Below are 72,089 nucleotides of genomic sequence, written 5' to 3'. Positions count from 1 at the left end.
AATATTTAAATAGAACAAAGTAATGTAATTATCTCCTTCTAAGTTATTTTTATCTGAATCGCCACTTACCTATGTGAATCCTATTTATATCTTTGTGAATCACATGTTTATCTATAGGAATCATATCCACACGTGTGTGGGTTCTCTCCTTGAGTCAGATGTGACTTAAGGGTATCTCGACACTTTGGGGACACTCAGAGTTGTTCTTAACAAGAGTTATATAACCTTAGGATACTCTCTTCCGATTTAAGAGGCTTTCTTGTGTTTCTAGGACTTGATGCTGATGTCATTCCTCACGGGCTTAGGCTTCCTCTGATCTCTCTTCTGTTCAGTCTACACGGCAGAAGCAAAAAAGAGAGTGAGTGAGAGAAAAAGAGAGAAAGAGAGAGAGTGAAAGGAGGATGAGAGAGAGAGAGACAGAGACGGAGAGACAGAAAGAAGGAAGGGAGCCGCTGAGACATAAATATTTTGTGACTATTTTTTTGAAAACAATTAGTATGAGAACTAGCCTAATAAAAATTTTTAAGTGCACGATACTTTACTGTTAACTATGGTCACTGTGTTGTACAGCAGACCTCTAGAATTCATTCATCTTGTGTAACTGAAACTTTATACCCATTAAACAGCAACTCCCCAATTCCGCCTCCCCCAAGCTCCAGGCAACCACTGTTCTACTCACTGTTTCTATGAGTTTGACTGTTTTAGCTATCTTATATAAGTGGAGTCATGCGGTATTTGTCTTGTGACTGGCTTATTTCACTTAGCATAATGTCCTTCCTGTAGTCTCATATGGCAGGATTTAGTTCTTTTTCAAGGTTGAATAATATTCCATTGTATATATATACACCATGTTATCTTTATCCATTCATCTGTTGATGGACATTTGGACTGTTTCCATATCTAGAGTATTGCTTAGAAGCAGAGAATAGAATGGTGATTGCCAGGAGCTGAGGGGAGGGAGAAATGACAAATTGTTTCTCAATGGGTATAAAGTTTCTTTTATGTAAGATAACTTCTAGAGATATGTGTACAATGCAGTACCTATATTTAGCAATATGGTATTGTTGACTTTAAAATCTATTCAAGATAGATTTCATGCTAAGTATTCCTAAGAAAACAAAACCCACAAAAGAACACAAGCAAATTTTTGGAAGTGATGGTAAATTTAGTGGTGATATTATCATGGGTGTATGCATATGTTCAAACTCATCAAGATGCACATATTAAATGCATGCAATGTTTATGTATCAGTTATACCTCAATAAAACCAAAAAGCAAAAGTAAGATCATGTAAGAGCAGGAGAATAAAGCAGTCTCAGATTTGTCAAGTATTGACTGTGACGAGCCATCACTCTTGGTGCTTTACATTTTTCATTTTATTTAATTTTCATAAAATCTTTCTAAAGTTTATGCTATCAGTCCTATTATTTAAATGTGTAAAATAAAATTTAAAGGCAATGAATGACTTGCTAAACAGCTGGTACAGGCAAATCCAGCATTCAGACTTGCTGTCTGACTTCATAGCTTGTGTTCTTTGCAAATTGCATTCCTCATTTCTTCTAAATGATCATTGCCAGATGAAGGTGTAAGTTCCTTGACATCAGGGAACAGTCCAGTTCATCTCTCCATCTCTTGCATCTAGCCTGAATGAAGAAGATGGTCAGTAAATATTGGAATGAATATGTGCAGTCAGTCGCATGCCAGTCTGGACAATATCAGTTCTCCATTGAAATGCTATGGAGCATTCACTTTGCCATTTGCCCTAATCTACTAATGTCTTCCAAGATATGTATTTTTGGCTGCTTCTGAGGACTTATTTCTCTAGTAGAAACAAACCTCTAATTTAGAAAATGCCTGAGAAATGAAGGAAACTCCCCTAGAATTTGCTGTTGGCTTTTCCTCCTTCTGATAGCATGGACAAACTTCATTGGAGTATGATGATCGTCTGTCTGAGTGGATCCTGTGTTAAGGTATTTCTTTCATATCAACTTTCTGATTTATCTTGGGCTGACTTAGTTCCATTGTTGGGAAAGAAGTTGCTTCTTCTCCCTTATCTGCCATTTGAGCTGCACTCTGTAATTCATTCCATCTTTTTTTTTTTTTTTTTTGAGAGAGAAATACCGTTTACTCAAAGAATTATACTGTGTGGGTGCTCATGTATTGAGTGTTAAACATGATTGTACGAAAAGTGTGTACTGGACAATTTTTGATGGTAAGGATCACAAATGATTGCTTCTCTTTTATATGCTAGGCAGGGTAATTACAACTCAGAGATGAAGCTAACCTAGGGAACTCTGAGATTGAAGCAATCTCCAATATAGGACTTTACTTTTGTGCGGATGGGGAATGTAGGTTCATAAAGTTGAGTTAATCATACTCTTAGTTCATGGCACTCTATTTTAATTGGTATTTGAAAATTCCTCTATTCTATTATTTAACTACTTTCCTCCTTAATTTCAACCAACCCCACCCCTATTTTCTTTGCTGTAAAGGCACTAGCTCTAATATATTTAGACATATGACTTTCCTTGAAAATGATACAGTGTTGATTTACATGTATGATTTAAATTTCCCTAAACAACAGTAGCATTAGGTAACACCTCTATCATGTCACATAATTATCTTTTCTTGTGGTAAGAACAATTAAGATCTAGTCTCTTAGCAACTTTGAAGTTTAATAATACAGTCTTGTTGACTATAATCACTATGCTGTGCATTAGATCTCCAGGATTTATTCATCTACTGTGGCAAGTTTGTACCCTTAAACAACATCTCCTCAATTTCCCCTTGCCCCAGCTCCTGCTAACCACCATTTCACTCTCTGTTTTTACAAGTTCACCTTTTTAAAGTTACACATATAAGTGATATCATAAACTATTTGTCTTTCCCTGTATGACTTATCTCATTTAGTGTAATGCCCTCAACTTCTAGCCTTCTTGTGCAAATGGCAGGATTTCTTTCTTAATCATGGCTGAATAATAGTCCATTGTGTATATACACCACATCTTCTTTACTCACTCATCAGTTGACAGACAATTAGGTTGGCTATTGCAATAATGGTGCAATAAACATGAGAGCACATATCTCTTTCATATTCTGTTTTCATTTCTTTTGAATATATACCCAGGAGTGGAATTACTGGATCATAGTTTTATTTAGTTCTATTTTAATTCTATTTATTTCATAGTTCTATTTTTTAACTTTTTATTTTATTGAGGTTGTAACACTTTATAACATTGTAAAATTTCAAGGGTACAGTATTATTTATCAGTCACCATACACATGTGCCCCTTTATCCCTTTTGCTCACCCCCCAACCCCCTTCCCCTCTGGTAACCAATAATCTGTTCTCTTTGTCCATGTATTTGTTAATCTTCCACATAGGAGTGAAAGCATGTGGTTTGTGTCTTTCTCTGTCTGGCTTATTTAACACTGCATAATACCCTCAAGGTCCATCCATGTTGTTGTAAATGAGACCATTTTGTCTTTTTCTATGGCAGAATAGCATTTCATTGTATACATATACCACATCTTCTCTATCCAATCATCAGTCAATGTGTACTTGGGTTGCTTCCACATCTTGGCTGTTGTGAATAATGCTGCAATGAACATAGGGATGCATAAGTCTCTTTGAATTGTTGATTTCAAGTTCTTTGGATAAATACCCAGTAGCGGGATAGCTGGGTCGTATGACACTTATATTTTTAATTTTTTGATAAGTCTCCATACTGTTTCTGAATCCATTTCATCATGCTCACCCCTAGTGGCCTAATTTTTTATCCATCACCATACATATGTGGCCCTTTATTCCTTTTGCCCACCCCCTAACCCCTTCCCCTCTGGTAACCACTAATCTGTTCTCTTTATCCATGTATTTTTTATCTTTCACATATGAGTGAAACATACAGTATTTGTCTTTGTCTGGCTTATTTCATTTAACATCATACACTCAAGGTCCATCCACGTTGTTGCAAATGGGACAATTTTGTTTTTTTTTTCATGGCTGAGTAGTATTTAATTGTATATATATATACCACATCTTCTTTATCCACTCATCTGTAGAAGGGCACTTGGGCTGCTTCCACATCTTGGTTATTGTGAATAATGCTGCAATGAACATAGGGGTGCATAAATCTCTTTGGATCATTGGTTTCAAGTTATTTGGATAAATACCCAGTAGTGGGATAGCTGGTCATATGACATTTCTATTTTTAATTTTTTGAGAAATCTCCATAGTGTTTTCCATAGTGGCTGCACGAGTTTGCATTCCCACCAGCAGTGTATGAAGATTCCCTTTTCTCTACATCCTCTCCAACATTTGTTATTTTTTGTCTTGGTAGCCATTATGACAAGTATAAGGCACTATCTCATTGTAGTTTTGATTTGCATTTCCCTACTGATTAATGATGTTGAATATCCTCTCATGTGTCTGTTGGCCATCTGTATATCTTCTTTGGAAAAATGTCTGTTCACATCCTCAGCTCATTTCGTGATCTGGTTGTTTGTTTTTTTGTTGTTGAATTGTATGAGTTCTTATACATTTTGGAGATTAATTTCTTGTCAAATAAATGATTTGTAAATATTTTCTCCTAGTTGGTGGGCTGTCTTTTCATTTGTTCACGGTTTCCTTTGCCTTGAAGAAGCTCTTTAGTCTGATGTAGTTACATTTGTTTCTTTTTTCCTTTGTTTCCCTTCCCTGAGTAGACATGGTATTCAAATAGATGCTGCTAAGACCCATGTCAAAGAGCGTACTGCCTGCATGTACTTCCAGGAGTTACATGGTTTTACCTCTTACCTTCAAGTCTTTAATCCATTTGGAGTTAATTTTTGTATATGGCATAAGATAATGGTCTACTTTCTTTTTTTTTTGCATATGGCTGTCCAGTTTTCCCAACATAATTTATTGAAGAGGCTTTCATTTCTCCATTGTATGTTTTTGGCTCCTTTGTCAAAGATTAGCTGTCTGTAGATGCATGGCTTTATTTCTGGGCTTTTAATTCTGTTCCATTGATCTGTGTGTCTCTTTTTGTACCAGTACCATGCTGTTTTGATTACTATAGCTTTGTAGTATATTTTGAAGTAAGGGATTGTGATGCCTCCAGCTTTGTTCTTTTTTCTCAGCATTGCTTTAGCTATTCAGGGTCTTTTGTTGTTCCATATGAATTCAGGATTCTTTGCTCTATTTCCATGATGAATGTCATTGGGATTCTGATCGGGATTGCACTGAATCTGTAGGTTGCTTTAGGTAATAAGAACATTTAAACTATGTTTATTCTTCCAATCCAAGTGCACGGAATATCTTTCCATCTCTTTATTTCATTATCAATTTCTTTCAATAACGTCTTATAGTTTTCATTGTATAGTCTTTCACTTCTTTGGTTAAATTTATTCCTAGATATTTTACTTTTTTTGTTTGTGATTATAAATGCGATTGTATCCTTGAGTTCTCTTTCTGTTAGTTCATTATTAGAGTATAGGAATGCAACTGATTTTTGTAAGCTGATTTTGTACTCTGCAAGTTTTCTGTAGCTGTTGATTGTTTGTAACAATTTTCTTGTGGATTATTTAGTTTTCTATATATAGAATCACGGTGTCTGCAAACAGTGAGAGTTTCACTTCTTCCTTACCAATGTGGATACTTTTTATTTCTTTTTCTTGCCTAATTGCTCTGGCCAAAACCTCCTGTACTATGTTGAATAAGAGTGGCAAGGGTGGGCACCCTTGTCTTGTTCCTGTTCTCATATGGACTACTTTCAGTTTTTCACTGTTGAGTATGATGTTGGCTGTGAGTTTGTCATATGTGTCCTTCATTATGTTGAGGTACTTTCCTTCTATACCCACTTTATTGAGAGTTGTTATCATAAATGGATGCTGTAGTTTGTCAAATGCTTTCTCTGCATCTATTGAGATGATTATGTGACTCTTATTCCTCATTTTTTTAATATGGTGTATCACATTGATTGTTTTGCAGGTATTGAACCATCACTGAATGCCTAGTCTAAATCCCATTTGATCATGGTGTATTATCCTTCTAATGTATTGTTGTATCTGGTTTGCCCATATTTTGTTGAGGATTTTTGTGTCTATGTTCATAAACTATATTGGCCTGTAATTTTCCTTCTTAATGTTTTCTTTGTCTGGCTTTGGGATCAGGGTGATGTTGTACTCGTAGAATGAGTTAGGAAGTGTTACGTCTTCTTGAAATTTTTGTAATAGTTTGAGAATGATAGGTATTAAATCTTCTTTAAATGTTTGTTGGAATTTTCCAGAGAAGCCATCTGGTACAGGACTTTTACTTTTGGGGAGGTTTTTTATTTCTGTTTCAATCTCTTTACTTATAATTGGTCTATTCAGATTCCCTACTTCTTCTTTATTCAGTTTTGGGAGGTTGTATGAGTCTAAGAATTTATCCATTTCTTCTAGATTGTCTAATTTGTGGTGTATGGTTTTTCATAGTATTCTCTTATAATCCTTTGCATTTCTGTGATATCCACAGTAATTTATCATCTTTCATTCTAATTTTATTTATTTGAGCCTTGTCTCTTTTTTTCTTAGTGAGTCTGGCTAAGGGTTTGTCAATTTTATCTTCTCAAAGAAGAAGCCCTTCTTTCACTGATCCTCTCTACTGCTTTTTTGGCTTCTATTTCATTTACTTCTTCTTTAATTTTCATTATTTCCATCCCTCTGCTGACTTTGTGCTTTGTTCGCTCTTCTTTTTCCAGTTTTGTTAGGTGTAGTTTAAGATTGCTTATTTGAGGTTTTTCTCTTTTGTTAAGGTGGGCCTGTATTGGTATGAATTTCCCTCTTAGGATGGCTTTTGCTGTATCCCATATGAGTTGGCATGGTGTATTTTCATTTTCATTTGTCTCCACATGTTTTTGTTTTCTCCTTTAATTTCTTCATTGGTCCATTTGTTTTTCAGTAGCATGTTGTTTAATCTCCGCATATTTGCCACTTTCCAGCTTTTTTCTTAAAGTTGATTTCTAGTTTCATAGCATTACAATTGGAAAAGATGCTTTATATTATTTTGATCTTCTTAAATGTATTGAGGCTTGCCTTGTTTTCCAACATATGGTCTATCTTTGAAAATGTTCCTTGTGCAGTTGTGAAGAAGTCATTTTCTGCTGTTTTTGGATGGAGTTACTATATACATATATATATATATATATATATTTAGTCCATCTGGTCTAGTTTTTCATTTAATTAAACTATTTCTTTGTTGACTTTCTGTCTGGATGATCTATCCATTGATGTAAGTAGTGTTTTGAGGTCACCTACTGTTATTGCATTGCTGTTACTTTCTTCCTTTAAGTCTGTTAATAGTTGCTTTATTTACTTTGGTGCTTCTGTGTTAGGTGTGTATATATTCATGAGTGTTATGTCCTCTTTGTGGAATGCCCCTTTTATCATTGTATTCTGCTCCTCTTTTTCTGTCATTGACTTTTTCTCTTGAAGTCTACTTTGTCTGATATAAGTATGGAAATACTTGTTTTCTTCTGTTTGCCATTTGCTTGGAGTATCATCTTCCATCCCTTCACTCTGAGCCTGTGTTTGTCTTTAGAGCTGAGATGTGTTTCCTCGAGGCAGCATATTGTTGGGTCTTGTTTTTCAATCCAGCCAGCCACTCTGTGTCTTTTGATTGGAGAATTCAACCCATGTACATTTAGAGTGGTTATTGATATATGAGGGCTTAATACTGCCATTTTATCTCTTGTTTTCTGGTTGTTCTGTATGTCCCTTGTTTCTCATCTCCTGTATTTGTGACTGCCATTTCAGTTTGCTGATTTTCTATGATGGTTTTCTACGTATTTTTCATTTGTGTCTCTGTTCTGATTTTTTTGTTTAGTGGTTACCATGAGGTTTGTATAAATTATCTCATAGATGAGATAGTCCATTTTCTGATAGTCTCTTATCTCCTTAGCCTAAGCAGGTTCCATCTCTTTCCACTTCCCTGTCAAAGTTATTGTTGTTGCAACTTATTCCGTTTTGTGTTGTGAGTTTGTGATTAAAATGAAGTGATAATAGTTATTTTTGATGCTTTCCTTCCCTTTATTTTTTATGTCATAATTAAGTGTTTGCTAACCTGTTCTGAGGGAGAGTTGCAATTTTCTGATTTTGTCTGCCTATTTATCTCCTTGCTCAAGGCTTTTTAAATCTTTTGTTTTTTTTTCAGGTTGAAGGCCTTCTTAATCATTTCCTGTAGAAGGCGTCTTGTGGTGATTAACTCCCTCAGCTTTTATTTATCTGGGAAAGCTTTTATTTCTCCATCATATCTTAAGTGTAGTTTCACTGGATAGAATGTTCTTTGCTGAAAGTCTTTGTCTTTCAGTACTCTAAGTATATCATTCCACTCTTTCCTAACCTGTAAGATTTTTGCTGAGAAATCTGCTGAAAGCCTGATAAGTGTTTCTTTGTAGGTTATTTTCTTCTGCCTTGCTGCCTTTAATGCTTTTTCTTTGTCATTGACTTTTGCTGGTTTTACTAATAAACGCCTCTGAGAAGGTCTTTTCACATTGATGTAATTAGGAGTTTTATTGTCTTCATTTCGTTAGGAGTTTTATTGTCTTCCTTTTGTAATTCCAGCTCCTTCCCCAGGTTTTGGAAGCTCTCACCAATTATTTCTTTAAACAAGCTCTCTTCTCCTTTCTCCTTCTCTTCTTCCTCTTCAATACCTATAATCCATATATTGCTTTTCCTAATTGAGTCATATATTTCTCAGAGAATTTCTTCATTTCTTTTTAGTCTTAGTTCTAACTCCTCCTCCACCTGAAGCAGTTCTATGGCTCCATCCTCTAAACTACTAATCCTGTCCTCTGTAATGTTAGCTCTGTTTTTTAAGGATTCTAGATTGTTTTCTATCTCATTCATTGTGTTCTTCATATCTTGAGTTCCTGCTTAGTTTTTTTAGAGTTTCAATATCTTTTGTGAAAAATTCCCTCCATTCATTAATGTCTTTCCTGAGTTCGTTGAACTGGCTTTCTGAGTTTTCTTGTAATTCATTGAGCTTCTTTATGAAAACTTTCTTGAATTCCTTATTTAGATGGTAAATTTCTATGACTTCAGGGTTGGTTTCTGGACACTTGTCATTTCCTTCTGATCTGGAGTGTTAATGTGTTTCTTCATGCTATTTGATGGGGTGGACCTTTGCCAGTGCATAGTGGTAGTGTCTGGTTGTGTATTTCGCTTGCCATCACTTGAGGCGAAGGAGCTGTGTTTTCTGAGCCTGCCACATCTGCTGGCACTTGTTCCCTCTCTGTTGGAATCTGTGCTGACCAGGCCTGCCTGCATTTGCCTGCTGGCTGCTGCTGTCTCACACATGCAGGTACTGGCACTCTGATGCAGATCCCTTGCCCTGGCTGACAGGCCAAGGTGGTGCACCAGGTGAAAGGGGGAAGGGGACACTCTCTTTCCCATGCTTGCTGCCTCTCTGCACTCACTGGCAGACCACCTGGGCTGCTCAACTGGGTGTGAGCAGCCCATGGTGACTGAGCTGGGAAGCAGGGGCTGGGAAGCAACTCTGAGAATGAAAACTTTACTGGGGAGGTCTGCCTTTTATGCTATATCCTCTCAGAGTTGCACGCTGGCTGTTGTGTGAGTTCCCGTGCCCTGTATCACTGCCACTGAGGAGGGGGAGGAGAGCTGCTTGCCTCTTTCTACTGCTTCTTGGAGGATCCAGTACCCTCACCTTTAAACATATTGCTGCGTGGATCTCTTCAACGTCTATTGTGTGATGTGGATGTCCAATGTTGGTTCATGGGTGTCTTTTTCATTGTACCTTATGGGGTGGTACTGAATGGGATAGTTTTCTTTATTTCTTTTTTCAGATATTTCATTGGTAGTATACAGAAAAGCAACTGATTTCTTTATATGCTGCAACTTTACTGAATTTTTTGATTGGTTTAATAGGTTTTGATTGAGTAATTAGGATTTTCTAAATATGAGATTGTATGTTTCATCCCTTTACTCATAGGTAGTCTGATACTGCAGTGGGTTGAAAGAGTGTAAATTTCTTCTCTTTACCACTGGACTTTCAAAACTTTTATTTATTTATTTTAAAGATTGGCACCTGAGCTAACATCTGTTGCCAATCTTCTTTTATTTTCCTTCTTCTCCCCAAAGCCCCCCCAGCACATAATTGTATATTCTAGTTGTAGGTCCTTCTAGTTGACCTATGTGGGATGCCACCTCAGCATGGCTTGATGAGTGGTGTTAACGGTCCATGCCCAGGATCTGAAGCGGTGAAACCCTGGGCCACCAAAGTGGAGTGTGCAAACTTAACTGCTCAGCCATGGGGCCAGCCCAGAACTTTGATTTTTAAAAATCCTTTCCAAAAACGTTATTTCAGATGTCACTAATGTTTTAAAATGAGAAAATTTGTGCCCCACAAGGTTACAAGTTTTGAAATTATTCAATTAGTGAGCAGTGAACATAAATCTTGAAATTAGGTTATCTGATTCCACTTCCAATACTTTTTCCGCTAACTCAGTAATACTACTATACAATTTGTAAGTTATTGTTGAGTTTTTCTTAACAGAAACCAAGATACTAGTGATTTAACTAAGAAGGCTATTTCTTTTTCACATAAAAGTCTGATCTATTCCAATTAATATGGTGTTATATAAAAAATAATTTTTCTGGTCTTTGTCCTGCATTCCTGTCATGGAGCTTCTAAAACCCTTGGAATTTTCTGATAGGAGTATCTTTGTTATTCGTGAATACCTTGGATCACACTTGAGGTTATACTAATGAAATGACTAAGGAAGAAAGGTCAACTTGGGGCTCTGAGCCAGCCTGAATTCCATGGCATGGAAGAGAGCTGGAGCTTGAGTTCAATCACATGGCCAATATTCAACCAATCACGTCTACATAACGTAACCTCAATAAAAACTCTGGGCATTGAAGCTCCATGGAGCTTCCTGTTTGGTGAACACCTGCCAGAAGAGTGATGTGTCTTGATTGAACAAGGAGAGAGCCCAGAAGCTCAGCATTCAAACTTTAACTTAGGTGCAAAATTTATTTCTCTCAGTCTCTTATTTTGGCTGGTCCTGATTTAAATCCTTTATGATAAAACTGTAATCATAAGTATAGTGCTTTCCTGAGTTCTGTGAGTTGTTCTAAGGAATTATCAAACTTGATGGGCTTGTGGAAACCAACAAACTTGTAGCCAGTCCGTCAGAAGTTCAGGTACCCTTCTCTGGATAACACTGCCTCTCTAGTGGGCTCCACACCACCAATAGCAGGAGTAAAAAGGGAGCATGGGACTCTGCATGCTCCTATCAAAGACCTGCACCCTCCCTTTCCCACACCAATCTCATGCCTGGTTGTCACTGTCAACCTGGAGAACTTGGGACAAATCTCATTATTATACTTATATCTCTGTCATTCACCATGAAGCTGAGAATCTCAGATCAACCCTTGACCTCTAGTAAGTCATGTCCATATCTCTTTATATCCTTTTTTCTGACTACAGCTTCCACTCCTGCCCAAATCCTGAGATCGTTCCACTACACTATCTGGATTTTATAGTCCGTCATCAATATAACCCAATATACGCTTAACCTCTCCTCTGAAAGTTCCCTTTACCTACTTAGTCTAACTGAAATCTGTGTCTTGGGGTAGTGCTCCCCTTACAGTCAGCTCAAGTGGTGGCAATTTTCATTCTCACTTTCCTTTTAGCACTGTATTGCCTCATATTCTTGATTTTGTAACATTATAATACTTTGATTTTTTGTTTTCTCTAAACTCCTATGGTGGTGTTAATTTAGTCTTGTGGATTTAATATATCTGTAGTTTGAGCCATTAGAAACTGCGAATATAGTTCAAATTAATGTAATCTTTTTTTTTACTGTTCTATATCTTTCTTTTTAAATTATTTTTAAAATTTTAATTTTTTTTCCGATGTACATCATATTTCAAATTCTGGATACATTGCATCATGTTCACCACCCGAACACCAATTATGGTGCATCCCCTCACATGTGACCCTAATCACCCCTTTTGCCCTCCCCCCTCCCCCCTTCCCCAATGGTAACCAACAGTCCAATCTCCAATGCTATGTGTTTTATTTTTGTCGTTTTTATCTTCTACTTATGAGTGAGATCATATGGTATTTGACTTTCTCCCTCTGACTTATTTCACTCAGCATAATACCCTCAAGGTCCATCCACGTTGTCACAAATGGCTGGATTTTGTCATTTCTTATGGCTGAGTAGTAGTCCATCGTGTATAAATACCACATCTTCTGTATCCATTCGTCCCTTGATGGGCACCTAGGTTGCTTCCAAGTCTTGGCTATTGTGTATAATGCTGCAATGAACATAGGGGTGCAAGTATCTTTATACTTTTGTGTTTTCAAGTTCTTAGGATAAATACCCAGCAGTGGAATAGCTGGATCCTATGGTAGATCTATCCTTAATTTTCTGAGGATACTCCAAACTGCTTTCCATAGTGGCTGCACCAGTTTGCACTGCCACCAGCAGTAAACAAGTGTTCCCTTCTCTCCACACCTTCTCCAACACTTGTTGTTTCCTGTCTTGTTAATTATAGCCATTCTGACCAGAGTGAGGTGATACCTCATTGTAGTTTTGAAAATCAATATAATCTGATGAAGCCAGTCCAATTGTTTATGTAACTCTTTACTTGGATAGCCAAAAGGATTTGCAAACTCAGCGTGCCTAATATTCAGTGGTCTCTTGTTATTTCCCAAACACCCGCTTCTTCTATACCATTCCTTGTATCATTATACAAAAAAAAATGGAGTCATCATTTTTCCCTCTTTCTCTGATGCCCTATTTTCTTTTTTCTTTTTTTTTAAAGTGTGCTTTTTTTTTGGTGAGGATGATTGGCCCTGAGCTAACATCTATTGCTAATCTTCCTCTTTTTTTCCTCCCCAAAGCCCAGGTACATAGTTTTATATCCTAGTTGTAGGTCATTCTAGTTCTTCTATGTGGGACACCACCACAGCATGGCTTGACAAGCAGGGTGTAGGTGCGTGCCCAGGATCTGAACCGGGGAACTTTGGGTACCAAAGTGGAGGGTGTGAACTTAACCCCTTGGCCACAGGACTGGCCCCTGATACCCCATTTTCAATCTATCAGGAAACTGAGTCAACTCTACTTTTGAAGTATAATATATCTGGAATTAGATAATTTCTCATCACCTCTCTCACCAACACCCTGATCCAAGCTAGCATCATCTCTTGCACCAATTCATGAGATTAATGCAAATGATAATGAAATAGGTGCAATCACGGGATCCCAGATTTCATTCTCACATAGAGGCCCTCCTTAACCTCACTTATGATTTGGATCCCTAGATAGAGCCTGTCACTATCTTCAAACAATAAGAATAAGTACGTTTATTGGATGTTTGTTTAGGCAGGCGATATTGTTGGCTCTATTTTACAGATGGGGAAGTTGAGGCTCAGACACCTTAGTTAATGTGCAAGATGACTCAGAAAATAAATGAATTCTTACTTGGCATAGCTAGACTGGACACTAAATAGGTAGGAGAGGAATATTGTGTGAAAAATAGATGAAGTTATTAAAGGAATATGAGAGTAGAAAGAATTGTGCACAGAAGAAAATGGAATGAACGAGGATACAGGATATTAAATTTCACACGTATCTGGAATCCTTCTATTACAACATCCCATTAATCCATACATAGACCAATAACTCTGTCCTAGTGATAATGTGTAAAAACTTACAATGCTAGTTTGCATTATTAATCCATTTTGATAATCAGTTCAAAAGAAAACTGATGGCTGACTGATATTGAGCAATACCCGAAATCAGCCATTCAGTTTATGGTGGGGCTAGAAATTGAATCCAGCTGTCCCGAGTCTGGACTCACACTTTTAACTTTTATTCTCTAGCCGTCTTTATTCCTTGTACATGAATTTCTATAAAATCTCATTGTGTAGTAAGTACACATTCTATGTATCCTATTATCCTGTGAGATATTGGAGGCTAGAACATGTTATATTAAATGATCTTTCGCTAGCATATAATAATGAGCTTGATACAATGGTTATGATGGCAAAGTGGTGATTGAAATGAAATGAATTGATTTACACTAACATATTTTATCGCATGACTATTCTGCATCAGTGTTTGAAAATCTGATTTGGGAGGCTAAAATATCCTAGTCATTACTGATCCTCTGATTTTGCATGTCACTTTCCTTCCCTGCACTTTAGTTCAATCACTTGTGCAGATAGAAGATTGGGTTATATTATCTTTAAAATCCTTTTAGCTAGAACACTTTTATGTTTCTATCAATAATTAAAAATTGCATTTTGTTGTTATGCCCGTGTTAAATTCAGAGAATACTGATATAAGTTATACATTGGACATGATGGCACTAAGCACAGTTACTATCCAGATCCTCTTTTCTCATTGCTATAGGGCATTCACATAATCTACAATGACCCCAATGGAGACCAGTTCAGAGGTGGCTGAATTCATTCTTATGGGGATAACTGATGACCCAGAACTGCAGATCCCTCTCTTTATAATGTTCACTCTCATCTACCTCATCACTCTAGTTAGGAACTTGGAGATGATCCTGTTGATCCTACTGGGCTCTCGTCTCCACATTCCCATGTACTTCTTCCTCAGTAGTCCCTCTCTGGTGGACTTTGGTTACTCCACAACTGTTACTCTTAAAATGAAAGCTGGATTCCTTGCAGGCAACAAGGTCATTTCCAACAATGCATGTGCTTCTTGGATGTTCTTTTTAGCAATCTTTCTCATTGTAGAAAATTTTCTCTTGGCCTCAGTGGCCTATGACCACCATGCAGTAGTGTGTAAACCACTACATTGTACCACTATCATGACAACAAAGGTGTGTCCATGTCTAGTCATCAGCTTCTATGTCCGTGGTTTCCTAGAGGCCTCTGTTCACACTGGAGACATGTTTAGTCTCTTTTTCTATAGATTTAATATGGTTTATCACTTGTTCTGTGATGCTCCTCCTCTCCTGACTCTCTCTTGCTCAGACAACTACATCAGTGAGATGATTATATTTGTTTTGGTAGGAATCAATATCCTCTTTTCTAACTTGGTCATTTTGATCTCCTCCCTGTTTATATTTGTCACCATCTTGAGGATGTCTTCATTTGAAGGATGCCAGAGGCCTTTTCCACCTCTGCTTCCCATCTCATTGCCATCTCTGTCTTCTGTGGAACAGGCATCTTAATGTACTTACAGCCCAGCTCCAGCCATTCCATGGACACAGAAAAAATTGCATCTGTATTCTATGCCATAGTCACTCCCATGCTTAATCTGCTGATCTATAGCTTGAGGAACAAACAGGTCAAGAATGTCTTTAAAAAAGCTGTGGGGAAGGTAGTGTCTTCTATAGGATACATATATAGAATCAACAATAAGACATTCATACAGCTCAGATCCATCTAGGGGAAATGTTAACTTGCTAGACCAACAATTTTGTAAATTCCTGAAGTACTTTTCCCCAGTTCTTTATTAAGTCTATAAAGTGTATGTCTTGACAAATATGAGATCTCAGGAATAATAGCTTAGGAAGAATAAACCACGAATCTAGAATTCTTATTTCAAAATTTCTTCTTAATTACTTTTCAATATTTCATTTGTTTACATAACATCCACACTCCCATATGCATACTTACAGTCACATACAGATTCAAGTACATTTCCACACACACCTCATTCATGCAAACCTTGTGTAACTCACACACCCATGAAGAGACAGAAAAATGAGTTCAACAGATAAATGAGATTAGTCTATTTTTATAGTCTAATTTAAAGAAATTATTTTGGTCCATGATAATACATTCTTAAATATGAACATACACTTTTTAAAATTAGAAATAGTCCTTATGTATGCGATTTTTAAATTTTATTTTTAAAAACTCTTTGTATGAAAATATTTTATTTTGTCACTTAAAATTGGTGCCAAACACATTGGGCAGAGGTTTGTTACTGATGGTTTTGTTTGTTTTGTTCCTTTTCAATGATAAAAAATGTCATTATGTGGGCATCTTTATATAACTCAATCAAATCGTTATCAAGAATCAACATCTTTATGTGACAATTTTAATAACAGAAGCAGACAAGAGTATAAGAAAAGGGAAACAATAAATGGAAAGCATATTTTAATTCACTGACATAAAAATAACAACATTTCATTTTAAAGTAAAGCTTGACTCTTTGTCTTCAGATACTCAGCCCAGGACACATTTTGTGCTCTTTCCTTCACATATACAGTCAGGCCATAAACTTATAGGTCACTATTCAGACTCAAATTAAGTGTTCACCTGACTGTATTTGCTGGTCTCTAAGAATAATCGAGCCTAGCTTTTTAATTTTGGTATGTTAGAGTGCTAAGAATCATTCAGAGGTATGATAACAATTATAAAAAAAGTCTTTAAAAAAGGAAAACATTATTTTATTGAGTCTAAAGAAGATGTCTTTAAATTATCAATACTCTGTATATTGTATTTTCTTTGAATATTTCCTTTCTGGCTAAACAAATTGGAACAAATTTAAAGAACATATAAAAATATATATATTTCTAAATCTTGGACTCATGTGGGATGAGTGAACTATACTTTTTTCCATGGGGCGTCTAGAATCTAGCATTTAGGACTCCTGTGGTTTGATGTGAAGTGCCAACATGTCTTGTAATGGCATGGTAGAGATATTTAAATATATGGGACATATCCTTCAAAACCAAGTGAAAGATCATAGCAGCAAATTGTCTCTCTTGATAGAGAAGGGTTTTTCTTTTGTAGAAATGGAAATGGGATAACCTCTTTCTCCAAGTTATCCTCATAAAAAGCTAAAACACACCCAGAGTAATTTAAATGTAAAGAATGAGGGCTGGCTACATAATTTACAGAGCCTAGCATAAAAATAAAAATGTAGAGGCCCTTGTTAAACATTTATAATAATTTCAAGTTGGCAAAAGTGGAGCATTAAACCTGGTGCAGGGCCTTCTATGCACATGGGCCGTGTGGCTGCACAGGCTGTGTGCTCATGAAGTCAGCTCTGAAGAGCCCTCCTCTTCTTAGATGTGCTCCTTTAAAAATTACAACAAAAACAGTATATTTAGCTTCTACAGTGGTACTCCCTGGCAGGATTAAGCTCTTCCCATCTACATGGTTATAAACCCTGGCAGTCTTTTAAACTAAATTACGTGCCAAATTTCTTAGTCATAAACTAACCCATAAGTGAGTTAAGATCACTCTATATACATCTCCCAATTCAATCTACTTCTCTTTTTAATAACAATTATCACAAAATAACTCTATTTATAGTGTAACTTCTCTTATTAACTACTCTATGTTAGATTATAGACAGCTTCATGAGGGCAGTTAGTTGCTATGTTTGTCCAGTGATCTTTTGAAATGAATCGACTTGAAAATTCCCTTATATCTGAAAGAGGAAGGAAAGATGGGACACTTTTTAAAAATTAACTTACTGGATGACTAAGTATTTCAGATTATCACCTTTATTTAGCAAATATAAATTTGCTGAAGTAAACCCAATTTTCTCATACTGCTAGATATTATATCCATATATTGTCTGTCAAATATCTATTTATCTATCTATCCATCTATCCATCTATCTATCTTCTCCCAACTATATCTCATCTCATTCAATCCTCTCAACTATGCTATATATTATCAAACTGTGATGTAGGTAACATTTTTATTCCAACTTTACCACGGGTGATTTCCAAGGGTCCCACAAGTAGAAAATTGAGAAGTCTGATATTTAAAACCAGATGTGTTTCTCTGCACAGTCTATGCTCACCACTACTACGCTATACAGATGCCAGTAACAACATAGATCTAGAAAAAGAAAACGGTTCCAATTCACTTACCGTAGTAAGAACAGCAGGTATTCCTTCCAGGACAAGAAAAAAACATGTTAGCCGTGTGGGATGGTGATGACTGAGACAAGAACAGGCTGAATACATCGGTGTGGGAGTATACCCCTCAGTCATGTCTCAGTAGAGTAGAGAGCAATTATTCACAACCTCTAGGTAAATCATAGGAACTACTCACAGTAACATGGGTCTTTAAACCCCCAGACTATAAGTAATTATTTTTGGGTATGATGGATACTCCTTAAGAAATGGTAATGAGTTTTCGCACAATGCCACATGTTCCCAAATTAATGGGAAGAAACAGTTTCCAATATGAAGCTAATTTTGAATCCCAGTGGTCATTGCTTCTGGCAGGAAAGTATTTGAGCTATCCTTATAACCTGTCTGTGCTGGTCATGTGATCCAGACCAATAACGCTGATGATAGTTTTGGTGTTGGAGATTAGTGCTTATGTTTTGTTTTGTTTTGTTCAGGTTTTTTTCATGGAGGATGCTGAAATGGAAACTGCCAAGGAAGTGGTCTCGCTACCTATGCTATAGCCACACTGGCTTCTTTTAGATTCTGCTGACTTCCTTGAAATATGGAGTCTTTACTACTACACTCTTTATTTTGCTTGGAATGATCTTTCTCACACTGGCTCTTTGTCTTTTTGGGCCTGACTGAAATGTTAACTTTCCTGAGAGAATATTCTGAGCAGCCAATGTAAAGTAGACTTCTTCTTTTCCCTCTCGTTTTCTATGTATATGTACATGATTATTCTATAAATAAATACATGCACACACGTATACATGGCATTTTGTTCCACATGTAGTTTTATGGTTCCTACAGTGTTCACTTGTTCAGTGTCTATCTTCTCCATTAGACTTAAGCACCAGGAATGCAAGAATGATGTTTATTTTGCGTGTGTCTGTATTCTTAGGGCTCATCATTATGGCTGAAACACATTTGAGATCAACAAACAGTTGAATGAATTGATATTTCTTCTCAATGGTACAAACATTTAAGAAGAATTAAGCAAAGCACTAATTCCTGGGGTCCAATTGTCTTGTTTAATGACAGAACCTTCCTCTCCATCCTCCAATATTTATGTCAAATTGCAGTCTTGGAGGTTATGCTGTGGCTCAAATTGCACATTATCAAAGAGAATAACCGCAAATAGTGTAAATGCACCCAGGATCTCCCTCAACAAGCAGAGTTGGATCCCCATAGACTCTTTAATAACTTGTTCCCTAGTTATGTGAGATAAAAAGTTTTGTAGCCCTCATAGGATATTTGTCTCCTGAGAGTTCCATGACCATATAACTCCCTCCTGGATCCCGTTATTTAACCTTTCAAACCCCCACAAGACTTCCTTTGGTCTCATGTTAGAAGGAGCAGCCCAAACAAACCTTTCAAACCCCCACAAGACTTCCTTTGGTCTCATGTTAGAAGGAGCAGCCCAAACACCACAGTTATTTTGGCAATTCACTTATTTATCCCACTTGTTAATGGCTGTCTAGTAGCAGCAAGGCCTTCCCCCAAACTGTGTCAATACTAAGAGCAAGCATCAATTTCCAGGGAAAACAACTCCAAATAACAGTGATCTTGATGGTGATTGTGATGATCACTCCTTACCAAGTATAAGGCATTTTAAGGATTTGCTCATTTCCTAATCATAGAAGCAGTCTTCATGGAGGACGTCCTTGGGGTTGCTTTTTTATTATTTCCATTTTATAGATGAATATATCAAGACTCAAAGAGTCTAAGTGATTTATCTAAGAAGACTGAGCAGCAGATCCAGAGCTAGAATTATTGTTAGCTGATTCTAAGACCAATAGCGTTGATTTTCTTCAGTTTCTTCCTGCCTCTGGAGAACTTCAAACATTTTGGCCAAACACTAAAGAAGAACATTCCAGTAGGGTGTTTACTTTCTTTCACAGGCTGAATTTCTGATTTGAGATGCACTCACATAAGAAGGTACTGGACTTACATGTTGTATTGTTCAGGGAGTAAGGTAAGTCTACAAATCTACTAGGTCACATCTACTGTCTGCATAAATTTTCATGATTGGAGGTAATCAGGAATATGCTTCAAGGAAGTGATTTCTCCTTTGATTTATTCAGAGCTTGTGCTTGAATGTTTTGAATATTTTTTGTATATGTTTCATATAAGCTGAGGTTATGTCTAAACACTCTGGAGATCCTATTAGAATATGTATATTTATCATGTGACATAGAGGAAAAGCACAGGGAGAAATTGAGTCTCTGCTAAGTATAAGCTTGTTCAATTTTGAACAAATTGTCTCTTTCAATCTTAGTTTTCTCTTTCAGGGAATGTAATAAAGTAGTTGTTTTGACTAATTTCAGAGTTGCTGAGAAATGGGGTATTAATATAAAATTTTATTGTAATTGGGGAGCTAATAAAATATTTAAAAAGAGAGGGGAAAATGGAGAATAATGATGGGGGAAAATTAAGCCTAGAAATCAGTTAAAAATGCACTGAAATGAGATATGTAAAATTATGCAAGACACAACCAATTGTGGAAATGAATACGTCTAATCTCAAGTTCTAATTCTGCCACCAAAGACTTACCTGGTGTTGGACATCCAATTTACTAACTATTACATCAACTGACTAGTGGACTATAGTGCAAATGAGATCAAGTACCATCACACAGTTCTGAGCAAGTGAGAAAGCAATGTTCTTTCTTGGGAACGGAGAATAAGAAAAGTACATAATATTCATCAGTTTATATATCTGTCTCAGCGCACTAAGTATCCTGAGGTCCAGGAACACATCTTGTTCATCACTTAGGCCTGCAAATTAGCACACAACCTAGTACACCATAGGTACTGACTTAGTGCTTATAGAGAGAATAAGGAATGGACAGCATTCAGCACTTTATGCAGCTTATTGGTTGGTGTTGCTAAAAGGTCATGTTCTTTCTTCACTATTTGAGGATTTTTTGAAGAGGTTGAAGTGGGTTGTAAATATTTGTGGATCCAGTTCTTGTTATTCAACTAAGATCCAAAAAGGTAGTTTATTTGCACTGTCACATAACTGGTAAGTATATTTGATTCCCAAGTTTGTGCTTTTTAATTATCCACATTGAATTCCAATGATAGATTTAATCACTCAGCCTGTCAATCAACCAGTCAATTAAATGAGTTACTTTGTTGTGCCCAGTTTAGGTTAAATATAAAAAGCTTAAAAGAATACATCTTCATGATAAAGACCTAAGACTTAAATTCAAAGTAACTCGGCTTCAAATCTCTGCTCTGCTACTTTCTGCAGCCCTAAGAAAGTCACTAAATGTCCAAAATCTTCAATTCTTATACCTATGAATTTGGGATAATATCTCATGAGTGTGACAATTAACTGAGGTAAAGTATCACAGTCTCTGGCTTGGTGATGGAAATATAGCAAACGATCAAAAAGTAATATCTATTACAGCTTAAGTCATTATTAATCACGTCTTCCACTTACACAAAATGGTAAATTATGATAAAATTTAAAAATTTAGATTAACAGACTGATAAATTCTATTGATTATAATGGCATAATTGCATCTGAAGAGGAAGGAGCTGCAGAAGACTTCAGGGAAGCTTTGGAATTTTTGTTATTCTTGGAAGAATATGTGAGGTTTGTATGGGGGGCAGAGAGCATTTTGTCACGAAGATTGCATTTTTTCTTTTGAAGATTAACCCTGAGCTAACATCTGCTGCCAATCCTCCTCTTTTTTCTGAGGAAGACTGGCCCTGAGCTAACATCCGTGCCCATCTTCCTCTACTTTATATATGGGACGCCTGCCACAGCATGGCTTGCCAAGGGGTGCCTAGCTCATACCTGGGATCAGAACCAGCGAACCCCAGGCCGCTGAAGCAGAACGTATGAACTTAAGTGCTGAGCCACCAGGCCGGTCACAAGATTGCATTTTTTAGTTTTCACTGAGTACCAACTCTGTGGTGGTCCATTCCATAAGAAGTTTCCATCTATGGAGCAGAGAATGATAAGAGATCAATACATGCCTAAAAGAACCACTGTAGTTCCTAATTTCTTTTCAATAGAGTAAAACAGGTTTTAATTTTCTTTTTCCTCCAGAAAGATGTTAGATTAAAACCTGAGATTTTGCATGTGGAGAAGAAAGTTGGTAAAGTGTTTTGAAAAGATACCTAGTAAATTTTTTCCCCCAAATTTGAGAAGTCTATATCTGTGCTATTGATTCAAGCGAGTAGTTTTTTATGGAATCAAGAGGGTATCCTAGTCACCCTGCTCTAAGTAGCCCTCATTCCACTAATAGCAGAAGTGAGCTCTGTGCAGAATTTCCATGCTTCTGTCATGATCCTCACCTGTATAATCACTTTCCAACCCCCAACCTCACCTGGAGACCCAGAGGATTAATCTCATTATTATATGTATCTCTATGTCACTCATAGTGAAGCTGAGGATTGTCATATCAGCCTTCAACGCCTACAAATAATGTCCATACATCTCTGTATATCCTCTATAGTGACCCCAACTTTCACCCCTGCCAACCTCCTGAAATCATTCCACTCTGGAATTTATAGTCAGTCATGAACATAATTTAATATGTACTTAACCTTTCCTTTGAAAGTCCCCTTTACCACCTTGGTCTAACTGAAATCTGTTTGTGTTCTGGGATGGTGTTTCCCTTGTATCTATCTCAAGTGGTAGCAATTTCTCCTCCACATCCTCCTTACCACTGAATCTCTTCAATTTTTTTGACCTAAAACATTAGAGAACTCTGATTTTTGTCTAAACTCTTACTTAAGTGGTGTTATTTAGTCTTGTGGATTTAATATGATCTATGTATGTTGAACCATTAGAAACTGCCAATGTAGTTCAAATTAACATAATCTGAGGCAGTCAGTCCTCTCCTCTAAACTCCAGATTGTATTTCCTACTATTTATGTAACACTTCTACCTCATGGCCAAAGGGATATCAAACTCTTGAAGAGAAAATGATCTCTTTTCTCCCTTTTTCCAAACATCTGCTTCTTTTACACTATTCTGTGTATTGCTATACAAAAATTGGAGTCTGCATTAACCCCTCTTTTTCTTTCATGCCTCTTTTTCAGTAATCAGGAAATCTAGTCACCTCCACCATCCCAAAGTGGGTAATTTCTCATTGTCTCTCTCACTACCATCTTGGTCCCAGCAATCATCGTTTCTTACCTAGAATATTATAATAGCCTCCTAATTTTTTAGCACCTTCGTCCTTATCCTTCTAAATTCAATTATCGACAGTTTTTCTAGAGTGATCCTTTTAAAAAAGAATTCAGGTTGTGTTACATTTTTGTCTAAATCCTTTAATGCTTTTCAACCTTACTCAGAATAAAAGCCTAGCAAATTAAAGTAGTGAGTGAGGTCATAACAGCTTCACCTTGCTGTACCTCTCTGACCTAAACTTTCTTTCCCCCTGCAGCCTTTTTGGTTTTCTTGCTGTCTCTAGAACAATCTTGGTGTGCTCAAACCCCAGCACCATGCATTTTCTGTTCCCTCTGCCTGGAATGCCCTTTCCCCAAATATACTTGAGATCTGCTCATCTGCTTCCCTCAGGTATTGCTCAAAAGTCTCATTTTAGGGATAAGGGTCTACCAGATCACCATGTGTTAAGATGATTTCTAACCTTCCCAGACCCCATTCAGCTTTTTAAAAGGTTTACATTTATACTAAACATTTTCCCTATTCATTTTATTTTATATCTGCTTCCCTTTCCAAAATAGAAATTGCTGTTTTCCTTTTTATTTCCAGTATATATGCGGTGTCATGCTAATAGTAGCTACTCAACAAAAATTATTGAAAAAAATGCATCACAGAATCGAATATCTAATTGTTGCAGTGGGAATTCATCTCTTAAGGATCCTTAATCTTTAAACTACTCAGCTAAAATTTTAGAGTGGATAAAATTTTCAGACTTCATTTTGGGAAGATTCTTGATTTAGACAAACAAGTGGTAATTCCATAGTAAGATTTCATGTAGGCTTCAAAAAGTGCTCTTATACTGTTCCTAACATCCGTGATAATGTATCAAAATTTGTATTGTTCTTATGTGTGATGGCTACATCCAAGTTTTTTCAGGTTCTGAGAAATTAAGGATAATGGGACAAAGAAAATCTCACCTACACTTTGAATTTCCCAGAATAGAGACATTTATTGAATACTTATTAAGTGCTAGACAATATTATTATCCCCACTTTATAGATGAGGAAACTAAGGCCTGGACACTAGTTAATATTCAAGGTGAGTCAGAAAATAAATGGATTTTTCTGGCACAGTTGGAATTGCCACTTGTGTAGATAGAAATCTTTTGTGGAAAATTGGTGGAGAGTATATGAAGAATAGGAGAGCAGAGGAGTTTTAGGGGAAAGTAAATGGCATGAGTGATGTTATCAACTCTTTGATTTCATCCTTATCTGAAAGCTCCGTCTTATATTATCCACCTGTCCAATATCAGATAGACCAAGCCCTCTGTCCAAATCATATTCTCAAACAACTGAAATTATTCCAATTTGCATTATCAGCCCAGTTTCAAAACTGATTGCTGAGTGAAGTTGCACACTCTCCCAAGTTCATCTATTCTGTACATAGTGGAGGTGGGATTTGCATCCTTTCAGCCTGGCTTTAACATGGCTCCAGATCAGGGACATCTGAAGGCAAAAGTTAAAAGCCATGTTAATGAAATAAAAGTGAGAACTGTTATTTTCTGGATGCTTTGAATCCTTGTATGTGAACTTCTACTGTTTTTCCACTATATGGTAGGTTACACATTCTGTGTACTGAACTGTACTGAGACCATTTTAGGCTAAGGACAGGTTTTATTTAACTATCTTTTACTATTATATGACACTGCTCTTGACACAATAGAAAAGACAAAAAAAATGTCAGTTGAAGTAAAATTAAATCAAGTTCACATTAATTTCACTAAACTATTTTAACATAAAGAATAGTTTGTGATGGTTATGTAAAATTTGAATTGGGAGTCTGAGCTGTTCCAGTTGGCAACTAATCTGATGATCTTTCACAAATCTTTTCTTTACTTCAACTCGGTCTTCTAGGAAGTTAAGAGATTGGGGTGCATTATCTCCAGTTCTTTTATCTGGGATGTTCTATGATCTATCAATAATTTAAAATTTCATTTAGTTGCCGTAGCCATGCTTTAGGTCTAGAGACTCCTGGAAACAAGTTATTGCAATGCTGAAATAAAGCACAGAGTGATCATGCTGATTGATTTCAGCAGTCTTCCCTCTATTTGTCATTCTGATTCATATTTCTCATTGTTACAGGGCAGCCACACGATTCCCAATTGATCCCCATGGAGAACAGAACGGAGGTGACTGAGTTCATTCTTTTGGGGTTAACTGATGACCCAGAACTGCAGATCCCACTCTTCATAATCTTCTCTCTCATCTACCTCATCACTCTGGTTGGGAACCTGGGGATGATCAAGTTGATTCTGTTGGATTCTCATCTCCACACTCCCATGTACTTTTTCCTCAGTAACCTCTCTCTGGTGGACCTTGGTTATTCCTCAGCTGTCACTCCCAAGGTCATGGCAAGATTCCTCACAGGAGACAATATCATCCCCTATAATTCTTGTGTCACACAATTCTTCTTCTTTGTAGCCTTTATCACTGTAGAGAGTTTCCTCTTGGCCTCAATGGCCTATGACCGCTATGCAGCAGTGTGTAAACCCCTGCATTACACCACCACCATGACAACAAGTGTGTGTACTTGTCTGGTCATAGGCCCCTACATCTGTGGTTTCTTGAATGCTTCCATCCACACTGGGAATATTTTCAGGCTCTCCTTCTGTAGGTCCAATGTGGTTGATCACTTTTTCTGTGATGCTCCTCCTCTTCTGACTCTCTCATGCTCAGACAACTACATCAGTGAAATGGTTATTCTTTTTGTGGTGGGCTTCAATGATCTCTTTTCTGTCCTGGTCATCTTGATCTCCTACCTGTTTATATTTATCACCATCCTGAGGATGCGCTCATCTGAAGGATGCCAGAAGGCCTTTTCCACCTGTGCTTCCCACCTCACTGCGGTCTCCATCTTCTATGGGACAGGCATCTTCATTTACTTACAGCCCAGCTCCAGTCATTCCATGGGCACAGACAAATTGGCATCTGTGTTTTATACTATGGTCGTCCCCATGCTGAATCCACTGGTCTACAGCCTGAGGAACAAAGAAGTCAAGAGCGCCTTTAAAAAGACTGTGGGGAAGGCAAAGTCTTCTATAGGATTAATGTTTTAATTACGTAAAATCTACAATAAGGCAGTTTCATCCACCACAGATCTATCTAGGGAAAACATTTACCTGTCTGGCCCACAAATTTCTAATTTCTTTTAGTTCTTTCTTCAGCTATTGATTAAGCCTACAGAGTGAAAGTCTTAAAAAAATATGAGACCTAGGAACAAAAATTTAGGAAGAACCACTCCCGAACAAGGACTTCTTATTTTCAAATTCTTGTTAATAAACATGCTTTCCTGCACTCCCACATGAACATATCCGCTCACAGTTGCATATATAAGCATATGCACACACATACATCATTCATGAGAAACTCATGAAAACCACACACCTATAGAAGGAGAAATTAGTTGAGACATACATGAGGTAGGTCTATTGTTATATTAGAATTTAAAACAATTATTTTGGTGCCTGAGAACATGTTTTAATATTAATATTTGATTTGCTATAAATATATATACATATATGTATATATCTAACATATGTTTTTGGTTTTCAAAAATTATATTTCACTTTATCTTTTTATATATGAAAAAGCAATAGGTTTTATATATTTTTAAACTAACCTTGATAAAAATACTTCCAAAGTTTCTTGATTGTAGATGTTTTATTCTTTGTTCTTTCTTGTTTTTAATGTAAATACATGCCTTTACATGGGCATTTATTTTCCTATCCAAATTTCCATATTCGTGAGTTATATCTAAAATTAATATGTTTATATGACAATTTTAATAGAGAAAACATATCACAATATAGAAAAAAGAAAAGGATGATAAATGTATATTTTAATTTATTTAAATAAAAACATAATATTTAATTTTTAAACTTAAAACACCAAGAATTACAATAGTATTAATAACTTATTTGTATATAAATGGTATGAGTTTGTTAATGTACATATCTGCTAATGTTTTGAAGTTCACTTTGTTAAAATTTCAATCTATTTGCATTCCATTCTTTTTCTCAGATTTAAGAAGTTTTTGGCCATTATATCTTCAAATATTCCTTCTGTCCCTCTCTCTGTCTCCTTTTGGGACTCCCATTATGTGTATGTTGGTACTTCTGATAGTATCTCACTTGTTTCTGACACTCAGTTTACTTTCCTTCATTCTTTTTTATTTCTGTGCTTCATGCTAGATATTCTCAACTGACCTATCTTAAAGTTCATTGATATTTTTCTTCTTTCAGCTTAAATCTGCTACTGATCCACTTTAGTAAATTTTATATTTTATTGATTATTCTTTTCAACTCAAGAATTTCTATTTGTTTTTTAAAAAATAATTTCTGTATGTTTCTTCATATTTTCAATTTGGTGAGACATTGTTCTCAGGCTTACCTTAATTCTTCAGACTTGTTTTCCTTTAGTTCCTTGGCCATATTTATATGTGTTTTAAATCTTTTTCTATTAAGCCCAACATCTGGGTTTCCTCAGGGATGGTTTCTATTGATTATTTTTTAAAATCTATGTATTGGTCATACTTTCCTTTTTCTTCGTCTGATATATATATATTTGCAATTGAAATATGGACAATCGAATTAATAAAATGTAGCTTATCCTGAGATCTCTGCTCCCACTTAGTATTTGTTGTGGATGAGGATACTGTTTGTTTGTTTAGTGATTTTCCTCGATTACTTATGTTAATTCTGTATCTGTTGTATGTCACCACTGAAGTTTCTACTCACTTAGGTTAGTGATCACCTAATGATTGGGCAGATTTTCATAAATACTTTATAGTATTAATTCTCCCTTGCCTTGCATAAGGATTCTGTATGTTTGTGTTGGTGCATGCCTTCCAACAAGAAAACAAGATTTGGATTTACAAATCAAGGTTAAAATAACACTACCTTCCAGACTAATAACTTTTTTTTCTTTAAATGTATGTCCCTTAAATCCTGTAGAAAACAAAAATTAGTTACAAACCATTGTTTCAATAAAACTAGTTTTAATCATTGTCCACATAATTACCTTTATTAAGATGTTTTTCTCTCCATCTTGTTTTAATTTACAGTCTAATGTCTTCTCATTTCACCTTTGAGGACTCCCTTGAGCATTTCTGGCAGGGCAAGACGTGCAGGGCAGGTCTAGTATTAGCAAACTCTCTGAGTTTTTATGTATCTGAGAATGTCTTAATTTGTCCCTCATTTTTGAAGGACAGTTATCCTAGATGTAGAATTCTTGGTTGACAAATTTTTTTCCTTTAATAACTTGAATATATTTGCCTACTGCCTTCTGGCCTCCAAAATTTCTGATGAGAAATCTGTTGATAATCTTTTTGAAGATCATTTGTATGTGATAATCTGCTTCCATCTTTCTGTTTTCAAGATTCTCTCTTTGTCTTTAGCTTTTAAAAGTTTGGATATAATATGTCTCAGTGAGCATCTCTTAATTCATCTTACTTGGAGTTCTTTGAGCTTCCTGGCTGTTTATATTCATATCTTTCATCAAGTTTGGGTAGTTTTTAGCCATCGTTTTTCAACGTTCTCTCTATTTTTTACTCTCTTCTCCTTCTGAGACTCCCATAATGTGAATGTTGGTCTGCTTGATGATGTTCCTCAGGTCCATAGGCACCATTCACTTTTTTTCTGTCTTTTCTTTCTGTTCCTCAGAATCACTAATCTTCATTGTCCTATCTTCAAGTGGCTGATTCTTTCTTCTGCCTGTTCAACTCTTCCTTTAAATCCTTCTAGTGAATTTTTTATTTCAGTTATTGTACTCTTTAGCTCCAGAATTTCTTTTGGTTTACTTTTAGGTTTTCTATCTCTTTATTGATATTTCTATTTTGTTCATACATTGTTTCTTGACTTTCTTTACATCTTCCTTTAGTTCTTTGAGCATTTTTAAGAAATTGTTTCAAAGCCTTTGTCTAGTAATCTGCTGTCATGTCTTTTTCAGGGAGAGTTTCTGTTGATTTATTATTTTCCTTTGAATTGGGCATATTTTTCTGTGTCTTTGCATACCTTATGATCTTTTTGTTTAAAACTGGACATTTGAATCTAATACTGTGTTAATTCTGGACATCAGATTCTCTCCTTTCCCCAGAGTTTGCCCTTTTCTCTTATTGTTTTTGTTTTTTGATTGTCCTGTCCGTTTTGAAGACCACTCTGACATATAAACTTACAGTCTTCTCAGGTCTTTTCTGAGCTTTTTCCTGGGCATGTGTGGTCACCTTCTAATTGTCCCCATATATGCAGTTGTTTTTAATGTCCTAGACTTTAACATCTGGCTCCCACAAGAGGAAAAAGAGAATTAAGGGATATAAAGAGGTCACTAGCCCTTTAAATCCCCTGGAAGTCATTTCAGCTAAATGGAGAGAGGCTTAAAACCATAGTGCAGATGCAACAGCAGTTGCTGCCTACCTCTTTGTTTGCACCTCATGGTTGGAAGCAGAAATCAGAGTACAAATTCCCAATTTGGAAGACAGAGTCTTTTTTGCCACCTTGGCTCTTGCAAGCTGTGTGCAAGCTGCTGTAGGCAAATGTGCACAGCTGCTTACCATGTGGCTGAGGGTGGGAAAAGTGGTTGGCTGCCGATGGGAAATGGGTAACTGCTACTGTACTAAGAGATGAAATTCAAAATTAACCACAATTTATCATCCAAATTGTCCCCTGGAAATTGCAAGCCTTCAACAGGCTCCAGAGTTCCCAAAGAATTATGTCAGACAGATTCTGCCAGTGTAGTTGTCTAGTTGAGGAGACAGAGTCTGGTGCCTCCTCTTCAAGTATCTTCCCAAAATCCTATCCTCTCTAACTCCTTCTTATGAGAATATATGGGATTTTATTTGGGGTACAGATAGAAAATTCAGAATAACCTCTCAATCTTAAAATTCTTAATTTAATCACATCTTAATAGTCCCCTTTTGCCATATAAATTAGTGCTCACAGGTTCCAGGCATTAGGCCATGGATCTTTTGGCAGCTATTCTAGCCTGCCACAAGATTATATAGAACTGTTCTGTGTTATTTTTGAAAATCTTCTGTAACCTGAAATAGTTGTAAAATTAAAGGATCATTTAAACTAAAAATCAGAAATGGTTCCAAGAGGAGAAACGTTACCATAAAGAATGAAATGAATATTTGTGTCAAACTATATTGATCCACAAGTACCACCATAAGAATCCTAGCACATTCAGGCACAATCCCACAATTATTGAGATGCTGAAGTCTCTTATTTTATAGAGACAACCAATTAGACATTAGTGCACATTACCATAAGTAGGTTTTGTACAGTATTGAGCTCCCTGAGGATCAAAATTAAAAGCATGAAGACTGTGTGTTATACCAGCATAATGAATGCATACTGTCTTTATTACTGACAGATACTGTCATGTTTATATTTATATGGGCATTTGGAATAATTTCAGTTAAATCTAATTTGTATGTATGCAGTAATTTTCCAATTGGAAAATGTTTTTATTTTCCCTCCATTTTTCTTGTACTCTGGCTCTTGAAAATTGTAATGTGAACATGTTGGTTGTATAAAATGACTCAGTCAAGACATAAAAATTAATTTATTTAAGGTGCTATATTTATGTATCTCTAGATAAAATGTGTCAATGGAAAGGCAAATACTTTCACTTAAAAGTGTATCACTTTATTTTCAAATTAGGACCCTTAGAACGTTTATTCAATAAAATAAATAATATTTCACGTAAACTGATGTTCAAATACTCCATTTAATTATTTAAATTATTAAAATAAAAAACTAGCCACATTTCATTACATATGACATATTTCCCACTCCCGTGTACAAGTACCCATGTGAGGCACAGGCACGCACTTCTTCCTGCTCATGAGATTGCTTTTGCCCCTCCTTTACATGTATGTTTGTAGTGGCATGTGGTAAAGGAAATCCATGTAGAATGAGTGAATGAGTCAAATATCCTCAATAAGGTATTCAACATGCAGGACACAAGATGTCTTATGATTCATCTTAGCCATTCTCATTTAGGAATTATATTTTTTCACGTTTCCTTTTTTCTAGACAACAAACCTTTGAAGAGGGAAGGGTTTACTTCAGGAACTTAACTTGAGTGTGGACCTTAAAATATGACTCAGTAAGTGGAGAAGATCTGAGAGAAATTAAACTTGGTCACAGTGAATGCTACAGCATTCCTAAACCTAGAGACAATTTTGCCTGCAACAGAACCTTCTTGAATGCACTCTTGACCTCCTTGTTCCTCAGGCTGTAGACCAGAGGATTAAGCATGGGGATGATCATACTATAGAACACAGACACCATTTTGTCTGTGTCCATGGAATGGCTGGAGCTGGGCTGTAAGTACATGATGACAACTGTCCCATAGAAGATGGAGACTGCAGTGAGGTGGGAGGCACAGGTGGATAAAGCCTTCTGGTATCCTGAAGATGACTGCATCTTTAGAATGGTGATAAATATGAGGAGATAAGATATGAAGATAACCAGGAGAGCAAAAAAGATGTTGAAGCTGGATATATAAATAAGAACCAGCTCACTCACGTGCCTATCAGAACAAGACAGAGCTATGACTGCTGGAATATCACAGAAAAAGTGATGGACCACATTGGACATACAGAAAGAGAGATGGAATGTGTCGCCAATGTGGATGGAGGCATTCAGGAAACCACAGACATAACAGCCTATGATCAGACGTGCACACACACTCATCGTCATGGTGGTGGTGTAATGCAGAGGTTTACACACTGCTGCATAGCGGTCATAAGCCATAGATGCCAAAAGATAATTTTCCACAGTGGCAAAGACTGCGAAAAAGAACATCTGAGCAGCACATGCATTGTAGGAGATGACCCTGTCTACTGTAACAAACCCAGCCATGACTGTGGGAGTGACAGCTGAAGAGTAACACAAGTCTACAAGAGACAGGTTACTGAGAAAATAATACATAGGACTGTGTAGATGAGAGTCCATGAGAATTAGTAGGACCATCCCCAGGTTTCCAACCACACTGATAAGGTAAACGAGAGTGAACAGTATGAAGAGGGGCATCTGCAATTCTGGGATATTGGTTAGTCCTAGGAGGATGAACTGTGTCACTTCTGTCCTGTTATCCATTGGTGTTATTTGGGAATCATGAGGTGTCCTGTAGCAAGGTGAAACAAAGGACAAGAGTGTTAAGTGGAATAGAGATTAGAGTGAAATTGAAATGTTTGTTTACCATGCGCATTATTTCATTATAGCAATAACATGTATTTCACGATTCTCCATATCTAAAGCATGAGGTTAACCACAAAATATAGTATATAATTATCTATAGAGTTAAAAATGTTGACTTGGAAGAATTTTTATGGATCCTCTCCTCAGTTTTTAAATTTTTTATATTTGTAAACTGAGATTTGAAAAATTTAATGACTTGTCCAAGACGACATGTCCAGGATTCTTTTTTCGTGCCAATTCAGTTTTTCCTATACTAGTAAAAGCTTATATATGTTGCTTAGATGCCAGGACTGCTCCAGACACTTTACTTGTAAATCCATTGATTCCGTTCAACAATGTTATGAGGTCAATTAGTTGTTATTTTCATTTAAATTGTGAGGCAAAGATGTTGAGCAATTTATTCATGTTTCTACAAGTATTAATGGCTTTGAGTCCACGTAGAGTGGTTCCTAAGTAAAACGGAATTACTTGAATTTAAATCAAATCAAATTTAACTCAGTTTACAATTACTCATTGTTTCCATTGGTCCAAGCTCAGTGTGTGGGGTTTCACAGCGAAGCAGCTGAGACTTATATGCATAGCGTGTGTGGTGGTATAAGTGGAACAGTGGGGGCAAGTACAACCAGAAGAGACAATTCTGAGGGGAAAACATAGCAGCAGGTGTAGAGCTTGGGCTCTGGGATGAGGTGCAGATCAGCTCTACCATTCACTACCTAGGAGTCATTAATCCTAACCTAACTCCCCTGAACCTAATTTTTTCCATCTACAAAAAGAAGATAGTAATGAGATATAACTCAAGGTATTATTGTAAGAATTAAATGAGACAATGTATTAAAGAAACAATGAGTAGGGGCTGGCCTCACAGTGTAGTGGTTAAGCTTGCATGCTCTGCTTCAGTAGCCCAGGGTCCTTGGGTTCAGATCCTGGGCACAGACCTACCCACCTCTCATCAGACCATACTATGGCAGCATCCCACATACAAAATAGAGGAAGATTGGCACAAATGTTAGCTCAGGCACAATCTTCCTCAAGCAAGAAGAGGAAGGTTGGCAATAGATGTTATCTCAGGACCAATCTTCCTCACCAAAAAAAAAAAAAAAAAAGAACAATGAGTAAATTGTTGGGTGTTTAGCATAATCTGATTAATGTTAGCTATAATACTATTCTTAGGATGGAATCATGATCTCTATGTTGTTTTGGAAAAGGTGGGTAGCAGCATGCAGTGTGTTTTGAAGTCTTGCAGCCTCCTTCTTCAGTTTCCCTTTTCTCACACCATAGGACCATGAGATTTTCTGTGCTCTCCAGTAACTTTCACTCTGTCCTTCTCCACTCATACAATCAGCGGCTTTAGTTCTTCTGTGTAGTAATTTTTTCTCTTAACTTTTCCTAGAAATTTATCTTTTAATTTGCATTGAAAGAGTCTCCTTCTGTTAAACTCACTCTTTTTTACATTACTGTCATCCCGTATTTGAATCACAGAGATGGAGGGTGAAAGTTCATAGTTTGTGGCTTGCTTTTGACTGCAGATCTGTTTTTGTGGCAAACTCTGTGATGTTAAATATTTTATGTGAATCGCTTCTTGTGTAGGAACAGAATTTTATTTTTTTAAAGATTGGCACCTGAGCTAACATCTATTATGAATCTTCTTTTTTTTTTTTTAACTTCTTCTCCTCAAAGCCCCCCAGTACATAGTTGTATATTCTAGTCATAGGTCCTTCTGGTTGTGGCATGTGGGATGCTGCCTCAGCATGGCTTGATGAGCGGTGCCATGTCCGCGCCCAGGATCCGAACTAGTGAAACCCCAAGCTGCCAAAGCAGAGCCCATGAACTTAACCACTCTGCCCCAGGAACAGTATTTTAATTCTTTTTATTTGAATATGAGTCTTTTGGAAGGCCAGCCATCCAATGCTGACTATTATTTCTTGCCATCTTCCTCCTATACCTTTAGCAACTTCACTTTAGAAGCCTAGCCCATGAAGGTTGTGTTTGCCTATGTTGACATGCACAACCACTTCTGGCACATACTATGTACTACAACCAATGCTAAGAGGTTTATATATAAAAATGTGTGTGTGTGTGTGTGTGTGTGTGTGTGTGTGTGTGTAAGTTAGGTACTCTTATTCTTATTTTACCATTAAAAAATTGAGAATTTGTAAATTTATGTAATGATCTACAATTACACAGCTAGTATGAGGATTTAAATCCATTTTTGACTTGATCAGAAGCCTTTTGCTGTCAATGTGTGTAGGTATGCTGGAAATAATAAGGATGAAATTGTGTGGAAAATGTTATAATGAAATTTGAATCTTGTTATTTTACTTTGGTCCCTTTGTAGTTTAAAGAAGTGTCATTTCACTCTCCTGGTTTTTTTCTTTGCCTCCAATAAGAGGCTAACAAATAGCGAATAGAGAAAATTACCACCTAACTGTAGCATGACCTATACTATTTTTTTGTTAATCTTTTCATAGGAGCAGCGTGATCTTGTTTCATGAGTATCATCTAACTTTCTACTGATGAAACTGTTGACATTTACTTCCCAGCTTCAATTTTTAAGGAAAATATTCAAAACATGTATTTCTGTGCTCAATAAATCATAGTAAATGTAGCTACCCCACTGCTTTTGCATGAATTACAGTTTTCACTAAAGGCTTATATTGATTATAGAAGCTTACTTTGTTGCTTGAAAACAAGCGACAGTCAATACTGGATAGTGTGTTTGAAATTAAAAAATCAGCCATGGAATAATGCATACTGTCAGAGAAACTCTCAAATAGAGGCCAAAGCTTCCAAGGTCTCTAATGCAGAGAACAATGGAAGAAAGAACATTAACATGAGTTCAAGTCCTGAATCTACCATGCATTCTTTCTGTGCCCTTGGAAGGGTCACTTCCTTCCTCATTCGCAAAATGAATGTAATAAAATTACCTCTCCTACATAATCCACATAAATGTATCTGTAAATAGCAAATAAAGAAATGCCTATAAAGTAACTTGGTAAGCTGAGGAATTATCATTTTAAAGTCATTCAATATAATTTTTACCTTGGAGTGTTTCCTTGGCCATCACTGCAGACTCAGAGGAAATATCAAGACGGAGAGAAGGCCTGCATGCTCAAACAACTATCAACATTCAGATTAATACATGATGATCAAAGAGTCTAGGACCAAAGTCTGGTCCCTCTAAAATAAAGTCACCTGGAGTCATGGATTTCAGAGGCTAATGCATGGAAACCCAGAGGGACTTATAGAGACATGGAGCTCTCAGGAGCTGTCCCCCAGGAGAACATCTACAGCTTCTCTTTCTACTTTCCTAGGGAAGAAGTTATTAAACTCCCTGGGGGGACCAAGTTGGATATTTTGAGTGTGCATATATGTTTTCATATTGTTATTTTATTTTTTAATAATGTGTGAGTTCAAAACAGTAATATGCACACCTTTTAGTATATTGTTCTAATAATTTGATAATTAATTTTTATGTATAGTCATGTATCCACTACCACAGTTACACATAATAAATTCCATGAGCTTCTTTGTAGTCAACCCTCTCTCTGAACCACTCCCCCTCATAATGACTAAACTGGTTTCTTCTATACAATTTTGCCTTTGTAAGAATGTCCTTAACTAGAATCATAGAATATGTAATCTTTTGATTCTGGCATCTTTCACTTAGCCTAATTCAACTGACATCTGTCCATATTGTCACCTGTATCTATGGTGGAAATTTTTAATTGCAGAGTAGTATTCCATAATATAAACTTTATACGTTGTTTTTTTTCTTTCCTCAGTTGAGGGCCTCTTCTATTGTTTCCAGTGTTTAGTGATTATAAATAAACCTGATCTAAACATTGGCTAAAATTTTTGTATGAACATATGTTTTTATTTCCTTTGAGTAAATATTTAGGTGTTGGATTGCTTGGTCATTTGGTAAATATAATTAATTGAATAGAAACTGCCAAACTGTTTATGGTGGTGGCTCTACCATTTTGCATTCCCAATTGCCAACACATTTTAATTTCTCCACATTTTTGCAGCACTTGGTACTTTAAATTTTTTAAATTAAATTAAATTTTAATTTCATTTTCATTTCTGCTCATTTTTAAAGATGTCTCAATAAGTATCTTTAACAAAATCTTTTTTTTAATTCCACCTGCTTTACCACCACAGTTACAGCCTGGAAGTTTTTTTTTTTTCCTAACAAAGGAGATAGATTCATTCTTTCCTCTATACAGTCTCCTTGGAGGCAACACTCCTAGCAGAATTATTAAACCTTTCCCATTACATGTGCAGTGGTTACAAGTTTGTTCTGCATACTAAAGTGGCTTGTCCTCAAAATGGGTGAGTAATTTATCCTCATCAAACTTCAGCTTCTCATCTGCAAGGAGGGAGATCATGATATCATGCCACCCTCATAGGATTGTCAAGAAGGTTATCAGGTCGTATACATACAAAGCAGAAAATAATTTCTAGTACATATCAGGTGTTCTCTAAGGTTAAATATCAATATTCTATTTATAAATACTGATACAGCATGAGTCACCAAAACAATGATATTCAAACATTCCATCTACTTCCCCACAGGTGCCTGCCCATTATAGGTAGGCTGAGACATTTATTAGTTTTAGACAATGGACTGTAGAAAGAACTGATATATATCATTTCTCGATGAATTGAAGCATACAGATTACTCTCTTGTTATCTTTCTCCTTCCACAATAATTGACGAGGCTTCATGTTCGAGCAGATGCAGCTACGCATGGTGAAGCCTTCACCAGCCTTGAGTGACCACATAAAGGAGGCTTTCCACTTTGCCAGACACTTGTGTGATGGATATGTATTTGCATAAGTGAGAAATAATGCTGTAGGGGCCTGAATAGTGGTCCCCAAACATATCAAGTCCTAATTTCTGGTATCTGTAAATATTACCAGTGGCTTTACAATTGTAATTAAGTTAAGGGTATTAAGATGGAAGATTCACCTGGATTATTTGGTGGGTCCTAAATGTAATAATCAGTGTTCTTACGAGAGAGAGAGGAAAAACGGCAGATTAGTGTATTTCAAGAGCCCATTCCTCTAAAGAATACTGAAAAATCGAGCAAAATTTCTCAGAAACAACTCTGTAGAACCTGGGAAATAGTCAAAGGTTTACAAGTGAGTGCTGAATCAAGAAAGGCCTGTATCACTTCCCTGAACATGTAACATTTAACCAGCAATTTGAAATGATTGTTGGAGTATTCCAGGAAGAGGAAACAGCAAATATAAGTTCCTGAGACAGGGGCATGTGTGGAGTTGTCCAGGAATAGCATCAAATCAGTGAAAATGAAGTGGAGTGAATGGGTAGGAGGGTGATAAGACATGATATAGCTCAACTAACATATCAATAGTGGAAGTAGCATTTCAAAACATTTCTGCTAAAAAAAGAAAATAGCACTATTAATATCAGTGCACTATTTTTAACATAATGTGAAGAGCTGGTAGTCATAAGGTTAAGGTAAAAAATGACAATATTTTCCCCACTTTAGTATAATATGGCACCTGTGTTTTAGAAATTGTCATGTGAACATGCTTTATCTTACCAAAAATCTCAGTAATGACTGAAACATTAATTTATTAAGATGCTGCAACTACTTATATCTGGATAAAATGTGCCCCTAAACCACACAAACTTTGTTAAACAGATTTTATTAAAAATAGTTAAAATATTTTTCTGCATTTTTGAGGCTTGGACTTGTTCTAAAACTAAAGAAATAAATAATATCAGGTAAAATTTTATGTTCTACTATTCCACATGGCCATGGACATTGAGTTATGACATGAAGTAGATCTAATGGGATGAAAGAACTTCTGTGGATTCTACATCATTAAAAGACTAAACCTAGAGAATATTTTGCCTTCTCAACAACCTTCTTGACTGCATTTTTGACCTCTCTGTTTCTCAGGCTATAGACTACAGGATTGAGCATGAGGATGAGCATAGTATAGAACACCGATGCCATTTTGTCTGCATCTGGGCTGTAAGCACATGAAGATAATAGTTCCATAGAAGATAGAGACTTCAGTGAGTTGATAGGCACAGGTGGATAAAGCCTTCTGGTATCCTGCAGATGAGCGGATCTTTAGGATGGTGATAAATATGAATAGATAAGATAAGATAACCAGGAGAGCAAAACAGATGTTGAAGCTGGACACAAAAACAAGAACCAGCTCACTCACATGCCTATCAGAACAAGATAGAGCCATGACTGCTGGAATATTGCAGAAAAAGTGATGGACCACACTGGGCATACAGAAAGAGAGACAGAACTTGTCTCCAATGTCAATACCAGCACTCAGAAAATCAAAGATGTAAGAGCCTATGGCCAGACACGTACACACACTTGTCGTCATTGTGGTGGTACACTGCTGCATGGCGATCATAGGGCATTGAGGCCAAGAGGTAACTTTCTACAGTGGCAAAGACTACAAAAAAGAACATGAGCAGCACATGCATTGTAGGAGATGACCTTTTCTATAGTAAGGAACCCAGCCATCACCTTTGGAGTGACTGTTGAAGAGTAACAAAAGTCCACTAGAGACACGTTACTAAGGAAAAAGTACATAGGAGTGTGGGGATGAAAGTCCAGCAGGATCAACATGATCAGCCCCAGGTTCCCAATCAGAGTGATGAGATAGGTGAGGCTGAATGTTATAAAGAGTGGAACCTGGAGTTCTGGGGCATTGGTTAGTCCTAGCAGGACAAATTCTTTCACCTCTGTATTATTTTCCATGGATGTTGTTTGAGAATCATAAAATGCTCTGTAGCAAAGAGAAGTAAAGGAACACATTGATGAACAAAAATCAGTTGCACAGAAATTGGAATGTACAAGCATTATTTTATGATAGCAATAATTTATTTTTAAATATTCTCAATTTCTTAAGCATGGGTTAGACAACACAATTTAGTGATACTTATCTATACAGTACTAGACTTTTGAAGAGGAAGGGTCTTTACAGATCACCTTTCCAACCTCTTGATTTTGTATATGAAGAAATTAAGTTGTGGGAAGGGATAATGAGTTGTCCAGATTCACATGCCTGGAATGAATCCATTTCCTAAATCAGATGTTTTGAGTCTTCTAACAGCTTACACTTCTATAGAATCCTCTTATCAACTCTATTAGATCAATTATCTATTTTTTCCACTTATATGTCTGGTATAATTTGTCCAGAGAGATTGAGTAATTTATTCAAGGTTACACAGCTATTAATGGAGAAAGCCCAGCTTCAGACCTAATCAGAGTTGTTCTCAGCCTAAATGCTGTTAATGAATTTGAATTTTATTCAATTTGCACTTAATTGTCTCTATTGTACTGAACTTAATGCATGGAGTAGCATAGATAAGTAATTCACAAATAAATGCATAGTAGATGCAGTGGATAAATTTGGTATTAGAGGCATGTACAATCAACAAAGACAATTCTGAAGAGAAGTATAGCATTGGTTCTAAAAGCTTTGGCTCTGAGAAGACAAGTGTATGCATTCACGTATCAGCCCTACCGTTTACCACCTGGGAGACATTGGTTCTAGCTTAACTTTCCTGAGTCTCCTTTTATCCATCAGCAAAATGAAGGTGGTGTTGGGACCTACATCAAGGGATTATTGTGAGAGTTAAAAGTAATGATACAGAAAAACAGCACAATGTGTTAAGCAAAATCTTGATGAGTACTTCCTATAATATTATTATTAGCATAGGATGATGGTCTCTATGTTGGTTTAGGAAAGTCAGGTGACGAATGCAGATGGGTGAGTTTTGAAGTGGTAGCCTTAATCTTTCAATTGTCTTTTCCTACTGTGCACTCAGATATTTTATTTTCCCCCATATTTCTCACTCTATCTTTATGGCTGTGTCAATTATTTTGCACGAGAACCCAGGGTCCTTCAAGTCTTCTTTTTCTTAATATTTTTCTTGAGATCCACATTTTAGCTTGTTTTGAAGTACTCCTCTTCTATTGAGATAGAATGAGTCAAAGAAATCATTTTTACAGTAACTCCTATCAACACTCAGCTGGAGCACAGAAATTGAGGTACTGAGGGTGAAAATTCATGGTTTGGATGTTGCCACTAATCTGCTTATCTATTCATGAGAAAGCACAAATATTTGTAATTTTAGTTGAAGCCTTGTAAAAGATATCCATTCTTCGGTAACCACTATTCTCTACCATCTTTCTCCTGGCCCCTAAACACATTATTATATGTGTCTGCACCATAAATTGTGTTTGTCAAGATCTCACAACATAATAATATAAGTTTTGTATATATATATTTGTTATTAGTGCCATCGAGTTGGTTCTAACTCCTAGTGACCCTGTGGACAGCAGAGTGGAACCCTGCCTCATCTTTTTGCACCACCCTCTCATCTTCTGACACTATATTAGACAAGGTCCTGCTACTATTCATAGGATTTTCATGGCCAATTTTTTCAGAAGTGTGTGGCCAGGTACTTCTTCCCCGTCTCTCTTAGTGTGGGAGCTTTCCTGAAAGCTGTCCACCATTGCTTATCCTGCTGATATTTTAAGTACTCATGGCATAGCTTTCAGCAACACAGGAACATGCAGCAGTCACAGTATGACAACCAACAGACATATATATATGTATATATATATATATATACACACACACACACACATATACATACATATATATACATATATATATATACACACACACACACACATCAATTGCTTTGTTCTATGATGAGTAATAGACATCCTGAGGTTAGTAACTGCTTAAACTTATTGCTTATGTGTAGTTTGTCTCATAGATGGAGAGATGGATACATAGATTATAGATGACACTGATGATGAGGGATGGGCAGATAGGTAGGTAGATAAATAGATAGATAGATGATAGAAATAGCAGAGGAGAAAGGGATATATATTGTGTATGCACACATACTCACACACACATATATACACATAATCTAATTTACATGGAGGATTTGAGAGGTTATGTGCCTTCCTAAAATTCCACACCTAGTAAGAGATATTTAATATACAAACCCACAGCTAACTGATTTCAATGCCTGTGCCTTTAGTCACTGCATTGCCAGATTTTCTAGATAAGCAAGTAAAGAAAGCTTAGATTGTGGGGAAATAATGGTGAAAATGGAATAAGGGCCTTGGTAGCTTCATGGTCATCCTTAAGGAATCTAAAGTGTCCCTTCACTCTGGCTAGCTGTCCCTTCAACGACAAGTGAACAAATAGAAAACAGTAGGAATTTGCTACCTACTCAATCAGAGTACCATCTATCATAGATTTTTGCTGTCTTCTTAAGGAAAGCAGCATGGAATTTCATAAATATGAATTCTACTTTATGCTGATTAAAATGCTTTGCATTTGCATCCTATACTTATGGCAATGTTTTAGGCAAAGTGTTCAAACAACCAGATAAGAACTCAAAAACTCATAGAAGTTGTAGATTTCCCACTGCTTCTGCCTCACATTTTTCACTGAAAACGTATGTTGCATATAGAAGCTTACCTTGCTCTTGAAAAGAAGGGAAAGACAATCCTGAATTGTGAGGATGAAATCAGAAATACATCCCTAGAAGAATAGATAAACAACATAGGTGAAATTCTCCCTCATGTACTGGTCAAAGATTCCAAGGTTCCTAAAAGCATGAAGAGGTGGAGAAAATATCATTAACATGGAGCTAGGAAGGCAGGATTTAAAAACTTATCTATCATGGATTTTCTTTGTACTCAGAAAATTATTTACCTTCTGCTGATCTCTGTTTCCCTGTTTGTGATACAGAAATAATAAAATTATATCTTCCACATACTTTTGGAATTGTATCTGTGAATAGAAATGAGTAGATATATGAAAGTCCTTAGTAAGGGTTTAACTTTTCAATATGAATTAATTTAACTTTTATCTTAGGTTTTTTCCCTGCCTGTGGTTGCAGACTCACTGAAATACTCAGTTTTGGTAGAAGCTGGCGTATACTAAAAGTATACATCATTTCAATGATTGATGACAAAATTGGCTGTGCTCAGTCTGGTCCTTTTGAAATAATGTATGTCATGCAGAGTCATGATGAGATTTTGAAGCCTAATGAAGGAGAACAAGGAGAAAATTGAACAGGCATGGAATGCTCAGGGGAACAGAGCTCCTGTGGAACCAATCACTTCTCTTTATCCCACTTATATAGGGAAAAAATAATTAAACTGTGTGAAGGAGCATAATCTGATATATTGAGTAGCATATACACATATTTGCATTCTTTCTGTTTTCTTTTTCCCCCTCATTTAAAAAATTAAGGTGCTTTTTACATACCGAGTGGTTTTGTTTAACTAATTTACATTTATTGTGATTTTTGATATTTGAAATATATTTCCTCTCACATGAACTCTCACAAGAACTACTTGAGCTCAGATCACTGACTCCAGAGGTCTGCTTCTGGGGAATCTCATTTAATATGTATCCCAATATTATAGATTTCTCCTTTACACAGGCAGGGCAGATCTTGTGCCATTACCCTTACCACACAAAGGGAGAAGGACAGAGTGACAGAAGACACCCTTGCTACAGATAAACAAGACCAAAAGAGAAAAAGAAAAGTAAAAGAACAAAACAAGCTCTATTCCTTCTTCCAAATTCCTCAATCTGGTATATTGCATCTCTTCTCTCTTGTTGAAACACTTTCACTCTACTTCTGCACCTGTGGAGACTAAACCAACTTTTGATTTTTGTATATCTGATAATGTCTTGATTCACCATCTCATTCAGATGGTAGTTTACCTGCCAATAGAAATATGGAATGATATTTATTTTGCCTTAGGCTTTTGAAGATATGTATCTACTGCCTGCTGACTTTTATTCTTTTTTTCTGATGAGAAGTCTGATTATTATTACTTTGTTTATTTCTCTGGTAAGGTAAAAGTGTCCTTGTCCTTGTTCTTCTGCTTGCACAACAACATGATCCAATACAAAAGATTTAAATGTGTTTCTCAGAAATTAGTGTGATTCTTCAAATGGGGGCTTAAATTTATTCAAGTTGCAAATTTTGAGACATTTTCCATTTGCAAATTTATTTCGTCCTGTTCTCTGTATTTCCTTATAGAGTTCATACGATCGTATGTTGGAATTTCTCAATCTATTTGGCCTGTTTCTTAAATTGTCTTTTGTGTTTTTCTCTCCTTGCTCTTTAAATTTTATTTTGAGTATTTTTAAGTTCTAGCTTCTATTGATTGATACTTTATACAATATGTAATTTTATTTTATTTATATAAAACTATAAGTGTTGTTATAAATATTATATGCATATACATTTTTCAAAAGAAATTTTAAGTTCACAGCAAAATTTAGAGTAAAGTGTAGAGATTTCCAATGTACCCCCTGCCCATATACATGTACAGCCTATGTCATTATCAGCATCCTCCAGCAGAAATACATTTACAATTGATGCACCTGCATTGACACACCATAATCAGCCAAAGTCCATAGATTACCTTAGGTTTCTTCTTTAGTGTTGTACCTTCTATGAGTTTGGACAACAGTGAAATGAATTTTATCCATCATTATAGTATCATACAGAGTATTTTCATTGCCTTAAAAATCCCCTGTGGTCCACCTACTCATCCCTCTCCTCCCTCAACCGCTGGCAACCACTGAACTTTTTACTAGCTACATTGTTTTACATTTTCCAGAGTGAGATATGGTTGGAATTATACACTACGTAACATTTTCAGACTGGCTTCTTTCATGTAGTAATATGCATTTAAGTTTTCTCCATGTCTTTTCATGGCTTGATAGCTCATTTCTTTTTAGTGTTGAACAATAATCCATTGTCTGGATGTACCAGTTTGTTAACATATTCACCCATTGAAGGACACCTTGGTTGCTTCCAAGACTTAGCAATTATGAAAAAGCAGTTATAAACATCCATGTGAAGATTTTTGAATGGACACAAATTTTCAAACCTTTGAGTAAATACCAAGGAGCAATTGCAGGATCGTATGGTAGAAGTATGGTTAGTTTTGTGAGAAACTACCTAACTTATTTCCAAAGTAGATGTACCAATTTGCATACCCACCAGCAATGAATGAATGTCCCGGTTGCTCCACATCCTCACCAGCATTTAATGTTGGCAGAGTTCCAGATTTTGACCATTATAGTATATGTGTAATAGTATCTCATTGATGTTTTAACTTGCATTTCCCTGATGACATATAATGTGGAGCATCTTTCATTATGCTTATTTGCCCTCTGTATACCTTTTCTAGTGAGGTATCTGTTAAGTTCTTTGTCTCTCTTTTTAAAACAGGTTGTTAGTTTTTTTATTGCTGAGTTTCGAATGTTCTTTGTATATTTGGATAACAGTCCTTTACCAGATGTGTCTTTTGCAAATATTTTCTTCCAGTCTGTGGCTTGTATTCTTATTCTCTTGACAGTATCTATCATAAAGCAGAAGTTTTTAATTTTAATGAATTCCAGCTTATGAATTATCTCTTTCATGGATTGTGCCTGTTGTGTTGTATCTAAAAAGTTATTGCCACACCTAGGGCCACCTAAGTTTTCTTCTTTTTATCTCATAGGAGTTTCATAATTTTGTATTTTACATTTAGGTATAAGATCCATTTTGAGTTAATTTTTCTGTAGGAGGTCAGGACTGTATCTAGATTTATTTATTTATTTTTTTTTGCATGTGAGTGTCTAGTTATTCCAGTATCATTTGTTGAAAAGATTATTTTTGCTCCATTGTATTATCTTTTCTCCTTTGTCAAAGATCAGTTGAGAACATTTATGTAGATGTATTTGTGGGCTCTCTTTTCAGTGCCAATTATCTGTTGGAATCTTTGCCAATACCACACTATCTTGGTTGTTGTAACATTAAGTTATACTAAGTCTTGAAGTTGAGTAGTGTCAGTCCTCCAACTTTATTCTTCTCCTTCATTATTGCGTTGGCCATTCTGGGCCTTTTGCCTCTCTATATAAACTTTAGAATCAATTTTTCAATATCTACAAAAATAACTTGCTGGGATTTTGTTTGAGTTTGCAATGAATCTACAGATAAAGTTGGGAAGAGCTTACATTTTGACAATATTGAGTCTTCCTACCTACAAACGTGGAATATCTATCCATTTATTTGGTTCTTTTTGTTTTGTTCATCAGTATCAGAGTTTGTGGTTTTCCTCTTTAGATCTTGTACATGTCTTGTTAAATTAATAACTAAGTATTTCATTTTGGGGTGCTAATATAAAAGGTCTTGTGTTTTTAATTTCAAATTCCACTTGTTCATTCACAATATATAGGACAATGATAGAATTTTGTATGTTAATCTTGCATTCTTACAACCTTGCTACAATCACTTATTAATCCTAGGAGGGTTTTTTGTTCTATTCTTTTAGATTTTTTACATAGACAATCATGTCATCTGTGATCAAAGACAGTTTTTATTTCTTCCTTCCTAATCTTTCTCCCTTTTATATCAATTTCTTGTCTCACTGCATTAGCTACGACTTCCAGTACAATGTTGAAAAGGAGTGGTGAAAGAAGACACCATTGTCTTGTTCCTGATCTTAGTGAAAAATCTTCTAGATTAAGAATTGCCAAACTCAAAGCAACCAGATGCACAACTGAAAGTGAATAGTTAAATAAACTCTGTTATATAATTAAACTGGAAGATGATTCAATGATAAAATGGAATATTATTGATTCATGCTTCAATATGGATGAATCTAAAGTGGAATTTAAAATGAAAGAAGCAAGATATAAAGGTTCCAATTGTGTGATTCCATTCATACAACATAGTAATGTAAAAAACTCAAAGATTTCCAATGGTTGGGGGAGAAAAGAGTGGTTTTCTATAGAAGGGATGGAAAGGGAAGTTTTAGGTTGATTCAAATATTCTCCATGGTACTGGGCTGTATATACATGACTCTGCATTTGCTAAAACCCATAAGACTATACATAGCAAAGAGTGAAATTTAGTATGTACAAATTAAAAAGAATCAGCCAGGAGAATCTCAGGAGTGAATATAGGCTGTTAAAAAAAATCTAATTGCACTACAAATGTATGACAACCTCATCGGAAGAAGATAGGGAAGAAAATGAGCTGACTTAAGTAATGTTGGAAAACAGTGTATTGGTTGGAAATTGCAAGGCTAAAAATAAAAGAAACTATAAATATCCTATACTTTAGTTGCTAAAGTTGTTTTTCATGGGAGTATAGATTAACAATTATGGAACTGCTTTATTTGCATACTGGAGTCACAAGAATAAGTTAACAGTTGGGGATTGTTAAGAACCAAGTTTCTCACTGTCAGAGATGAAAGTTAGGAATAAGAAAGGGGGAAAGTTGCGATGAAATACGGTAAAGTCAGAGGCATCAGATATAATGGATAGGTAGAGAAAGAAGTAAAATTATAAATGTATACAGACTCCTAAATATACACCTCCTACTGCTGTCGACAAGAGGGCCTAGAAGTAAAACTCCAGTATAAGCAAGCACACTCAACATCCAAATCTTGTCTTTTACATACCATTCTCTAATAAAAGAAAAGAAGGCTCTTTGTAGAAATAGTTGATTCTGTGGTGGGAGTAGAAAAAATACAAGATGAGCCTAGAGCATTGTGTGGTACCATAAAATAAGGAAGTGCTCATAAAACAAAAGGAGGAACCTATGTGAAAGGGACACAGGAGAAAACTGAAAGAGCTTCAAATGGTGACAGTGGAAAAATTTGAGCAAAAAATAACCTATATTGGTTATTTCCCATAATGTAAAATAAATAAATGAGAACATACTAATATAAATAAATGAGTAAATAAATAATCGAGGGAAAAGAGACAAATTTTGCTAACCAACTCCAAATAAGTTATTTAAATATTGGCTTCTCCCAGAGATGGAGCTTAATTCTCCACCAGCTAGACTTTGTGACTTATTTCTGAGGGTAAAGTATAGAAAAAGAAGGGAAAGTAACTCTACAAAATGGAGGAAGCTTGCGTACTTTATCTAGGACTTGTGATTAAGGTTAACATCATTAGTGATAATTTATGGTGGTAGCATGTACCATTGATGTGATATGATAAGAAGAACACTTTACCTTAGCGGTATTGCTCTCTAAAAATTACAACCTCATTCTAATCATGAGAGAACACCAGAAAGTCACAATTGAAGGACATTCCATGAAACACCTGACCTGTACTCCTCAAAACCATCAAGGTCATCAAAAACAAGGAAAGACAGAGAGCTTGTCACAGACCAAAAAAGATTAAGGAAACATGACAACCAAATGCAAGAAGAGGAAAAGGATATTAGTGGAAAAACCAATGAAATCTAAATAAAATCTGAAGTTTAACACACAATATTATGCCCATCTAGGTTTCTTAGTTTCACAAATTCACCATGGTAACATAAGATTACACTCAAGGGAAAAATTAAACTAAAGTTTTGCTGGCTTCCTATAGCTGCTGTAACAAATTACCACAAACTTGGAAACTTAAAGAACACTTATTTATTCTTTCACCATCTGGAATCTAGAAGTCCAAAATCAGTTTCCCTAGACAAAAATCAGTGTGTTGGAAGAGCAATGATCCCTCCATAGGCTCTGAGGAAAAATCCATTTCTTGCCTTTTCCATCTTCTAGTGGCGGCTGGCATTCCATGGTTTGTGGTCACATCATGTCAGTCTCTGCTTCTAAGGTCACATTGCCCACTTCTCTTTTATCTGTGGTTCAATCTCTCTGGTTTCCTCTTATAAGTACACATGGAAGCGACTTTATGGTCCACACAGATAATCCCAGATGAAATCCTTAACTTAATCATATCTCTATAGTCCTTTTAGGCCATATAAATTAACATTGGAACGTTCCAGGAATTAGGATGACCTTTTGCAGGCCGTTATTCAGATGGCCAGAAGGTTACAGTGAACATTCTACACTGTTTTTTTTTTATAACTCTAAAATAATTCTAAAATTAAATAATTATTTAAAATACAAATTAGAAATGGTTCCAAGAGGAGAAACATCACCATAAAGGTAGAAGTGAATATTTGTGTTATATTACCCTGTCCCATAAGTACCAGAATGAGAATATTAGCATATTCAAGCATAATCTAACAAATATTAAAATATTGAGGCTTCTTATTGTATAGAGATAACAAATTAGATAAGGGTACACGTTTATGTGGGTAGTTTTTGTATAGTATAGCACTCCCTATATATAGAGGATATATAGAGAGTATATATATATATATGTAGAGAGAGAGAGAGAGAGGATCAAAACTAAAAGTATAAAGGTTGTGTATTATACTATCATATCGAATGTACATTATCTTTGTTGTTGACAGATACTGTCATGTTTATATTCCATATAAATACTTAGAATCATTTTAGTTAATTATATTTCATATGTATGAAGTAATTTTCAAATATAATGATACTAAACCTTTAAATAATCTCATATTTAATGTTTTTTTCTGATTTACTAAATAGTACTTATTTGAAGTGTTACTTGCCACTTAATGAGACATCACTTCTAAGTAAAAATAATGACCTTGTTTCAGATGATTCTCTTGATTATGGGATCCAGGAAATCATTGTGTCCAAACACTAGAGTGCAAGCACTGAGTAAGAATACAGATAAAAGTATTTCGGCAAAAGAGAATTAGCCATGCTTCTTGAAATGCACTATACCTATATCTAGAACTTTTATATTACGGATGATACACTATAGTCATCAATGGTTTAGAGATTCAACATATTGATACAGTTGGACTCAAAGTTTAATTATTTTATTCATTCATTTAACAATTATTTATTGAGAATCTACTATGAAATAGACACTCATTTATCTACTGAGGATCTTGTTGCAAACAAGACAGACAAAGCCACTGCTTTTATGGAGTTTAAATTCTAGTTGGGGAAGATAGATAATAAACAAGTGAACAAATAAATATACAATAGGTGATGGCTTATAAGTACTGTGAAGAATAACACAGACTGAAAGGACAGTGCACATGGTGAGTAAAGAGTGACTATTTTATAAAGGTGATCACAAAAGAAATCTATAATAAAGTAACATTTAAGTAATAACCTTAATGGAGTAAGGGAACATTCCACAAAGGGAAGAGTAAGTACAAATGCCTTGAGGCAGTAATGTGTTTGGAGTTTGTCAGATTGTGAAGAAATGGGAAGAACATCAGTGTGAACAAAGTAAGGTAAAAGAACAAGGTAGTAACAAAAGATAATTTAAATCAACAAAAGTCAACATGAAATACCAGCATTAACAATTTCAAAGCATTTCCAGAAGCAAAATGTACAACATTATTGGTTCTCAGTGAATTATTTAATAGTGTGAAAGTTAGTAGTAATATCTGAAGAAATTGAAAAATACTTTTATCCTTCCTCCATTTTTCTTATACTCTGGCTATATTATCCTTTTGAAAATTCTAATTTGAGCATGGTGGTTCTATCAAATGACTCAGTCAAAACAAATATTAATTCATTTAAGACGTTATATTTATATATCTCTCAATAAAATGTGCTCCTAAAAAGCACAATTTTATTTAATAGTATATCACTTTTATTATCAAATTAGGACTCTTAGAACAACATTCAACTAAAAAACAAAAAATCTTAGACATAAATTTATATTCTAATATATTGCAAATATGTAAATTATCATTGTTATTAAAATTAGCAACATTCCATTTAATTATGGCAAATTTCCCACTCCAATGAATATGTATCCTCTTGGGGCATATGGATGCACTTTGTTCATGGTCTCATTTGTGCCACTATTTTATGACTATTTGTATTGATGTGGTAGAAAAAAAATGCATGTAGAACAAGTGAATAAAGTAATATCCTTAATAAAGTTTTGACAAACAAGCCCCAAGGCATCTTAGGGATTTTTCTTTAGGTATATTTCTGGACATAATGTTTCCTTTTTTCAGGATGAGACTTTTTTTTTCCGCTGAGAAAGATTCACTCTGAGCTAACATTGGTTGCCAATCTTCCTCTTTTTTTTTTCTTGAGGAAGATTAGCCCTGAGCTAACACCTGTGCCAATCTTCCCCTATTTTGTATGTAGATCACCGTCACATCACGGCAGAAGAATGATTTAGATCCACCCCGAGGATCCGAACCTGAGAATCGAGGCCACCGAAGCAAAGCACGTGAACTTAATCACTACACCATGAAGCCGGCCCTGACAAGAGACTTGAATAGATAAGAATGTCACTGTGCAAACTTAATTTTACTGTGGCCGTAATGAAATTAGGTTACTTCACATTGTACAACATTAAAGTCACAATCCTAAAGACAATTTTGCCTCTGAAACAACCTTCATGAATGCAACCTTGACCTCCTTGTTCCTCAAACTATAGACCACAGGGTTGAGCATGGGGATGATCATACTATAGAATACAGATGCCATTTTGTCTGTGTCCATAGAATGACTGGAGCTGGGCTGTAAGTACATGAAGATAATAGTTCCATAGAAGATGGAGACTGCAGTGAAGTGGGAGGCACAGGTGGATAGAGCCTTCTGATATCCTGAAGCTGAGTGCATCTTTAGGATGGTGATAAATATGATTACATAGGATATCAAGATAACCAGGAGGGCAAAAAAGATGTTGAAGCTCACTACATAAACAAGAACCAGCTCACTCACATGCCTATCAGAGCAAGAGAGAACCATGACAGCTGGAATATCACAGAAAAAGTCATGGACCACATTGGACATACAGAAAGAAAGACTGAATGTGTCTCCAATGTGGATGGAGGCATTCAGGAAACCACAGATGTAGGAGCCAGTGGTCAGGCATGCACACACACCTGTTGTCATGGTGGTGGAATAATGTAGGGGTTTGCACACTGCTGCGTAGCGGTCATAGGCCATTGAGGCTAAGAGGTAATTTTCTACAGTGGCGAATGCTACAAAAAAGAACATCTGAGCAGCACATGCATTGTAGGAGATGACCTTGTCTACTGTAATAAAACCAGCCATGACTGTGGGAGTGACAGCTGAAGAGTAACACAAATCTACTAGAGACAAGTTACTGAGGAAAAAGTACACGGGAGTGTGGAGATGAGAGTTCAACAGAATCAACATGATAATCCCCAAATTCCCAATCAGAGTGATGATATAGATGAGGGTGAAAGTTATAAACAGTGGGAGCTGCAATTCTGGGGCATTGGTTAGTCCTAGGAGGATGAACTGTGTCACTTCTGTCCTGTTCTTCATCAATGTTGAGAATCAAAAAATGCTCTGTTTGTGAGAAGATAGAAACAGAGTGATACCAAAGAAAGCTAGATTGAAAAGTGTATATACAATAATAATTATTATTTCATTATGGCAATAACTTGTATTTCAAGACTCTCCAGGTAAAAATGGGCTTGATAACAGAACTTAGTGCATTAATTATGTATAAATTTACATACTGTTGAATCCGAGGGATCATCACGGATCATTTTTCCACAACTTTTCAAGTTTATAAATCTATAAACTGAGATATAGGAAATTAAATAAGTTGACCAATGGCTTGTCCAAAATGAATATATCTACCAATTCACTTTTCCCAAGCTAATAAAAGCATATTTACATGTTGCTGACCTGCCAGGGACTGCTGTTGACACTTTAAATGTATATTCATTACATCCTCTCAAGAACATTATGAGTTTGATTTGTTATTACATTCATTTAGATGATAATTCACAAGAGATTGAGTAAATTTTTCTAATTAAATTAGAATTAATTGACAAGCCATGCTTTGGACCAAAGTCAACCTTTGCATCCACATGGAATGTTTTCTAATGTTCTTAATTGTATTCAAATCAACTTGAATTTAGCTCAGTTTATAATTACTCATTGTCTCGATTGGTCCAAATTCAGAGTTTGGGGTTTTGCAGCGAAGTAACTGAGAGAAATGTGTGTAGTAGATGTGGTAGGATAACCGGAGCAGTGTGGACATGTGCAACCAACAGAGGCAATTCTGAAGAGAAGGCAAAGGATTTGGTATAGAGTTTGGGTTCTGGGATGAGGAGCATATCAGCCCTGCCATTTACTACCTATGAGTCATTAATCCTTACCTAACTCACCTGAACCTCAAGTTTCCGTCTATAAAATTAAGACAGTAAAGAGACCTGCTTTACAGTATTATTGTGAGAATTAAATAAGGTAATGCATTAAAAAAACAATAAACTCCTGGGTGTTTAGCATAGTCTGATGAGCTTTATTTATTTATTATTATTAGGATGGAATGATTGTCTCCATGTTGGTGTGGGCAAAATGAGTTGCACCCTGCAGGGCTTCTGGTGTGCATGAGTTTTGAAGTCTTAAAGACTTCCTCTTCAATTTGCCTTTTTTCACACACTAGAGTAACTTAGATTTTCTGTGCTCCCCAGTGTTTCTCACCTTTGCCCATGCAATTGACTGTTCCAGAAATTCCATGTGAGCATTCATTTGCTTAATTTCTCCCTTGAAATCCATATTTTAGCTTAAAAGAGTTCCTTTTTCTTAAACCCTTTCTCTCACTACTCTCATCTCTTAACAGAATCACAGAGATCAAGGGTTGAAAGTTGCTTGTTTGTGGGCTGTCTTTAGACTGTAGATCTGCTGTGGTGGCAAACACTGTGTTGCAAAATATTTTATTTGAATCTGCTCTTGTGTAGGAACAATATTTTAAATCTTTTTATTTAAATTGGAAGCCATTGGAAGGGTATCGGTCTTCTGCTAACTAGTGACATCTTCTTCCTAAAACTTTTCCAACTTCACTTTACAAGCCTATCCCATGAAGACATTATGTTTGCCAACCTTAACACACATGACCACTTTTAGCATATACTACATTTTATAACCAATACAGCTTCATATATAAATGTATGTGAGTGTGTGTGTGTGTGTGTGTGTGTGTGTGTATAAGGTAGGTTGTATTATTATTTCTACCTTATCACTAGGGAAATTGAGGATTTGAGAAGTTATTTGATTCTCTAAAATTCCACAGCAAGTATGAGAAAGAGTTAAGATTCAAGAGTTAAATCCACTTTCCATCTAATCAAAAGTCTATGCTTTTAGCCATTCATTGTCAACATGTGTAGATGTGCTAATAATAATAACCATGAAATTATACGGAGAAGTTTAAAATGCAATTTGGATCTTTTTGATTTATATTAGACACTTTTGTACTTTAAAGATCATTTCACTCCTCTTCTTTTTTTGTTGTTTTTTACCTCCAATGAGAGGCCAACATTTAGTGAACAAGATAAAACTGCCAGTTGATCAATCAGAGAATCATTTGTTAATTTTTTGCTCATATCTTTAGGAAAGCAGGATGATGTTTCATAACTATCAGTAAACTCCCTATTGATAGAAGTTTTGACATTTATACCCCAGCCTCACCTCGGTACTTTAGAAAAACATTGAAAATATCTATTTCTGTTCTCAAATAACTTTAAGTATAGCTGCCCCACTTCTTTTGCATAAATTAAACTCCACACTAAAAATGTTTAAGTAATAAAGATGCTTACCTGTATGCTGGGAGAGAAGGAACAGTCAATTCTGAATAGTGAATCTGAAATCAGAATATCAGTCAAATAATGCATAGATACTATTAGGGGAGCTCTCTCTCAGGTAGCTGTCAGAAAGTTCCAAGTTCCCTAAGGCAGGGAAAAATAGAGGAAAGGATAGTAACGTGGTTCAATTCCTGAACCTACCATACGTTCTCTCTGTGTCCTTAGAGGAGTCACCTACCTCCTTTTCGTTTGTAAAATGAATATAATGAAATCACCTTTGTTGTCCTAGAGGATATGTCTGGAATGAATATATCCACCAACTCACTTTTCTGAGCCTAGTAAAAGCTAATACTTTCATTTAGCTCATCTGCCAGGAACTTCTCTATATACTTTACATGTATATTCATTGATTCCTCTCAATAACACTAGGAGGTTGATTAATTATTATATTCACAACAATTATGAGGCACAAGGAATTGAAAAATTTATTCATGTTCAAACAATTAATAACTGGCAAGCCACACTTTGGAATCAAGCCAACCTTGAGACCAAGGCAGAATGGTTCATAACTATGTGCTGTTAATTTAATTTAAATAACATTGAATTTAACTCAGTTTACAATTTCTCATTGTCTCCATTGGTCCAAACTCAGTGTTTGGGTTTTGCAGTAAAGTAACTGGGAGATATATGCATATAGATGTATTGGGATAACTGGAGCAGAAGGGGCATGTATGACGAATAGAGAAAATTATGAGGGAAAAGCAAAGCATCAGGTATAAAACTTGGGCTCTAGGGTGAGGTGCATATAAGTCTTATCATTCACTACCTAGGAGTCATTGGTCCTACCGTACCTCCCCAAAACCTCATTTTTCCATCTGCCAAATGAAGACAGTAATGAGATCTATCTTAAGGTATTATTGTGAGGATTAAATAAGGTAATGCTTAAATAATAATGAATAAAAAGCTAGCGTTTAGCACAGCCAGATGAGTGCTAGTTATAAAACTATTATTAGGATGAAAAGATAGTCTTCATGTTTGTTTGGGAAAAATGGATGGATGGTGACATACAGGACCTAAAGTATGGATTAGTTCTGAAGTCTTAAAGTCTCTCTTCTCAATTTGTGTTTTCTCACACACTATGACCACTGAGATTTTTCCGTGCACTCCAGTGTTTCTTTGTCCATACTCACTCATGCCATATGATTGGCTGCTCCTAAAATTCCGCCTGAGCTATTCTTTTGCTTAATATCTTCCTTGAAATCTATATTTTAGCTTGAGCGAGTCTTTGTTAAAATCATTCTTTCTGTCATTACTATGATCCAATTGTTGAATCACAGAGATTAAAAATTGGAAGTTCCTAGTGTGGGGGCTAATTTTGGCCTGCAAACCACATGTTGTAAAATATGGTGTAGGGACAGTATTTTAGATTTTTTCATTTGAATTTGAAGATTTTGAAAAGGCAGCCATTCTCTGATAACTACCATTCCCCCTCTTCGTCTTGCTAAACCTTTCGCAACTTCATTTTATACCCCTAGCCCATGAAGATACTATGTTTGACAATCTTAATATGCATGACCATTTTTAGCATATGTTATCTTCTACAGCCAGTGGTGTATATAGTGCTTTATATATAAATGATGTGTGCATGTGTGTGTGTGTGTGTGTGTGAGAGTACAAGGAGTTTACATTATATTATTATTTTACTATAAGAAATTGAAGGCTTGCGATGCTCTAAAATTGCACATCTACTATGAGGAAGGGTCAAGAATCAACATTAAATTCACTTCAACTTAATCAAAATCTGTTCTTTTAGCCACATCACTGTCAACTTTTGTAGATGTGCTATTAATAATAATCGTGAGATTATGGGGAAAGTGTTAAATGCAGTTCAGATATTGTTAATTCATTGAAGACCCTTTTGTCATTTAAAGAAAGAACATTACTCTTTTCTCTTTTCTCTTTTTTTGAACCTCCAATGAGAAACCAGCAGAGAGAGAACAAGATGTAATCATCTCTTATTTAATCAAAACATCACATATTTTATTTTTCTGTTCATTTTCTTTGGGAAAGCAGCATATTTCATAAGAATCACTAAAACCCACATTGATGGAAGTTTCGACATTCATATCCCAGTCTCTCTTCAGTACTATAGAAGAATGTTGAAAAAAATCTATTTCTGTGCTTAAATAACTCATAGTTGGTATAGCTGCCCCACTGCTTTTGCATAAATTACACTTTCCATTAAAAATGTTTATGGAACATAGGTGCTTACCTGTCTGCTGAAACAGAAAGAACAGTCGATCCTGAATAGTGAGTCTGAAATAAGAAATTCAGCCATGGAGTAATTAATAAGTACTGTTAGACAGGCTCTATCTCAGGTAGCAGTCAAGATGTTCAAAGGTCTCTGAGGCAGGGAAATATGGAAGGAAGAATATCAACATGGTTGAAGTCATGATTTTACATGCATTCTTTCTGTATCCTCAGAGAAGTCACTTACCTCCTCATTATTTGTAAAATAAACACAATAGAGTGGCTTTTCACATAACTCATGGCATGTGTCTATACATAGCAAATAAGGGAAAGTTTACAAAACACCTTACAAAGAAGTTATCATTTTAAAGTCTCTTGATGTTATTTTTGTCTTGGTTTGTTTTCTTTGGCCATGGTGGAAGGCTCACATCAAATCCTCAGGTTGGGAGAAAGCCTGTGTGTACTAAGGACTATTAACAGTTAGATGAATGCATGATGACCAAATGAGGTTGGCACGCAGTTTGGTCCCTTTAAAATGATGTCGCCTTGAGTTCTATTGGGACTTCAGATGCTAATTTCTGAGAACCCATGAGAGAATAATAGAGACATGGACTCCATGAATGTCCCCCTTGAGGACATTTATAGCTTCTCATTGCACTTTTCTAGGAAAGAAGCAATTAATCTGCCTAGGGGGACTAAGCTGGTTATTTTCATACTGCACACATGTTTTTTCGTATGACTTGTTTTATTTATTTTCTCATTTTCTAATTAATGTATATAAACATACAGTAACATTCATACTTTAATGTATAGTTCCAAGAATTGTCAAATTATGGTCTTGTGACTTTACCACAATCATCTGCACAAATTCAGCCAACTTTCTTTCCAGTAAACTTCTCCCACCCACTGTCCCTAGCAAACACTAAACTGTTTTTGTGCAAATAATTTGCCTTTAAAAGAAGAGCCTTAATTATAATTCTAGAATAAGCAGTCTTTGAGTCTGGTGTCTTTCACTTAGCATGATATGTTTGAGGTCCATCTATATTTACATTTATATTTACTGTTACTTGTATAATTGGGGAATATATTTTTATTGCAGAGTATTATACCATTACATGGACGTTATGGATTGTATTTCTTTTCCTTCTGTCTTTTTTTTTTTTTTTAAGGAAGATTAGCCCTGAGCTAACGGCTGGCAATCCTCCTCTTTTTGCTGAGGAAGACTGGCTCTGAGCTAACATCCGTGCCCATCTTCCTCTACTTTACATGTGGTTATATGTGGGATGCCTACCACAGCACGGCGTGCCAAGTGGTGCCATGTCCGCACCTGGGATCCGAACCGGCAAACCCTGGGCCTCTGAAGCAGAAGGTGCACACTTAACTGCTGCGCCACCAGGCCAGCCCTGGATTGTATTTCTTATTCCATAGTTGAGGAACATTTGTGTTTGTTCTAGTGTTTGGTGATTACAAATAAAGCTGATGTACACTTTTGCCTAAAGATTTTTGTGTGAACATAAGTTTTCATTTCATTTGGGTAGACACCTACCAGTTGGATTGTTTGCTCATATGGTAAGTATATGCTTATTTTAATAAGAAACTGCAAAACCATTTTCTGAAGTGGCTCTACCATTTTAAATTCCCACCAGCAATGAGTTCAAATAGTTTCACATCCTTACAGAGCTTGATATCTTAAAGTTTTTTTTTTTTTTGCAGGAAAATTGGATTATAACATTGTATAGCTTTCAGATGTACATCATAATATATTTCGAATTCTGTGTAGATTACATCATATTCACCACCCAAAACCTAATTATAGTCTATCACCACACACATGAGAATAATCAACCTTTTGCCCTCCCGCCTCCCCCCCTTCCCCTATGGTAACCACCAATCCAATCTCTGTTGCTATGTGTTTGTTTGTCGTTTTTATCTTCTACTTATGAGGGAGATCATACGGTATTTGACTTTCTCCCTCTAACTTATTTCACTTAGCATAATACCCTCCAGGTCCATTCACGTTGTCATAAATGGCTGGATTTCATCATTTCTTATGGCTGAGTAGTATTCCATTATGTATATATACACCACATCTTCTTTATTCATTCATCCCCTGATCAGAACCTAGGTTGCTTCCAAGTCTTGGCTATTGTGAATATAGCTACACTGAACTTAGGGGTGCAGGTATCTTTATGCATTTGTGTTTTCAAGTTCTTTGGATAAATACCCAGCAGTGGAATAGGTGGATCATATGGTAGATCTATCCTTAATTTTCTGAGGATACCCCATACTACTTTCCATAGTGTCTGACCAGTTTGCACTCCCACCAGCCGTGTACGAGAGTTCCCTTCTCTTCACATGCTCTCCAACACTTGTTGTTTCCTGTCTTATTAATTATAGCCATTCTGACCAAAACGAGGTAATATTTCATGGTAGTTTTGATTTTCATTTCCCTGATACCTAATATAGTTGAGCATCTTTGCATATGCCTGTTGGCCATCTGTATATCTTCTTTGGAGAAATCTCTGTTCAGATCTTTTGCTCATTTTTAAATTGGGTTGTTGGTTTTTTGTTGTTGAGATGTATGAGTTCTTTGTATATTTTGGATATTAACCCTGATCGGATATATGGTTTGCAATTATCTTCTGCCAGTTGTTAGTCTTTTCATTTTGTTGGTGCTTTCCTTTTCTGTCCAAAAGCTTTTAGTTTGATGTAGTCCCATTTGTTGATTTTTTCTACTGTTTCCTTTGCCCAGAATAAAAGGGATCTAAATTGGAATAGAAGAAGTAAAACTGTCACTATTTGTAGTTGACAACATTTTATATGTAGAAAACCCTTAAAAAGCTACAAAAAAACTTTTAGAAATAATAAATGAATACAGTCAAGTCGCAGGATACAAAATCAACATACAAAAATCGATTGTGTTTCTATACACTAACAACGAAGTAGCAGAAAGAGAAATTAATACAATCCCATTTACAAGTGCAGCAAAAAGAATAAAATACCTAGGAATAAACTTGAAATATCTGTACACCGAAAACTGTAAATCATTGTTGAAAGAAATTGAAGAAGACACAAAGAAATGGAAAGATATTCCGTGCTCTTGGATTGGAAGAATTAACATAGTTAAAATGTGCATACTTCCTAAAGTAATCTATAGATTCAATGCAATCCCTGTCAAAGTTCCAACAACATTTTTTCACGGAAATAGAGCTAAGAATCCTAAAATTTATATGGAACAACAAAAGACCCCGAATAGCCAAAGGATTCGCGAGAAAAAAGAACAAAGCTGGAGGTATCACACTCCCTGATTTCAAAATGTACTACAAAGCCATAGTAACCAAAACAGTGTGGTACGGGCGCAAACACATAGATCAATGTAACAGAAATGAGATCCTAGAAATAAACCCACACATTTATGGACAGCTAATATTTGACAAGGGAGCCAAGAGCATACAATGGAGAAAGGAGAGTCTCTTCAATAAATGGTGTTGGGAAAACTGGACCGCCACATGCAAAAGAATGAAAGTAGACCATTCCCTTACACCATGCACAAAAATCAACTCAAAATGAATTAAAGACTTGAATGTAAGACCCCAAACCATGAAACTTCTAGAGGAAAAGATAGGCCGTATGCTCTTTGACATCAGTCTTAGCAGCATATTTTTTTTTGAAAGATTTTATTTTTTCCTTTCTATCCCCAAAGCCCCCCGGTACATAGTTGTATATTCTTCGTTGTGGGTCCTTCTAGTTGTGGTATGTGGGATGCTGCCTCAGCGTGGTCCGATGAGCAGTGCCATGTCCGCGCCCAGGATTCAAACTGACGAAACACTGGGCTGCCTGCAGCGGAGCGCGCGAACTTAACCACTCTGCCATGGGGCCAGCCCCTTAGCAGCATATTTTTAAGGAACATGTCTGACCAGGCAAGGGAAACAAAAGAAAAAATGAATAAATGAGACTACATCAAGCTACAAATCTTCTGCACAACAAAGGAAACCATCAACAAAACTAAAAGACAACCTAACAATTGAGAGAAGATATGTTAATGTTTTTAACAATTTAATTTTTATTTCATTATTATTTTTGCTTTTTCTCAAAGATATCTCAAGACATTTCTTAAGCAAATCTTTTTCATTAAACACCCACCTACCTTACCACCACAGTTTTGTCCTTGGAATATTTTTTCCAACAAATGAGATGGATCCATTTTTCCCTTTGCACACTCACCTCTAAGTCAACACTCCCAAGAAGTCTTATCACACCTTTATTAGAGCAGGCAAGTGTTGTGGTTACAAATGTGTCCTGTGCATTTGGGTTGCTTTGCCTAAAATTTGGGTGAGTGATTTAGCTTCAATAAACTTCAGCTTCCTTCTATAAGGAAGAAGATAATAAAATCATATCGTCCTCATAGGTTCATCAAGAAGGCCACAAAATGGCATAAACGCAAAGCTTAATGAGATGTCTAGCACATATCAGAAGTTCCATAAGGTTAAATATTAATATTTATTATTTTTAAGAACTAATATTCATAGGTCACAAATATAGTGGTGCTCACACAATCCATACATTTCCCCACTAGTGCCTGCTCCATTGCAGTTAGGCAGAAAATATGTGATAGTTCTAGATAATGAACTGTGGAAGAAATTGATATGTTGGTTGAAGAATATGCACTACCCTTCACTTGTCTCCTCTCTAGCCACAGTGATTTAGGAGGTATAATGTTACTACAGTTGCCGCTATAGCGGGTAAACCTTCATCAGCCTGCGTCTTTGAGTGACCACATAGAGAAAGCACCCCCCTTCACCAGTCAACCTGTATACACATGGTAGCCTAAGTGAGAAATAAATATTTAGGGGGCTAAATAATGACTCCCCAAAATTATCAGGTCCTGTTACTTGGCACCTGTAAATATAACCCTATGTGGCAATGACTTTGCAGTTGTGATTAAGCTAAGGGTATTGAGATTGGAGATTAATCTAGATTATTTGATGGGTCATAAATGCAATAACCATGCCCTTATAAGACATAGCAGGAAAAATGGTAGACTAGGGTATTCCAAAGAACTGTCACTTCATAGAAACAACAAAAATATAAGAATATACTGTCAGAGAAAACTTTGTTAGAACTCTGGAAAATAGTCAAAAGTTTACAGAAACTCAGTGAATGCTGAATCAAGTTCACTGATTCTTTCTTCTGCTTAATCAAGTTTGATTATAAAGCTCTCTATTCAATTTTTCAGTTCAGTAATTGTACCCTTCAGCCTCAGAATTTCTGTTGGGTTCTTTTTCATTGTTTCTATCTTTTTGTTGAATTTCTCATTTTGTTCATGTATCAGTTCCTGAATTTGTTTAGTTGTCTATATGTGTCCCCTTGTAACTCACTGAGCTTCTTTAAGATGATTATATTGAATTCCTTTTCTGGCAGTTAATAGATCTCCATTTCTTTGGGTTCAATTACTAATTCTTTTTTTTTGTTATGTTATACTTCCCTAATTTTTCTTGTTCCGTGTAGCTTTTGTTGTCTGTGCATTTGGAGAGACAGTCAACTTTTCTAGTCTTTATGAACTGGTATTATGGGGAAAAGCCTAGATAGAGACTCTGAGAGCTTCTTAAGCCTTTTCAATGGATGTGTACATGCCACCCCTCTCTGTCTCTCCTGGAGAAGTCTCATGTATGTGAACCTTCTCCCAATCTCATGGAACTGTTCTGGCTGCAGTAAAACATTTACTGCTTTTCTCTAAGGCAGCACACTAATAGGCCAGGGCATTGGGTGTACACTCCACTCTTCTCTGTTAGTCCTGGAGAAAAGATTCATGGTGTGTGCCTTCTCCCAGTATCACAGAGTCATTTCAGTTGTAGTAAACCACTCACCTCTTTTTCCTTGGGCAATGCACTATGAGGCTGAGTATGTTGGATACACACTCTCCCTCCCCGCTCCTCCTGTGGGTGAAGTTTAGGGATTATGTGGCTTCTCCCAATTTTATAGAGCCATGCTAGATGCAGTATGCTGCCTGGCCTTTTTCCATAGAGTAGTGCACTGAAAGTCTAAGGACTTTGTATGAATGCTCCACCCTCTCTTTTCTCTGAGGCAGAAGTCACAGGCCAAGTCTGTCTCTCTCAGACCTGAGCTGGGCCTGCTTGAAGGAGGGGCTGCCATGGGTAAAATGAAATTTCTCTTTTCCTCTGTTTCAGTGTGGCTATTTTCAGTTTTGTGCTCATCTTAGTTACTGCAACTTCTTAACCAGATTATATCCCTCTCATAAAGAAAATTTGGTCCATATGTTATGCTAAGTTGGTGTATCTGTGGGAAGATGAGAGCTGGGACTTCCCATTCTCTATATTGCTGGCATCAATCTAATAAATCAGTTTAATAGAATGAAGGAAGAGAAACACGTGGTCATCTTATTAACTAAAAAATATTGGAAAAAAATTTATATGCTATTCTAGTTTCCAGTTCTGCATATAGGGAGCTTGTAAGCAACCACTCCATTCCTAACAACAAGTAAAACCTAAACAGACTGAAAAATCCACAACTTTTCTAGGATTCATAAGAGAGGTAAGGACACAGGGCAAAACACTGCCCCCAAGATTGGAGAGACAGACAGGTGAACACAGGGGTAAAGTCTCACTGGAAGAGACACTTAGGAGCAGAAAATGGCAAGGGAATCAGCAGCAGGGTAGGAAAACATAAACCATATTGACAAATTGTTAGAGGCTCCTTTGGGATGTCTCTGAGAATTAAAAGCTCTGGGGGGGCCCAGTGATAGGGGGTACTCCACAATCTTTTGAAGGTTCTCACAGTAAATACTAAAGAAAAATCCCCTTGGGCCTCTTGAAGTGGGAGGAGGAGAGGAATCATTTTGAAGTATGCTAAAGCACTGTTCTTCTTAACAAGGCCTGCCCTCTGAAGGAATTAGTCAATCAGAGCCTAACGTGCTGGTGTATTATTAGAGGAAATTCCCAACTTCAGCCAACTCTATCCATCCTCTCCCACCTGAAGGGTAAGGAAAAATGGAGAAAAAGTTGTGAAGTTCACAGTACAGGCGCACAGGCCCACTGAAAGACTGAGATCTAATAATAGGACTACACGTTGCTTCCCCTCCCCCACACTTCACACCACATTATTTAAGGACTATTTTCAAAAGTTTCTTTTATGTGATACGTCATCTCTGGATATCAAGAAAAAATTGCAGCATACACCAAAAGGCAAGAAACACAATTTGAAAAGACAGGAAAAACATCAGAATTAGACATGATAAGAAGATTGGAATTATCAGACCACAAATTTAAGACAACTATGATTAATATGCTAAGGACTCCAATGGATAAACTAGGCAGTATCCAAGAATAGACAGGAAATGTAAGCAGAGAGACAGAAATCCTAATAAATGTCCCAAAAGAGATCCTAGACATTGTAGCAGAAATGGAGAATGCCTTTGATGGTTTTGTTACCCCATGGCTACAGAAAGAATCTTTCAATTTAAGCATATAACAGTAGAAATCTCCAAAACTTAAAAGTAAAGAAATAAAGACTGAAAACTCCCCAACAGAACAGAATATTCCAGGACTGGGACAAACACAAAAGGTGTAACATATGTGTAAGGGGAATACTAAGAGAACAAAAAGAGAAAAAAAACCCAGAAGAAATATTTGAAACAATAATGACTGAGACTTTCCTAAAATTAATGTCAGACACTAAACTACAGATCCAGGAAGCTCAGAGAATCCCAAGCAGAATAAATAATAAATAAAACTATATGTGGGTAGATATATACAATGGAATACTACTCAGCCTTAAAGAAAAAACAAAATTATGCCATTAGTGACAACATGGATGGACCTTGAGGGATTATGCAGAGTGAAATAAGTCAGAAAGAGAAAGACAAATACAATATGATTTCACTCATATGTAGAAAATAAACAACAAACACATAGATAAGGAGAACAGATTAGTGGTTACCAGAGGAGAAGGGGATAGGGAGACAGCAAAAGGGGTAAAGGGGAACATGTGTATGGTGACAGATAAAAACTGGACTGTTGGTGGTGAACACGATGCAGTCTATACTGCATAAACTGAAATATAGTGATGTACACCTGAAATTTACATAATGTTTTAAGCTAATATGACCTTAATAAAATAATTTTTAAAAAATCTTTAAAAGACTATATCATTTTCAAACTACAAATAATCAAAGATAAAAAAGAATATTGAAAGAAGCCAGTGTTAAAAAACGCTTTAGCCCTAGAAGAACAAAGATAAGAATTACTTCCAACTACTCCATAGAAACCTTGCAAGTAAGAAGAGAATGGAGTGAAATATTTTTTTAAAATGAGAAAAAAAGCCAACTAATATACAATTACATAACCTGTGAAATTATCCTTCAAAAGTGAAAAAAAATAAGGACTTTCTCAGACAAACAAATATTGAGGAAATTTGCAGCCAGTAGGTACACCTACCTTGCAAGAAATGTCAAGAGAAGTTTTTTAGAGAGAAAGAAAATAATATAGGTCAGAAATTTGGATCTGCGTAAAGAAAGAAAGAAAGTTAAAGATGCAATAAGTGAAAGTAAAGTTAAAACTTTTATTTTTCTTATTCTTAAATAAATGGAGAGATATTTCATGTTCATGGATTGGAATACTCAATATCATCAAGATGTCAATTCTTGCTAATTTAATTTACAGATTAAGTCAATCTAATCCACAGAGTCAATGCATCAAAATCAAAATCCCGGCAAGTTATTTTGTGGATATTGACAAACTGCTTCTACAGTTTGTGTGGAGAGGCAAAAGACCCAGAATAACCAACACAATATTGAAGGAGAAGAACAATGTTGGAAGACTGACATTACCTGATTTTAAGACTTGCTATACAGCTATGTAATCAAGACAATGTGGTACTCGCAAAAGAATACACAAATAGATCAATAGAACAGAATAGAGAGCCCAGAAATAGACCTACATAAATATGGTCAACAAGTCTTTGACAAACAAGCAAAAGAAATAAAATAGAACAAAGATACTCTTTCTAACAAATGGTGCTGGAACAACCGGACATCCACATACAAACAAAGAAACAAACAAAATGTATCTAGACACAAACCTCACATCCTTCATAAAACTTAACTCAAAATGGTTCATAGACCTAAGTGTAAAATGTAAAACTATAAAACTCCTAGACAATAACATGGGAAAAAACTTAGATGACTTTGTAGATACAACACTAAAGCCACAATTCATGAAAAATATAATAAGCTGGACTTCATTAATATTAAAACCTTCTGCTCTGTGAAAAACAGTGTCAAGAGAATAGGAAAACAAGCCACCAACTAGGAGAAAATACTTGCGAATGACACATCTGATAAAAAATTGTTATCCCAAATATACAAAGAACACTTAAAATGTATCAATAAGAAAACAAACAAATCGATCATAAAATGAGCCAAAGACTTTGACAGATAATAGATACCATTACGCACTTATTAAAACTGCCAAAAATCCAGAATGCTGACAACACCACAGGCTGGTGAGGATGTGGAGCAACAGGAACTTTCATTCACTGCTGGTCAGAATGAAAAACTTTGGAAGGCAGTTTGGAGGTTTCTTGAAAAACTGACCATACTCTTACAATACAATCCAGCTATCATCCTCCTTGGTATTTACCCAAGTGAATTGAAAACTTATGTCAACACAAAAACCTTCACATGAATATTTACAGCACCTTTATTCATAATTACCTATACTAGAAGAAATAAAGATGCCCTTCATCAGGTTAATAGATAAAAAACACTGGTACAATTATTTGACACTAAAAAGAAATGAGCTATCAAGCAATGAAAAGAAATGGAGGAATTTTACATGCATTTTACTACATGGAAGTAGCCAATCTGAAAAGGCTACATAATGTATGATTCCAACTATATGACATTGTAGTAAAGGTAAGATCAGTAGTTGCCAAGGGTTAGAGGATGAGAGAGACTTGACTAGGTGGATCACAGAGGATTTTTAAGGCAGTGAAAGTACTCTGTATGATATATAATGATGGATTCAATTCATTATACATTTGTCTAAATTCATAGTATGTATAACACCAAGCAAGAACCGTAAGGTAAGCTATGGAATTTGGGTGACTATTTTTGAAAATTGTAATGTAAACATGTTGATTCTACAAGATGACTCAGTCAAGACAGAAATATTAACTCATTTAAGATCTGATATTTGCGTATCTCTTAAAATGTGCTGAAAGTGTACATACTTTCATTTAAAAGTGTGTGACTATATTCTCCTATTCAGAATTGTAGAATAGTCAACCAAAAACTGTTATGATTAGACATAACTTTATATTTAATATCTCAATTAACTACTTAAATTATTTTTATTAAAAACTAGCCACACTCCATTTACCACTGAAAAATTTCCCAATCCAATGTGTATGTGTCCACATGGGGCTTGTTTGTGCTCCTTTGTAACATGCATGTTTGCACTGGCATGTGGTAAACATAAATAGGGCAAGTGAATAAATCAAATACCATTAGTAAAGTTTGACAAACAGGTTCAAAAATTTCTTATGCTTCACAGTAGCCATTCTCTTACAAGTGTTATATTTCTAAATGCATTTTCTTTTTATTAAACAACAGACTTTTGAAGAGATAAGAATGTCACCTCAGGAATTTGAATGTAGTGTGGGGCTTGAAAGGTAACTCATTGAATAGGGAAAGTCTGAGAGGAATTAAACAAGGTTACTGTGCATGCTACAATGTTAACATCCCAAATCTTTAGAAAAATTTCCCTTCTCAACCACCTTCTTGAATGCATACTTGACTTCTTTGTTCCTTAGGCTGTAGACCACAGGGTTCAGCATAGGGATGACCATAGAATAGAAGACAGATGCCATTTTGTCTGTGTCCATGGAATGGCTGGAGCTGGGCTGTAAATACATGAAGATGACTGTCCCATAGAAGATGGAGACTGTAGTGAGATGGGAAGCACAGGTGGACAAAGCCTTTTGGTGCCCTTGAGCTGAGTGCATATTTAAGATGGTTAAAAATATGAATAGGTAGGAAATCAATATAACAAGAAGAGCAAAAAAGACATTAAAGCTCGACAGAAAAACAAGAACCACCTCATTAATGTGTTTATCAGAGCAAGAGAGAGCCATGACTGCTGGAACATCACAGAAAAAGTGATGGACCGTATTTGACTTACAGAAAAAAAGACTAAATATGTCCCCAACATGGATAGAGGCATTCAGGAAACCACAGATGTAGGAGCCTATGGCCAGATGAGCACACACACTTGTCGTCATGGTCCGGGTGTAATGTAGGGGTTTACACACTGCTGCATAGCGATCATAGGCCATTGATGCCAAGAGGTAATTTTCCACAGTGGCAAAGCCTACAAACAAAAACATTTGAGCTGCACATGCATTATATGAAATGATTTTGTCACCTATAAGTAATCCAGCCATGACTTTGGGAGTGACAGCTGAGGAGTAACTAAAGTCGACCAAAGACAGATTACTAAGGAAAAAGTACATGGGAGTGTGGAGATGAGAGTTCGATAAAATCAAGATGATCATCCCCAAGTTTCCAGTCACATTGATGAGATAAATGAAAGTGAAAATGATAAAGAGGGGGACCTGCAGTTCTGAGGTGTCAGTTACTCCTAGTAGGATGAATTGTGTCACTTCTGTCCTATTCTCCATGGATGCTATTTGAGAATCATGAGACGTCCTGTAGCAATGATAAATAAAGGGGAAAAGTGACAAACGAAAAAGAAATTGTATTGAAATTGAAATTTATAAATACCATGCGCACTATTTCATTAATAATTGTACTTCAAAATTACCCTGAAAAAATGTTAAGAGCTTTATGTATAAATGTGTATACACATGTGTCTTTGTGTATACAACAGGTAGTATTATTATTTTTATTTTAATATTAAAGGCATTAGGGATTTTAGAAGTTATGTGATATTCTACAATCATATCATTGGTATGAAGAATGTTCAAGATTCAAGATTGAAACCCAGTTTTGACCTAATCAAAATCTGTGTGCTCCTAGCAACCTCACTGTCAGCATATTTAAAGGTGCCAGTAATAATAAGAATGAGATTACAGGGAAAAATTTAAACTGCAGTTCATTTCAATCTTGCTAATTAATTTAGTTCTCTTTATAGTTTAAAGAAAGCTCACTTCATACTTATGCTGCTTTTTATTACCTCCAATAGGAGACTGACTGAGAGTGAACAAGAGGAAATTACCCCTTACTCAATCAGAGCATCATCTATCTTGTTTTTTTGAACCATCTTCTTTAGGGATGCTGCAGGATATTTCATAAGTATCACTAAACTCCATCCTATTGGAAATTTTGACATTTATACATGATCTCAACTCACTATTTTTCAAAAAAAATGTTCAAAACATCAATTTCTGTGCTCAAATAACTCATAGTATGAATAGCTTCCCAACTGCTTTTGAATGAATTACACTTTTCAGTGAGAGTGGATACGGAATATAGTAACTTACCTTGTTCCTTGAAGAGAAGGGGCAGTCAATGCTTCATGGTGAGTGTGAAATCAGAAATTCAGCCATGAAATAATTCACAAATAATTATAGGGAAGTTATATTTTAGGTAGTGGTTAAAAGGTTCCAACTTCTCTGATGCAGAAAAAGAGGGAGAGAAAAACACTAACTAGGGCCCATGAACCTGGGTTCAAGTCTTGAATCCACCATTAATTCTTACTGTGCCTTTGGAGGAGTTGCTTATCTTCTCATTATTTGTAAAATAAACATAATAAAATTACTTCTCCCACATAATTTACAGAATTGTGTCTGTAAATATCAAATAATGGAAGGTCTATAAAACAACTCAGTAAGAGGTTATAATTTTTAAGTCACTCAATATAATTTTTATCTTGGGGTGATATCCTCAGCCATGGTTGCAGGATAATAGCAATTCTTCAGGTAGGGAGAAGGCCTTTGTGTAATGACAACTATTAACATTCAAATAAATATATGCTGATCAACGTGACCAGCAGGCAGTCTAGTCTCTCTAAAATGATGTCATGTGAAGCATTGTTGATATTTCAGAGACTAATAAAAGGGAAGCAGGAGAGAATTATGGAGATATGCTGCCCTCAGGAGATAACCCCATGAGAGCATCCACAGCTTTCCTCACCTTCTCAGGGAGGAAGCAATTCAATTGCCTATGGGGACCTTGCTCCATATATTGAGTGTACATGCATATTTTGGTATTACATGTTGCTATATGGTTTTTTTTTTTTTTTTTGCATTTTGTGAATGTACAATTTACAAACAGTTAGATTCACACTTTTTTGTGTATAGACCTAAGAATTTGATCAAATGTGTATGGGTGTGTAACTACTACCACCATCAGGATATAGAACACTTCCATCACATAAAAAACCCCCTGAGGTTCTTTGTGGTCAACTCACTCTCCCACCCACTCCTCTGGAAACCACTTACCTACTTTGTGTTCTGTGTTCTTTGCCTTTGCAAGAATGCTCATCTGCAAATCAATCAATGTGATACACCGCATCAATGAAATGAGGAATAAGAATCACATGATCATCTCAATAGATGCAGAGAAAGCATTTGGCAAGATCCAACATCCATTTATGATAAAAACTCTCAATAAAATGGGTATAAAAGGAAAGTAACTCAACATAATAAAGGCCATATATGACAAAAAACAGCCAACGTCATGCTTAATGGTGAAAAACTGAAAGCCATCCTTTTGAGAACAGCAGCAAGTCAAGTGTGCCCACTCTTGCCAGTCCTATTCAACATAGTACTGGAGGTATTGGCCAGAACAATTAGGCAAGAAAAAGATATAAAAAGAATCCAAACTGGAAAAGAAGAAATGAAACTTTCTCTATTTGTAGATGACATGATTCTATATGTAGAAAACCCTAAAGAATTCACAAAAGAACTATTAGAAATAATCAACAACTACAACAAAGTTTCAGGTATAAAATCAATTTAAAAAAATCAGTTGCATTTCTATACAGTAACAATGAACTAGAAGAAAGAGAAATCAAGAATGCAGTCCCATTTACAGTTGCAACAACAAAAAAATAAAATGCCTAGAAACAAACTTAACCAAAGAAGTGAGAGACCTGTACACTGAAAACTATAAGATGCTATTGAAAGAAATTAAAGGAGATATAAAAAAGTGGAAAGATATTCCATGTTCATGGATTGGAAGAATAAACATAGTTAAAATGCCCATACTACTTAAATCAATCTACAGATTCAATGCAATCCCAATCAGAATCCCAATGACATTCTTCACAGAAATTGAACAATGAATCCAAAAATTTATGTGGAACAACAAAAGACCCCGAATAACCAAAGCAACCATGAGAGAAAAGAACAAAGCTGGAGGCATCACAACCCCTGACTTCAAAACATACTACAAAGCTATAGTAATCAAAACAGCATGGTACTGGCACAAAAACAGACAAACAGATCAATGGGTCAGAATTGAAAGCCCAGAAATAAAACCACACATATATAGACAGTTAACCTTTGACAAAGGAGCCAAGAACATACAATGGAGAAGGGAAATTCTCTTCAATAAATGATGTTGGGAAAACTGGAAAGCCACATGCAAAAGAATGAAAGTAGAGCATTCTCTTGTATCATACACAAAAATTAACTCTAAATGGATTAAAGATTTGAATGCAAGACCTGAAACCATAAAACTCCCAGAAGAAAATATAGGCAGTGCATCCTTTGACATGGGTCTTAGCAACATCTTTTTGAATACCATGCCTACCTGGGCAAGGGAAACAAAAGATAAAATTAACAAACAGGACTACATCAGACTAAAAATCTTCTACAGAGCAAAGGAAATCGTGAACAAAACAGAAAGACAACTCATCAACTGGGAGAAAATATTTTCAAATCATTTATCAGACAAGAGATGGATCTCCAAAATATATAAAGAATTCATACAATTCAACAGCAACAACAAAACAAACAAACCGATCAAAAAATGGGCAGAGGATATAAACAGATATTTTTCCAAGGGAAGATATACAGATGGCCAACAGACACATGAAACGATGCTCAACACGACTAATTATTATGGAAATGCAAATCAGAACTATGATGAGATATCACCCCTACACCAGTCAGAATGGCTATAATTACCAAGAGGAAAACAATAAATGTTGGAAAGGATGTGGAGAAAAGGCAAGGGTCATACACTGCTGGTGGGAATGCAAACTGGTGCAGCCACTATGGAAAACAGTATGGAGATTTCTCAAAAAATTAAAAATAGAAATGTCATGTGACCCAGCTATCCCACTACTGGGCATTTATCCAGATAACTTGAAATCAATGATCCAAAGAGATTTATGCACTCCTATGTTCATTGCAGCGTTATTCACAATAACCAAGATCTGGAAGCAACCCAAGTGCCCTTCTACAGATGAGTGGATAAAGAAGATGTGGTATATATACACAACGAAATACTACTCAGCCATGAAAAAAAGACAGAACTGTCCCATTTAAGACAATGTGGATGGACCTTGAGGCTATGATGTTAAGTGAAATAAACCAGACAAAGATAAATACTGCATGATTTCACTCATATGTGGAAGATAACAAATACATGGATAAAGAGAACAGATTAGTGGTTACCAGAGGGGAAGGGGTTGGAGGGTGGGAAAAAGGGATAAAGGGCCACATATGTATGGTGATGGATAAAAAATTAGGCTACTGGGGGTAAGCACGATGAAACGGATTCAGAAATGGATGCACAGTAATGTATGCCTGACACTACACAACGTTATAAACCATTGTAATCCCAATAAAATTACTTGGAATAAAATGAGTTAAAATGCAGTCAATGTTGCTTCCAGTCAAAAAAAAAAAAAAAAAAAAAGAATCTCCTTAAGTAGAAATTCTAGCATGTGCAGTCTTTGAGTCTTACTTCTTTTACTTAATATAATGCACTTAAGATCCATCTATGTTGTTATCTTTACCAGTAGGGGAATATTTTTTTTGAGTAGTGTTCCATTTTATAGACAGTACAGACAGTACATTCCTCA

The 72,089-nt window shown here is 36.0% G+C and overlaps 4 protein-coding genes and 2 pseudogenes across 4 annotated transcripts; 2 read left to right on the top strand and 4 right to left on the bottom strand.

Annotated features, from left to right (window-relative positions):
* Positions 14,448-15,379, top strand: OR5B161P (olfactory receptor family 5 subfamily B member 161, pseudogene; annotated as a pseudogene).
* Positions 25,189-26,133, top strand: OR5B12D (olfactory receptor family 5 subfamily B member 12D). Its single transcript, NM_001391740.1, is given in 1 exon segment — positions 25,189-26,133. A coding segment is annotated over 1 exon segment (945 nt).
* Positions 26,134-31,230: 5,097 nt separating this feature from the next.
* OR5B158 (olfactory receptor family 5 subfamily B member 158) lies at positions 31,231-32,178 on the bottom strand. The gene is given in 1 exon segment (NM_001391350.1): positions 31,231-32,178. A coding segment is annotated over 1 exon segment (948 nt).
* OR5B162P (olfactory receptor family 5 subfamily B member 162, pseudogene) lies at positions 38,150-39,040 on the bottom strand (annotated as a pseudogene).
* On the bottom strand, positions 50,561-51,499 carry OR5B3 (olfactory receptor family 5 subfamily B member 3). Its single transcript, NM_001391741.1, has one exon. The coding sequence runs from the start codon at positions 51,497-51,499 to the stop codon at positions 50,561-50,563; it is 939 nt and encodes a 312-aa protein (NP_001378670.1).
* Positions 51,500-66,768: 15,269 nt separating this feature from the next.
* OR5B2 (olfactory receptor family 5 subfamily B member 2) lies at positions 66,769-67,713 on the bottom strand. The gene has a single exon (NM_001391348.1). It carries the CDS (start codon positions 67,711-67,713, stop codon positions 66,769-66,771), a length of 945 nt encoding a protein of 314 aa, NP_001378277.1.
* Positions 67,714-72,089: the final 4,376 nt, after the last annotated feature.

Source organism: Equus caballus, chromosome 12, assembly GCF_041296265.1.
Source record: "Equus caballus isolate H_3958 breed thoroughbred chromosome 12, TB-T2T, whole genome shotgun sequence".
In the NCBI taxonomy this organism is placed as follows: domain Eukaryota; kingdom Metazoa; phylum Chordata; class Mammalia; order Perissodactyla; family Equidae; genus Equus; species Equus caballus.
Note: the sequence above shows the minus strand (reverse complement) of the source record. Positions and strands in the feature narration are given on the sequence as shown.

Coding starts and splice junctions, on each gene's coding strand:
- OR5B3 (NM_001391741.1), bottom strand. CDS start 51,499: ATGAAGAACAGGACAGAAGTGACACAGTTCATCCTCCTAGGACTAACC.
- OR5B2 (NM_001391348.1), bottom strand. CDS start 67,713: ATGGAGAATAGGACAGAAGTGACACAATTCATCCTACTAGGAGTAACT.